Below are 56402 nucleotides of genomic sequence, written 5' to 3' on the forward strand. Positions count from 1 at the left end.
AATAATAATAATAATAATAATAAGAAGAAGAAGAAGAAACTTTAAAAGAGTAGAGGTAATACCTCCAAAGGTATACAGTATTGCTATTTGCCTCTCATTTATTAAGGTCAGCGGATGCTGAAAAATAATTTTAGGGGAACTGAAGTTAACATAGTTACAGAACATTAACACTTTTGATAATACTTAAGGTTCAGAATCAGATATTTCGGATCTGCTTGTTGGTGATACAATCTTGTGTTTTCCATTCGTCAACAATATCTGGCAATTAATCCCACTAAGATAATCATTTTGCATAAAACATTTATTTCAAAATGATGGAACAAAGCTCAATTGTTACATAATACAATGTGCAAATATTTGACTAATATTTGGTATCAGCACTTCACTGCTTCAACTGCTCTTTGCTTGTGTACATGCCATGAAGGCTTCTTTGTAAAAGCTTTTGAATCATCAGCAGTGAGTATATACATTGACACAAAAGAGAATACCATTATAATAATTGCATAATGCAAACACACGTCTGCCACTTGCTTGTCTTGTGTGTGTCACCAGAAACATAACGCATGAATGGAAATGTGCAGTGACACACACAAAGCAAACATAATTATGGTCCTTCATGAGGTCACATAGATTCCTGTTCTGAGGGAAAACAAAAGAATAGCATCTTAAACAAAAGGTTCTTCATTAGTTCCTTAGCTTTTTGCCAAAAAGCTTTTACATTAATGCACTTTTGAAATTTTTATATCAGATATTTTCTGGCTTCACAGTTTATTAATTTTTTTTTTTTTAAATAATGATGGTTCCAGTGGTTACTGTGGTGTTTCTAAGTCATGAGGTTTTTGCGTGACAGTAGTAATGTGGGCTTAACATTTGTATACAGCATGACATCTACTGGTGAAAGCCAGGTAGTGGTTCATTTGATTATGATTTGATGTTTGCTTACTGTTTTAATTGTCAATTAACAGTGCTTCTCATTTGTATCCCATTCCAACCATTCAAAGACTGGATTTCACCTGAGGCAGATGGCCAATGTAGTTGCATGTAATTAAGTAGCTTGTAGGACAGAAATCCAGCAGTCCTATGATTTAAAAAAACCAAAGCGTAAACAAAATGGATTACACATTAAATTAAAAGCTCCTCAAAATTGAATAACATGTTTGTTTCAGAGCCTTCACAGATGTAAAAGCAATCCGGAGGCTGTAGAAGAGTGTCCTCCCTCCATCACTCATACTTTCAGCTGCAGTAAGTGTATACAAAAGAAAGTACAAATCCATAAAGTGAGGTCTTTATATATAGTAGCACATAAATATGAATAGGGAAGGTATGGTTTTCTTGTCTTGACTCATGGGGATTTCAGGTTTCTCATAGCATGGCCAGACCTAGCACAGCCACCGTGATCAGCATAGCTATAGGGGAAGATACCACAACAGAAAAAAAGATTCATAAGGCATTGTTCAAATGTACTTTTTGGACAACTTCGCTCTCTTAAGGGAAACATCCCTATTTCTTATGCTTACCTTGCATAATGGATTGCCTTAGTGTAATGGCGTGGTTGGTTGTGCCAGTCGTGCTGGGGGATGCGGTGGTGCTGAGGTTATTGGTGACGTTGGTGTTAGGATTTGCCAGGTCTCCAACAGTGCTACTTGACCGGGTGGTGGGGGCTCCCAGATTACCAGAAGCTGAAAATGCAAGCAAAAGACAAAAAGATCATTCTTTTTTTTTTTTTTAGCACATGGGTAGATGATAATATATTATCTGTGATAGTATTTGTAACAGTAGGTTTTAATTGACTGTTAAAATTGCATGTGATTTGTGTGTGAATGTGTATCTCTAATATGTTGCCTTACTGCTGTTGAAATCTCCAGTGGAGATCGTGATTGAGTAACCCAATGCTCTAGTGGTTGGGGTTGGTACAGTGGCAGCAAATGTACACTGAATTTGATTTCCGTTGACCCTGCCCTTCACAGAGTTCACATTCAGCTGTAGAGCAAAGACAGTTGAAACAGATGACCAAGAAGATGCGTTTTCAGTGGTACATTAATATAAAAATATGTTTACCATGCAGATGGTGATGATTTGACTTGATATTGCTTGAGCTGCAGGTTCAAAAAGCTATGTGTGGCATTTTGTGCACTGATTGAACCATTAAATGTGAAGTATCTTAAGTTTAGTATTTGTCATGTAGAACAAAAAGAACATTAAAGTATAGATGTACAAATTCATAATCAGACCAGCTATGTCTGTTGCTGCTTGAATCAATATTTCCCGCTTGCTGTTTCTGAAGGGCAAGTGGCTAAAAAAGCTTAATCTCAAACTCTGAACAGACTAATAAACATATCCTCATCCAGCTCTACTGCCACCACTACTCTGAGTAGAACTCACCGTTGTCACAGTCAGTTGACCATTGTTGAGGAAAGTGCCGAAGAATTGCACAACACCCCTGTTGTTTGCACAGACATAGGTTGTGGCATTTCCTCCCTGTTGTGCAAAACCAGAAACTGTAAATATAACCTGTTTACACAGATGATTTCAACACACTATATGATTGGCTTGGAGCACAGACTTCATGGTACTTTGATCTGTGAGTTATTGACAGAACTAGACATACCTGTGTGCCGGAAGGTGAAAGGGAGGCAGCGATGTAGCCATCTGACACTCCTGAGAGCCCAAACTCAAAGTTGTTACCGCTCATCAATTGGGCTGCTAGAAAGAAACACAATCCTGGTGTAGATGGGTTGCACTGCGAGGGCTCAGCCACGCAGAGCTGCTGCTTCCCACATTGTGTCCTAGAAAGAGGTGTCTGCAAAGGAGATGCAAATGGGAGTGGGAAATGTACACATTGATAATGTTCAACACATTAATAAATGTGAATAGTGTTCCACTATGCTCCTAGTTTTTTTAGCTTCACTTACCACAAGAATTTCCACTGTGGTGTTAGGCGTCAGTGGGGGAGCTGCTGTTGTCACGTTGTTACCCGCTGCTGTTGTCGCGCTGTTACCCGCTGCGGTTGTCGCGTTGTTACCCGCTGCGGTTGTCGCGTTGTTACCCGCTGCTGTTGTCACGTTGTTACCCGCTGCTGTTGTCACGTTGTTACCCGCTGCGGTTGTCGCGTTGTTACCCGCTGCGGTTGTCGCGTTGTTACCCGCTGCTGTTGTCACGTTGTTACCCGCTGCTGTTGTCACGTTGTTACCCGCTGCTGTTGTCGCGTTGTTACCCGCTGCGGTTGTCGCGTTGTTACCCGCTGCGGTTGTCACGTTGTTACCCGCTGCTGTTGTCACGTTGTTACCCGCTGCTGTTGTCGCGTTGTTACCCGCTGCTGTTGTCACGTTGTTATCCGCTGCGGTTGTCACGTTGTTACCCGCTGCAGTTGTCGCGTTAACTGCTGCAGTGATTTGAGCGTAGGTGCCCAAAGATATCCAGGACAGTGTCACAACTAGGACGGTGAGGAACAGTCTGTTGTCCATGCCTAGTGTAGATGGGGAGGATTAATAATTAAATCATTTAATGGGACACTTCATCTACAGTTGGGTTGTAACTAGAGGTGTGACGAGATCTCGTCCCACGATCTCACAATATCAGTACAATGCAGAATTACATTGGTACTAATGAGGACCATTTCATAAATCAATCGGTGCCAAATGTTGGTACCTCAGAGTGCGTAAGTGCGAGCTTCTCTGTCCTCTCTGCATCTTTCACAGAGAGCGGGGCTCAGCTCCAACACGCATGCAAAGGTGTGGTGCAGACGAAGCGAACATTACATTGGCTCTGCAGTTTGTCAAAGTTACAGTGAGACACGGCAATGCCGGTAAAGAGGACACAAGTGTGGTTACACTTTTCAAAACTTCACGCAGACGTTTGCTGCAATATAATAGCGAGATCGCAATGTAGTTAATGTTACACTTCCGAGACAGACTGGTGTTCTCTAGTGTGCTTTACATAAAACATTAAAGAGCAATTCATATTGTTCATGACAATAAAACAGGCAAAAAAATTATAAGCTACAAATAGAAAAATCAAAGTTATAGTGCAGTGTAAAAAATGAATTATTTGATTTAATAGGTTGTAGGGACGGGTTTGAGAGGAGAGAGGGCGGCACAGTTATTAGGTCTGAAGAGGTTAGTTATACAGGAGAGAAGCCATTTGATTTTGTGGCTAAACCTTTCACAGTGCTCATTTTTTATTTTGTGACTTTCGATTGAATAAAAGATTATTTTTCCAGTCATATTTCATCATTTAAGTTTTCTTTAAAATAATGTTAAAATCTTGTCATGTTCTCGTGAACCCAGTCTCGTGTCTCGAGGGCTGACACACCCCTAGTTGTAAAAAATCAGGTATCAGGTAAGCTCAGAGGTAATAATTAAACCAAAAGATTTTACTAAACAGGATACCCAATAAACATTATTTTTAAGTGACGGTTTGTCACAGCACAACATTCATGAACATTTTACAAACATCCAGTAGTAAGCCACTCTGATTGGGGGGTTGTGGAGGAGAATATACAGTAAATGTTCCTGAAGAAAAAACATTTTTAATGAAGGCATCCTAAATTAAATTTGCTTTGAGGTGTAGCATAGTATACCAAATTATAAACAAATGTTATCAACTATATAATTAAGCTGACGATTAATTGGCCTAATGTTAATAAATATGTAAACCAATAATTTAAATTTTTTTAGCATGAATATTACATTAACACAGGACATTTTATCTGTTGCCTAATTTATCTTGCTATGTTTTTGTGAGGTCTGTTAACTGAAAACAATTCAAATTATAATAGAACATATACATTATAGATGCAAGGTTAGATTTATTATAATAGATTTCACTTAGTATAACAAAAACTATCATAAAATTGATATTCTTAATTATTAGAAGTATAGACTGCTCTAAATAATTACGTTTGTTGATTTAACTGAAATTGTAATAAACATTTTACGTAATTATTGGGGGGGAAAAACTGCCTAAATCGGATTTTGAAGAGAAACTCCATATACATCATATTATGTATGTAGTAGTAGTAGTAGTAGTAGTAGTAGTAGTAGTAGTAAAGTAATAGATTAGTAATAGATATCAATCTCTTGCATATTGTTTAAGCTTACCTGTAGAAGTTGTCTTCGGTTTCAATGATGAGTGAAATATGGTTAAGAAGCAAGAAGATCTTGTGTAGTTTTAGTCTTAGGTGTGGCTTATGGACTGCTGGCACCTCTGAAGTTCTTAGCAGGATCCCAGGTAAAGTAGTGACACCTGTGCTCCCTGTGTCACTATTTAAACTAAGGGATGGGAAGATAAAAGAAAACAAAGGAGGAGGAGGTTTCTAGAGAGGGTGGGGCTGGAAAAAAATGCTTAAGGCACTTGTGATGGAACATGACTTTTGCTATGACATTATTAACCAATGTGAATAACAAAGACAAGGACCGTGTACATCGTTTCCTGGATGGTTCTCTCATTTGATATAGCAGTAAAGGTTGTGTCATGTGAAACAACATCTTAGTCTTTAATATGAAATTTAAAATGCTTTATATATACTTTATGAATCTCCAGAACTGGTCTGACTCAGATAAACTAGATGTGGTAATCATGTCATTTGGCAGTGATTTCTGACTTTAATTAAAGCTCCAAATCCTCTTAATAGGCCAAATCTAATTAAAAGCATTCATTCATCCATCCATCCATCCAGCTTCGTCCGCTTATCCGGTATCGGGTCGCGGGGGGAGCAGCTCCAGCAGGGGACCCCAAACTTCCCTTTCCCGAGCCACATTAACCAGCTCAGACTGGGGGATCCCGAGGCGTTCCCAGGCCAGGTTGGAGATGTAATCCCTCCACCTAGCCCTGGGTCTTCCCCGAGGCCTCCTCCCAGCTGGACGTGCCTGGAACACCTCCCTAGGGAGGCGCCCAGGGGGCATCCTTACCAGATGCCCGAACCACCTCAACTGGCTCCTTTCGACGCGAGCTCCTCACGGATAACTGTGCTTCTCACCCTATCTCTAAGGGAGACGCCAGCCACCCTCCTGAGGAAACCCATTTCGGCCGCTTGTACCCTGGATCTTGTTCTTTCGGTCATGACCCAGCCTTCATGACCGAATGACACCACGTTCCTACCCTCACCATGACATAGGTGAGGGTAGGAACAAAAACTGACCGGTAGATTGAGAGCTTTGCCTTCTGGCTCAGCTCTCTTTTCGTCACAACGGTGCGATAAATTGAATGTAATACCGCACCCGCTGCGCCGATTCTCCGACCAATCTCCCGCTCCATTGTCCCCTCAATTGCGAACAAGACCCCAAGGTATTTAAACTCCTTCACTTGGGGTAAGGACTCATTCCCTACCTGGAGAAGGCACTCCATCGGTTTCCTGATAAGAACCGTGGCCTCAGATTTAGAAGTGCTGATCCTCATCCCAGCCACTTCACACTCGGCTGCAAACCGATCCAGTGAGTGCTGAAGGTCACAGGCCGATGCCATCAGGACCACATCATCTGATCTGCTTGTCAAATTTCATACTGCAATCAAATGTAACCCCCAAATTTTTTACAGCTGGTATGTGTATGAAGCCAGAGCTCCCAAACTCAAAGCTGGACCATTTGGCATGCATGAAGTACTGAAGATGATACGCTCAGTTTTATCTTCGTTCAAATTAAGAAAGTTATGTGAAAGCCACAACTTAATGTCATTAATACAACTAAGCAGAGAGTTTAGTGCGACACTGTCATTCGGTGAAAATGCTATATAATAGTTGCCCTTTAAGGAGAATTCAAAAAGTTGTACAGGAAATTTTAAAGCGCGAGTTGTTTTCTCTGTTGATTTGTTTAACTATGGACCAAAATAATTATTGTGATTGTGATGTTTTTTTCCATAATGGTGCAGCCCTACTTGTAGTTATTTAAGTCATTTTACATGTTCCACATGGCAGTGTCAGAAGTGGGTCTCCCCTCCCCCATTTTAAAAGGGAGACCTTTTTAGAGATTTAACTCTAAAACACCTGCATTTGGCCAAAAACTTTCAATTCACATCAGCTCTCCACACAAACCACCAGAGCAAATGTCTTTTAAGATTGTGTGTGAGTGTATGCATGCATGTGTAAAGTGGCACGGATTAGTAATTGAAACCAGTCATGAGACCGGTGATACAATGCCAAGAACTGGTTTGTCATTGACAGCGCAGGCTCTTGTTTGCTTAATATTGGCCATTGTGGTCTGGGTTTCTTGTGAACATTTGCCGTCCCTGTCTATTCTGCAGGCAAGTCCAGGCAACTCTGAAGTGACGCAGTAAACAAACCTAGCAACAGCCAACAGCCAGCTAGCATACCACACTGTGAGGTAGTATGTGATGATGCTCTCTATTGCAGGGTCATAGAAGGCTGCCAGCAGCTTTACACACAGGTTGTTTCTCCTAAGAACTCGCAGGAAGTGCAGGTGCTGCTGTGCCTATAGGCTCTGTGCACAGTGTCATGACGACCGTTCGAATTTGACAGGAAATCGGCACTTCCACTTCGGGCGAAACATCACTCCGCAACAATGTCCGCTGTTAACTTTAGCTGATGGTCTGTCTATTTTTAGCCTATCTGGTCTGCCTCCTACTTACATAGCAAGCGTCTGTTCCTGTCATCGCCAAAACATGAGTGCTACTAAATTTCTTAAAATTGTAAACGGCTCAAAGGAACACTGCTGTGTGCCACTTTGTTCGGCCTCAGGCCGTTCTAACAGTACACTTAGTTTCCATTGTTTCCCCAAAAACGCAAGTCTTCAGGCTAAGTGGATTCATAAAGTGCGAAGGACGGGGTTTACCGTAACCCAGCACACGAAGTTTTGCAGTCGGCACTTTAAGCCCCACGAGATTGTGATAGTCCAAGAAAGGAAGGCGTGCTTTGGTAGCAGGTGCTGTCCCTTCGTTGTTCGAGTGGAACAATTATTCAACCAAGGAACGACCCGGTGTTTGGGAGCGACGGGCAAGACCACCAAGTCCGGAGCCTGATGTCCTTGAACCAGCAGCAGCGGAGCCTGTCGCCATCCCTATGGTCATGGACCATGACTATGAAGACAAGAAATTGATGCACTTCGAGAGCAACTGAAAACATGCCATCTGTCCAAATTTGGACTGCAGCGGTTTGCCTCTTCTCCAGAAGACATACGATTTTACACCAGGTAAGACAGCTATCTATAGCCTTCAGCAATTGTCAAAGTTGAACCAGCTTTGATGCCACAAATGTAAAACATGTGAAGCACACAGTTACAGAACTTAATCTATATAGGCTACATGAGGTTAGGCTACATTTGTCACATAGTGTAACTGGTGAAGATTAATTCCTTAATTAGATTAACTAACTTCCAAATCTTATTAAAACCTCACAATTTACACTCTCCTCTCAAGTCAATCGATTTGTGCTACTAAACGCTATGTATGTTGTTAAGACGTATGTATGTTACGCTAGTATGCTACGCTACTAAATAGACTTTCTGATTCAGTGTATTGTTGATAACCCAAAACCCCACCATTTTTGTTATTTTAATTTCATTACAGTCTAAGTAACCTTACTCTAATTGCCATACCCTATTAGGTTCCCATCCTACACGCACCTGATGGCGTTTTGGAGCCTGATTGAGTCTGCAACATCAAAAATGATCCTGAGTGAGTGTCCAGCAGAGCCAGGAAAGCATGTGACATTAGCACAGTCGCTGAGAGCCTACCCCGCCATCACATGTACATACAGTGGTGCTCATAAGTTTATGAACCCATGCTAAAATTGACTAAAAAGAGGAATAAAGAAAAAAAAATCATCTTTTGGAAATTTATCTTAATGACTTAATTTTTTTTATTCATTCACAAAGAAAATTGGTGTCCTTAAAGGTTGGATTTTTCCCAAAAAATTTAATTGAGGCAAAAATTCCTCTTTTTAGTCAACTTTAGCATTGGTTCATAAACTCTGGTTCAGCACCACTGTACACAAGCAACTGAAGTTTAATCTGAACTAAATCCTTGCACTTTTCTCACCCACTAGAAACTGCTGCCAATAGATGAGCTGTTCCTTTTCTTGACTTACCTGTCAACTGGCTGCACCCAAAGGGAACTGTCTCATCGCTTCAACATCCACAGAACAACAGTAGGCCGTATCATAGTCACTTGGGCCAACTTTCTGTACTCCCTGTTGGGCTCGATCTGTTTTTGGATGTCTCCTGCAGCTGTGAAGACCTGTCTACCTCCTGAGTTTGATGGCAGATACAGCAACACCCAAGTAATCGTTGACTGCACCGAACTTAGATGTCAGACACCCTCTTCCCTTCTGCTGCAGAGTGAGGTTTTCTCAACCTACAAGTCACACTGCACCTTCAAGGCCATGGTAGGAATGTCCCCTCACGGAGCCCTTACATTTGTATCTACCCTCTTTGAGGGCTCCATGAGCGACAAGGAAGTGTTTCGCCAGTCAGGAATTACATCCCTTTTAACCCCTGAGATGGCCATTATGGTTGACAAAGGATTCCTGGTGGATGACCTGGTACCTGGGACTGTTTATCGTCCAGCTTTTGTCACTCAGAGGGCCCAGATGCCAGAGGAGGATGTCCTACAGACCCAATCCATAGCTCGGCTGAAGGTGCATGTAGAAAGGATGATTAGAAGAGTCAAAGAGAACAAACTGTTCAACACCACCATCCCCCTTTCCATAACCGGGAGCATTAATCAAATATTTACAGTAGCCTGTCTTCTCTCAAATTTCCAAAATGGACCCCTAGTGAAGACATGGGCAAATGAAGTTTGACATTTTTTTACAAAAACTGATTTCACACTGCTCTATTTTTAGTTGTGCTTGGCTAAATGAAATGACAACTGCATACGTTTGATAGCAAGGAAACTGCATTTCCAGCTGTACTTGTGTGCATGTCGGGTTGTCAGAGGAATCACTAAACTCAGGTAACGTTATGTAGTCCATGGTTACGCCGCTGTATCACACTGTATAATTGTAAGCACTGTACAATACCTAATAACATCACAAACCTGTATAACTACCACAGGTCACTTTTTCAAAAATAATTGGCAACCCAAAACTTGTATTATTAACTTACAGTAACATATTGTGAACTTACAGGTCTTTAATAAATTTGACATTCATGATTTTATGTGGTTCTGTTTTCAATATAGAGTTAATAACTTGTTTTAAAGAAGACTCACTTGTTCAGGCTAGCTTTTGGGTAGCCTGTCTTTTATTTATTGCTCATTGTATCTGTTGTATTTGTATTTTATTCTATTGACTATTTTTACCATGTTTTTATTGTCTATGCATATTGTAAAACGCCTTGTCAGTGAAAAGCGCTGTATAAATAACACTTTTACTTCATTAAAATGACAAGAAAATAATAAATTGCTGGTATTTATTGTATGGGACAGACACTTTACATGCATTTTGGACTGGTGGTTATGGGTTTACAGAATTCATCACAGAACGTTTTTAATGTATTACAGTTTTTTTACAATTACAGGACATTTTTAGATATCTTCAGTTATCTTCAGTTAAAGAGCTGGATCACAGATAACTTTGATCTAAACTATAACTATAATAATATAACTATTAACTACAGAACCCTCAGCTACTCAGAAGCTATTCCTAAACTCAGGAGAAAACAAGAAATGAATAGGGAAAGTGTACAAACACCTTATAGAGCACAGGCAGATAATTATTCTCCAAAAATATATGAGGGTTGGAACAAAGAACTTCAAATATATAACTCTGATATAATCTGGAAAGATTGCCTAAATATAACCAACACCATTACCACCAATGAGAATCTGCGTTTCATACACTATAAGCTCATGACAAGGATATACTACACTAAATCAAAAATAAATAAATTTGATGCCTCTATCTCCCCTGTTTGTGTAAAATGTGGCACACATAAGGAGACAATAATACAAAAACATCACAGGGTTGAGGATGCTGGGAAATGTCAAGTGAAACCCCGCAACATCTTCTGTTTCTATGCGACCCACATCCATTCTTATAATACATCCATGCCCAGATCCCCTGTGCTGCGTAACGTCATATGGAATTAAACATTTACAAAACTACATTTTCAAAACTACATTTTTTGTATGGGACAGACACTTTACATGCATTTTGCCATGTAAACATAGAAATAGAAACGGTCAATTTTTTCTCTGATGACTTTGCATACATCATTGGCCCTGTAAATCCGCTGAATCAGCAGGTTGTCTTCAGCCGAAATGACAAAATCACACCATGTCAAACCGGTAATGAGCATCTGACCCTGTACCTGCCAGTAATATGCATGTCATTTCTTTAGTTCCAAATTGCCAGATTTCATTTTAAGGTAAGTACAGTCTACATAACTTTTTAGGTTGGGGCATTTCATTTCTATAAGCCCAAACTGAACGGACTCTGAAGGATCGAAAACAAGTCCGTCTGGAGACGCCCCCAACCAAGGAGCATCAGGGTGGATTACAAATCCACAGGGGTAGTGATTGACGCGTTTTGTTTGGCAGCATTTCCAAATTGCATCAGCCTCAAGCTCTAGCCCTCTGCGCATTGCTGCTGTCTGATGAGTTCCTTGCAGAATTCTGTGAACAAGTCCATCTTCAGATTTTTCACTAACATGACACACCTCCCTAAACTGAGAGGCAGTCACTCTGGGCCTTCTCAGCTGGTGCCACTCCGTGCAGCTACTCTGCTCTCTTGTAGCAGACTCGTACTTGTGTGCCATGTCCCAGCTGACCTGTAGGCCCTGCAAGTGGCGCTGTTCTTGTTCAGTGGTGACAAAACTGCAGGCTGTTGACTCTAGATGGTATCCCTGAAGGGGTAGAGATGGACGTGGTGGGGCAACATGAAAGGAGCGGTCTCTGCTTGTTGCTGCTGGCTGCTGATAAGACAGTGGGCTTCCACTTTGGACCATCCCGAGGCTTGAGTTGGTGAGCAGGACGTCACCGCTGATGGCCATACTGCAGACTATTGGTGCCTCAGCCGGGGGGGAACTCTTTGTAGGCCTCGGTCACCTGGAGATGGACTAATATTTTAACAATATAGTGAAATAACAAGTAACTACAATTTCACATCACACATGTAGTAATAACAAAAGAGCAAATTGGCTATTTGATATGGTATGGGACCAGGATTCGTTTCACGGTCCCATCCCGTCTCTCTCACTCCCATTTGGTTCCGGTCAGTCTCTACTGTCCTGTTCATTAAAGTCCTCCCCTATCCAAAATATACTTTAAAAACCATTATCCTTACAGTTACTCTATCCCCACTTACCTGAAGCACAGCGAGATCAGGTAAATCCCCGCTGAGGCCTTTGTACAGTGTGCTCCTGTGTGTGAAAAGTTAAGTTACTTGGAAGGTTAGGAAGCAAACAGATTTCAAATCAAATATTCACTCACACATTCCAATACATCTACTTTATGTGACTTTACTTGACTCCCTCTGTTGTTGTTTGAGTCTTGGGTTTAGCAGAGAGGACAACCATCCTGTCCACTGGGCCTGGCTTTACACCCTGTTGGGCATAATGGGTTTCAACATATCCCCAATCAGTTTGTAAAGACATATTTAACAACAACAACAACAACAAACATAATCACCAAAGTTCTAGGCTTGTGCCATTGTTGTTCTCCCTCAGTGCAGCTTAAGACAGGGGGAACTGCAGACAAATTCAGCTGACTGTAATGCGCCGACTGAAATAACAATGCAACACAGTGGTTGCAAAGTACTGCTCCCGCAATACACGAGCATCTATGATGTAGTAACTCCACAGGGTTTGAATCTTTCAGGACCACCTGCAAAATAAAGCTGTCTAAGTAAATACTCAGGCCTATCTAGGCTTGATCATTCACTCGTACTTTATGAAAGAGAAAGCAAGGAAGTAAGAGAGCACTAACCCAGTGGAGAGCCAGCTAAATAAACCTACCTGCCTGGCCACTGTTTCTACTAAATTTGAGTCGAGCTAAACTTGTATGAGAGAAAACTACAATACTGTAGGCCTAGACCTAATACTTAATTTTCATGTACACAAAATTGCAAAAATTGCAAAATTGCAGAATCAATCAAATTATTTTGACATAGTACAACAGTTATAGCAAGTAAAATAAGCTAGCAGCTAGCTCTAGCGAAGATGCTACCATCAAAAACATCGTAGCTACTTACCCTCATAATTGTGGATATAGGATGAAATGTAAAATTTGAATCCTTTATTCCTCTTGGAGTTTGAAGCCATTGCACAGGAGTCGACAATCCTGTGTACGTCACCGATATTCAGACGTGGAAGGTCTTGGAGGCATCGGCTATAAATAACAGCGGCCATTGTTGCTGAGTAGTGGAGGTGCCGATTTCCTGTCAAATTCGAACGGTTGTCATGACGCTGTGCACAGAGCCCATTAGGGGAGTACGATTCAGAAAATGTCACGATTCTATTCCGATTTTTAGGCTCACGATTCAATATCAATTTTCAATTCAAAAACGATTCTCGATTCAAAAAAACGATTCACAGTATGTAAATGTAGTTACTTTTCCCATGTGATTGCAGTAGACATACAATTTAAAAGAAAAGAAACACAACAAATTAAATGTAGTTTGATGTTACTTTATGTCTTCATACAAAAATAAAAAGTTTTACAACTAAAAACTGCAAAATTGCCAGGCTTTGGCCAGCTTTCAAATACATTTAATTCAAGTATAAAACTGTTAAATAAAAACAGTTTTTACATTTAGCTTTAAAGTGCTGTACTCAGATCAAACAAAAAATACTGCTAAATGTGGTTTAAGGAGTACTTCAGCTACCAGGTTGACTGTTGAAATCTGAACTTGACTGGGCACGTTGAACTTCCTAAAATTAGGCCCTTTATTTTTAGAACTGTGGCAACTACAGTCCATTCAACAGAACTTGTGTGATGTGTCAGAATCACATAATGGATACACATTTAGGGGTGTGTGTGTGTGTGTGTGTGTGTGTGTGTAACCAGTTCATAGTCCACCACTGGCTGGAATCTGTACATTCTTTTGCAGAAACAGAAGCTGGTCTACATGTTTTGGAGTGAGCATGCGCCGCTGTGCAGTTACGATGTCTCCGGCAGTTGAGAACACTCTCTCTGACGCAACGCTAGTACCAGGGATGCACAAATAGCGCGTAGCTAACTTAGCCAGGAGGGGAAAGACAGTCTCATGGCTCCTCCACCAGATGAGGGGGTCTTCTGAGAGTGATAATGGGGAGCATTGAAAGAGTGCCTTGGTTGACTGGCATGTTAGGAGGAGCGGAGGAGGTACTTTAGGTTGTTGTTCGTCCACGTCTTTAATGTTAATCTCTGGGTGATGCCGTACCATGTGAGTTGTCAAGTTTGTGGTGTTTGCAAAATACTTAACTTTCGCTTTGCAAAGCCTGCATATAGCATGATTCCTATCAAGTTCCGTCTTCTCCTCGAGGTTATATATAAAAAAGTGTGCGGTCACTGTTGAGTTTGCGCCAACTAAACTACTGCCGCTGCACTCGTTCTTCTTCTGATCATGACAAGAGTGCCCAGGCATCAGTGTGAATTTGACGCAGCACCATCTATGGGAATGTCATTTCAGGACAACAGTGTCAAAGCGAAAGCAAAAGGCTTGATAATTTGATAATACTGCTTTGTTCTAATTGACAACAGTATCAGAGTAGGCCAAAATCATCTGTGTCTAAAAACACCCTCGGACCCCAGAGGAATTATTAGGTACTTGTATAGGTACTCGGTATCAGCGAGTACCCAAATGTAAGTACTTGTATTTAGTCTTAAAAAAGTGGTATCTGTGCATCCCCAGTTCTTTTGAAAGAAGTTTTTCCTCACTTAAGCTTTGAACAAGGGAGATTGACTGCAGTGATTTACAGTTGCACTTTGCAGTGCACAAGTGTCCCTCTGCTCGTAGCGTAAACCTGACAAAACATTACACACAATACAACTTTTACAGCCATTTTAATAAAATAAAGGGTTTTATTCGGGCTCGAGTCCATACATGCAGTTAAAGGATACAGACACGCAGAACTGAAGGCTCAGTTAGCAACGATTAGCTCTGATTAGCGGTTAGCTCCAGTTAGCTAGCTCCGTTATAAAGATATGGAGCGGAGGAGACTGCCACGGGGAGGGGTAACAACCAGACTCTGATAAATGACGTTCGGGGAGCTTTCACAGCAGCGTGGCTGCGTTGTTTCAACGGTTTTATTAGTACAGTTAATCCCACGGCAAGACCAGCAGGAGCATGCTACTGCTAACGTAACGATAGCCTCTCTGTCTCTGAGTGTGAGTGCAATGTTGACGCTGTCATGCACGCGGCACGCAACTTCATGAGGGGGGAGGGGCTGGGGGCAGCTCCTCTGTGTGCGCTGTAATAAAAATACACCGTTTTTATTTTTACTTATTTAACTGTCTAGTAAAGTTCAAAGACAGTGTTTAAAAAGTGCAATCCACATGTTTACATATGTTTATTACAATAAATGATAATTAAATGTAAATATAAGTGTGGTAAAGCCACATATTTGTTTTTATGTTTCTGAAATCTGCACTTTAGTTTGTGCGATTTGTTTCTGACTTTCATATGAATGTTTACACCAGGCTTGGTCAGTGCTCAATATACTACTGTAACTGAAGTAGTTAAATAAAAGATGTCATTCATATAAATTCATCCATCACCTAATTTCATCATCACATACAGGCCTGGCCTCCAGTTTGTTTAATCGATCTAATCTTGTGTTGTTCACACTATACAATGATTTATTGCTCGTCTGTGTTGAATAATACAGAAGACAAAGAGCTTAAAAAATAATCGCATATTGAATCGCAATCGCAATCTTTTTGAAAAAAATCGCAATTATTTTCAAAAATCGTTCAGCCCTACTGCCGATTCACCCTTTCTCCGTCCTTAGCTGCTAGCCTGCTATGCTACGGAGCCTCAGCTATGCCCTGCCCTTGGTAAACCTACTTCATACAGTCTATGGGCAAACACAATTTTGCGAGGAGAGAAAGGAAAGAGAAAGGAAAGGTTGTGTAACGTGGTGATGTGTTGCTTATCTGTTCACAAAACCAGACAGACATGATGGAATAGAATTCATACATTGACGCAAACAAATGTGCAACAACAAAGCAAGTCTGTGTTTCTGTCGAGTATACTGCTAAACAGTATACTAGCTTATCAATGCAGAAAAAAATCCTGCATCCCTAAATCTGCATATGGGCGCACACATAGACCGCTAATGCATAGAAACTTTTATTTTAAAGCCCACATCACAGCACTTATTGACTTTAGTGAAGAGTAAATAAATGACCACATCCACAGCCTTGTTGTCAAGGATAAGAGAGGTTTACTTATGCACAGTAAAACTCATCAAACATTTTAGTTAACAATTGACTTAAAATGCATTTACTGAGCCTTTGTCTATATTTAAAAAGACACTTCTAAAATTATTTTATCAAAGCATAATGCTCAACGAATAAGACCATTTCACAGCACTGAGTCTGCACTATTGAGAGTACACAACTATATTGTCTTGTCTGTAGATGCTGGGAATCTTACTGTTGTAGTGCTCTTGGACCTCACAGCGGCTTTTGACACAGTGAACCATGCAGTCCTCCTCTCTCGCCTTGATCATTGTGTAGGCATCCGAGGCTCGGCACTTAACTGGTTTAGCTCCTATTTGGCAAATAGGAGCTTTTCTGTCATGATTGGTGACCTCTCCTCGTCAGCTGCTCCTCTCTCTTGTGGGGTACCCCAGGATTCCATTCTTGGCCCCATTCTGTTTTCTTTATATATGTTGCCTTTAGGGGCTATTATAGGCAAGCACAACCTTTGCAAATTTATTTGCCTATAAAAGCAAATAACAGTGTTGCACTAATCCCCCTGCTTAGTTGTATTAATGACATTAAGTTGTGGCTTTCACAAAACTTTCTTGAACAAAGATAAAACGGAGTGTATTTTCAGTACTTCAGGAACGCAAAATGGTCCAGCTTTGAGTTTGGGAGCTCTGGCATCATACACTAGGTCAGCTGTCAAAGATGTGGGGGTTACTTTTGATTGCAGCATTGAAATTTGACAAGCAGATCAGTAATGTTGTTAGAATGAGCTTTTTCCAGCTTCGTCTCCTGGCTAAAGTTAAGCCTTTCCTGAGCAGGCATGATCTAGAAAAGGCGATTCATGCCTTTATTAGTTCAATGTTGGGTAGGATTACTGTAATGCTCTTTATGTTGGTCTGAATCAGACCTCCATCTCACGACTTCAACTTGTTCAAAAAGCTTCGCGTGAGCGCAACCGGTCATTGCGGCGTTCAAATCAGCTGGTTTTAGAAGTCCCAAGGTCTAGATATAAACGGTGGGGTGATCAGGCTTTTGCAGTTGCTGCCCCGAGACTCTAGAACAAGTTAGCCCCTGATATTCGCACTATTACAAATGTAGCTCTTTTTAGGTCCAAACTCTAAATTGTTTAGACTTGCTTTTAATACGTAGTAATGGTGGGACAATTTCACTCTCCTGTTTCTTTGTAACCTTTTCTGATTTTACTGTTATGTTTCATTCTTTTTATAATGATATGTTGTTTTATACTTGATTCCTGATGCAAAGCACTTTGGATACCTGTGTTGCTGTAAAGTGCTGCATAAATAAATTTAGATTTTCTTTTTTGATTGATTTGATTAACCCTATTCATTCTAAGATTTTGACGCCATGAGATGTCAGAACATAAGACGACATTGCTTCCAACTTGTTCATTTTATACATTCAACAGTAGGCTATATGTAGGCAACATTCACTGTTTGGCCTCAGGGATTACTCGGTTTGTATCACAAAGTACATTAAAATGAACAAAAGGAAAAAATAAAAATCATTATTCATATGTCCATTGAAATTAATTTCTATATCAAGACAAATCAAGATATGCTGTGTTAAAGTGTATTTTTAAGAATACATGTGTGTTTACTTTGTGAACAAAGGCTATTCAAAAAGAGGTAATGGAGATGCTTTTGGTAAAGCAATGTTTGGGCAGTTACACAAGTTGGGGCAGTTCTGTCACACAAGAATAAAGGAAATCTTTTTAGGTTGGGAAATGGCTCATGTGACTCACGTGCGTGCAGTTTATTAAGAAAATTAAATGTAAATTCATTCTTGTGTTTTATTTGTGTACATTTACTGGTGAGTAACTGAATCAGTCGAGTGGGAGTTTCCAGTCAGTCACCACTAGAGTTGGGCATCAAGAACCGATTCCTACTTGGAATCGTTTCTAAATTTCTAAATCGTTTCACACGTTTATAAATTTAATAGCCAGCAAGCCGTACTGTTCCTATTGCTTAACAACATTCTTCCCTCCTGTTGTATTTCATGAGCCATAGTCCGAGGTGGTTGTGGAAGCGTGAAGGCCATAAACGTGGATTGCTTCATGCATCTTGATTTGTGGCAACAGCTTAACAAATGTCTTGATGTAAAGTTGGGGCGATGGATTGGGTCTGATCTTTGAAAGGCTTAATAATCTCACTTACAAGGATAAGGGAATCAAATTTGCCTCAAGCATGGCCCAACCGCCAAAATATGACCACATTAAGCAATTTATTTAGGGGAGAGCAGAAATAGTGGGCCAGTGCAGTTTTCACACTGGCCACATTTTTCAAGTTTATCTTGCAATCCCATGTGTACATTAAAGGTTTATTGGTTTCTGTAAATATTCTTGCTGTCCATACTGACCGCAAAGAAATCCCTTCTTAAAGTGTAAAGTGTTCCTGGACAAAATCTACAGTCCTTGCTTCAGTAATCTGTCTTTTTTAGTACTAATTTCTCTAATTTCTTACTATTCCTTTGTTGTGACTCAGCCAGAAAACAGTCCATGAAAACACAAACGGGGAGTTTTCTTCTATCGAGATTCACCCAAAAACGCATCCAATCAACATATGGGCATGTGAGTATTGACTTGAAGAAATGTGAACCCAAATTCCTACAAACTTAATGAATTTGTTCGGTTGACGCACATATTCCAGATCAGGGTGTTCTGTAAGGTCAGGTCAGGTCAGAAGCTGTCCTAGCTTGCACTAGGTAGATGGTATGCTGAAACAGTAACCAGCCTATCAACTTACACCCAGCCCATATTTGTTCTTGTATTGAAGTATCTCAATGTGGAATGTGCTCGTGTTTATTTGGATTGTTTCTTATTCACAAGAAAAGTGGTTTCGTTTGTTTTGCCTTTGCATAAAGGTACCAGACAGGCAGGTTTGTCCGATACACTGACGCGTGCAAATCCAAAAATCAAAAATGTACTCTCTGAGCACAAGGTGATCACTTCCTTATCAGTCCCTCCAGGATTTCGCAGCCTTTTTTTTTTAGATTGTTGAGGCCCAAAATGCCTGAATTTGCAGCAGCTTTTGTAAAAGATTGCGATAAAAGTTGCGATGTCTTTTGTATTTTTGTTAGGGCTGTCAATCGATTAAAAAATGTTATCTAATTAATTACATACTCTGATTAATTAATCAAAATTAATCTCATACATAATTAACGGTGCCTGAACTGATACTTTTTAAGAAAGTAAAAAAAGAAAAGAAAAAAAAAGGGTACTAAACAACAGTCGGTGACATTAAAGAACGGCTTGTTTATTGCTAAGGCCATATGGTCAAAATTAAATGATTTAATAATAATGTATAACAATAACTTATTTCACTAGTAAATTGCTGTTGAACGACAAAAACAACCACCAGATGGGAAAAGGACATTTACAATAACTTAAAATGCACCACGAGGCTGTAGTTTACCAGTTTCATTGAACGCAACAACGTCTGTGTTGTTTCTCCGACGGCAGAGGCAGATTGTTACATCCCGGTGTTGAATCCTCTACAGTAAAACACAGTCAAACTTTACTGTTTGTTAAAGTAAAAAAACTGTCAGCATTTTAACCGTGTTTAATCCAGCTACTAGCTAGCGGTAGGCTAACGTTAGCTGCTGTTGAGTATAGTGTTAACTAGCGTCACGTGCAGCGGTGTTTGTGTTACCTGTATCGTCTGTTTCAGAGCATCAGAGAGAAGTGCAGGCATATCAGTGGCACCAGATTTCGGTAGGAAGGCAGGAAGAAGATTTTTACAAGTAAATGTTCCAAAGAACGGCTCCGGGTCAAATGTCAATATGGAATGGATTAATCGGCGTTATTTTTTCTCAGATTAATTCATCGAAATTAACGCGTTATTTTGACAGCCCTACTTTTTGTTGCAATGAAGTTGCTAGAGACAGTGAAAATTTTGATTTAAAAAAAAAAAAAAAGCTACTCTGGGCTGAGTTTTCCTAGTAACCTTACCAAAAAGGTTCAGGATGTTGGTATAATATTAAAATGGCTGGTGGATTTAAGTCAAAAAATAATTTATTGAATGAATCAAATTTGAACATTTATGTCAATGGCTTGTTGATCTGTTCATTGTTAATACAGTTTCATAAAGCACTTTTTCGACTTTAACTTATTGCACTTACAATAACGAGTGTAGCTGTCCTCTATTTAAGTCATGGTGTACGTCTCATCTCCGGTTTTTCCTGCATCCACCGTCTGTGTGTGGGTGTGCTGTTAATCTGCTCTAGCTTTTCCAATGTTTCACATATGGTTATAATAATGGCCCAATATGATGTGATTTTTATTTATTGATAAACGTCAAATTTTTTTGAGGGAGGACCCCTAAACCCCCGGCCAAAAACCTAGGGGAAACAGCTCTTGGGAGAAACAATTGCAGTGATAATTGAGTGACTGTTTTTGTCTAACTGTCAAGATTTGCTTGGGTTTGTGGTGTTAGGATTAAGGCAGGCTTTGGTTTGGTTTTCTAACCAGCCTTCATTCTTCAAATTCTGCGAGTTTCTTTAACTCAGACCTTAAAAGCTCTTCATCATCTTCCTCCTTGTCTACCTCCACCTCTATTCCATCAATGGTTTTCTGCAGCTGTTCCTTGATGCGGTTTAGCTCCAGCAGCCCATCCTGCAGGTCCCTACAAACCTCTCGAATCTTAGCAGCAAACTCTGTCTTGGCTCCCTTTTTTAACTCCATGGTATCCTTTGCCAGGAAAAAGATGTCTAGAGCCAGGAAGAGACCTGACATAACTCCAGTGGTAACGCTCATCACTTGGGCGGCTTTAGCAGCACCCCCTGCAACACTGAGGACCTGAACAGTACTAATCAGGCTCTCTGTGTTGATCATTAAAGCCTTTCCGGCACACCCGCCATCCTTCATTACATGTTCAATGTTCTTGTTAAGGTGCTTCTTTGCGATGCTCTCAACATACTTCTCAAAGTTCCACTCCTCAAGCGTCTCCATCCCTTCCTGGCGGGTAGATAAGAGAGATTTTACAATATGGGCAGTTTTTATTAACGAATAGGATTTGTTTACCAAACAAACTGGTAAATGGTAGGATTGAAAAAGGAAACCTTTGTGGTTGTCAATTCTTTTATCATTATGCAGATTATCACTTCAAATTGCTGCTCTAGATTTTGGTTAGCATGGCACAGGACTGGAAAACCAAGATTCCAGTGTACAGTTTACCCAACAAGTAGCTTGCGAGCTATCGGTAGCATGGAGCATATTCCAGTAGCTCGTCAATAGGTTGACAAACTGAGACAAAATTACCACAATATTAAAAGTGAGGTAGCTAACTTTGTGAGCCATAGAAGTGTAAAGTGGTAATGTTTTCTTGGACCTTGATGGGAATATTTTCAGTGATGTAGCTAACTATGTGGGCTAAAAGAAGTGTAAAATAGTCATGAACTTTGACATCAAGTAATGATTTCTCATAAGCTTTGGGTATTGCAATTTCATACGTGTACAAACAGTAGCTCCATTCAGCTTGTGTGTTATGTAAATAAATAAGTGATGTGATGCAAGTAGCTCTTGGCCACTTTAGTTTTTTAAAGTAGCCCTTAGATGAAGAAAGGTTGGAGACCCCTGGTTTCGTTAAACAAAACAAACAACCGAGATGCTGAATGTGGTTCTGGGCGACTTGGAAAGATGGGCGAGTTTGCCTAATTCGCCCAGTCACAAAAGTAGACAATTTAGACTTTTGTTTCGAGATATTAGTGGAACAATATTGCAGTTCTCTGTCTTGTATAAAAGGGGGCAGTATTATCTATGCACACAAGGTGAATATGATTTCTCACACTCAAAGCTTAAAGAACACAAATAAAATGATCACAAGGTTGTGTTTAAGCAGTATGTTTTTAAGATTTGCATGCAACTGACAAACTGCCTGTCTTATATCTTCTCACCTGCAAAAACTCTAGGCACTCCTTGATGTCCTTCATCTCCTCCTCGTAGTCTTTGATCGTCTGCTCCACCTTCTTGCGGTCTGTCTTTGAATGGACTGTGTCAGTGATGTTGGCTGAAGCAGATGTCACCCCACCTGCCGTAGCTACACCAATGCCTACAGCAGTGACGATGAGCGATGCTCCTGCTGTAAAGGGTGCCAAAATGAGGCCAGTGATAGTAGTGATAGACCCAGCAACACTGGCCACCCCACCACCGACACAGGCCTTGACGGTTTTCTTATGGAAAATATCAGCTGAATCAGCCAAAGCGAGCAGCTCCAGGATTCGCTGCTGGAGTGAGGCACCGCGCTGGTTAAAAAAGCGAACAAAAAGTTGAGCTGCCAAGAAGACACGATCAGCTGCTTGTTCCACCACTCTGAGACAAGGAAACAAGGAAAATATGTTACAAGAAAAATACTGGATTATAATGCAAATTTAAGTAAAAAAAAAAAAAAGGACCTAAATAACTTTAAACTAAGAACCATTTATGTATTGTATATAACAGTGAAGCATTAAGCTGCCATGCTTTTGGTAAAGGTTAGTTCTGTAGACAAGATGAGTAATGTGTCAACCTTAGTTGTTAAGGATAAACAAACTATTTTTTAAAGGTAGAAATGTAATATTTACTGTATATATTAAGTCGATTGTCTGGGATTTAAGCATAGTATTGTGATACAATGTTTTCTGTTAATACTGGCCTGTGCAACTCTTAATCCTTAGAAAATAAATTCTACAAGCAAATTCATAACTTCAAAATGCACTTACTCTTCAGGTTCATCGTTCTGGTTGCTCTGATTCCACTCATCCCAGCCTAACACACGAAAGAACGATTACAACTACAAGTTATAGTGTATAAGCAGGTTCCCCAATAAATCAACAAAACATTGTAAATATCAAGCATACCCCCTACTGTTCTCCACCACGCTAAAAGGCCTTCCTCATCCTGGAAGTCAACAATTTGAAACTCGTTAGAATAATTCCATATGTATTGTATTAAATACACATAAAACAAGCACCATGTGATGTAACATTATAAGACCAGTGATGTTGATAGGTATGTGGGCATATTGTTCGTCTAATTTCAGCCTCTCAGATTTCAGTCAAAATGGCTTGTGTTAAAAAAAAATCTTAGTTATGGGAGGGGAAGCCTTTCGCCGTAGTGAAACCGCAGTTGGCTGGCACAGACAAAGTGCTGTGTGCAGCTGTCAGTCGGTCTGTATGCTGTATGAGAACATTACGGATTTAGTGTTACCTGATAATGATGGGAAAAGAAGTGGTAGATAAAGGGCACTGAGCAACACGTGGCTTATGATAGCAATTCTTCCAATATTGGTTATGGTTATATATATATATATATATATATATATAAAAAAATTTGGATAATGTTTCATTTATATTAAAGATCAGTTTGAATGATTTTAGCAATTTTTGATCATGTAGAAAAACAAAGATTTAAAAATGTGAATGGTCCACATTCATTATAGGAGGCCTTATATATCTTGGAGGATGTTAAAAAAAATGTTAGTTTAGGACTGTCTGGGACCCACTCAATTTCCCAGGGACTCATTTAAATGACCACCTGTGGGTCCCGCGGACTCACTACATTGAAAACCTATCAACATCATTAAGACATTAAAAACAAGCTTACTTCTAGAGGGTCCAGGACAGTTCCTTCACTGGGCACTGGTACTTCAGCCATCTCTAGTGTCTGAACTTCCACTACTTCCTAGAAGAGAAAAGTACAGCACACTGAATACATTCTGTCCAAAGTCTGTCCTCTTTTGCTGCCATACAATGGTTGAAACCTTTTACCTTGCTACATCCTTTGTTACCATTTCAGAAATGCTAATTGGTTACCATTAGGCATGCAACAATATAAAATATTCACTATTTTTACCAATGGCCATTGTACAATATCAATTATAGACGAAAAACATTTTAATGACTTACTATAACTAACTAATTACTACTAAGTATAACTATAAATAACTAATTTTCAGTCACTGGAAAAAAAAAAACTTCCGTAACTGATGTCTTCAGTATCAAGATCTTTTACTAAGTAATAATGGCAATACCACAATTTAAAAGTACTCAGTTACAATTAAATGTCCTGCATTCAAAATCTTACTTTAGTGAAACTATGCAAGTATTATCAAGAAAAATGCACTTAATGTAACAATAAATGCATAGTGAATACTCACTTTATTATACATTAGATTATAATAGACATCCATGCAGTGACATGTAAGCTGCATTTTAATGTAGCTGGCTGCAGTAGAGCTAATTTAATTCATTTTTCATTTATACTTTTGGGTGGTTTAATTTACTGTTACCGTTAATTTACTGTATAACAATGCCAATAGGTTTTTAAAGTCTCCCGTCATGGGCTAGATTTATTAAAGCCTCAAAACAAAGCCCAGAGAAGATGCAGAAGTCTAGTTTCTAGTTGTCTCAGGCCACTTGAATAACAATATGCTGAAAGATTATAATTGATTTTGAAAAATAAAGTGCCTACCACAGCTTTAACCCTTGTGTTGACTTCGGGTCACATTGGCCCATTTTAAATTTTTGTTTTATATCAGAAAATATTGGACATAGAAATAAGCGCTGAAAATGTATAGAAGAAAAATTTAAAACATTGGAAAACGCAAAGACAAACTGTGAAAAAAAAGCGTCACAAATGTCAGAAAAATCTTTTTTTCAAGGTTGAAGGGAAGACGAGGATTAAAAGAGAAGAAATATGTCTACATCAATAGGTGGCATATAAAATCTAGTTCCAGTGAAAACGAGTCTCAACGGTGGTTACTGGCACAAAGGCCACAGGTGTTTCAAAGAGCTAAATGCCCAAGTAAAGAGAAGCACAATGTAACAACAGCCTCAAACCAACAAGCGTTGAAGCCTGAATTAGGCCTTACCCCTTTTTAATAGCAGATATTAAAGTGTGGTTTATTCATACCTGTCCAATTACAAGTAGATGGAACATAATGTGAGGTGTTTTTTACTGGATGTGCTCTGCTTTTTTTTTTTAATAACCTGTGATGAACATACATGGGCAATCAAGCCTTAAATTTGAATCATATACTGTATCTTTAGCTGAGGTCAAGTTATGAGCTAGGATTTAAATGGTTTGAACATTTTTTACGTATTTCTTATGACATTTTTATCGTCACTATTTTATGATTTTTATTGTTCACATTTTTATGGCATTCTTTACTGTCATTTTGTATGACATTTTTATTTTTGATATAAATTCGGATTTTTGCTCACCGTTCTTGTGATCATTTTGACCCCATGGGATGAGATCTTGCGTGGAGCCCCGGATCGAGGGAGATTATTAGTGGTCTTGTATGTCTTCCATTTTCTTATAATTGCTCCCACAGTTGATTTCTTCACACCAAGCTGCTTACCTATTGCAGAGTCTTCCCAGCCTGATGCAGGTCTACAATTTTGTTTCTGGTGTCCTTTGACAGCTCTTTGGTCTTGGCCATAGTGGAGTTTGGAGTGTGACTGTTTGAGGTTGTGGACAGGTGTCTTTTATACTGATAACAAGTTCAAACAGGTGCCATTAATACAGGTAACGAGTGGAGGACAGAGGAGCCTCTTAAAGAAGAAGTTACAGGTCTGTGAGAGCCAGAAATCTTGCTTGTTTGTAGGTGACCAAATACTTATTTTCCCGAGGTCGTAATTCGAGCTCATAGTATAGTATGTCAAAAAAAGTGATAAAAAATTCATAATATAGTATGTTGAATAAAATTGATAAAAAAAGTCACAGTATAGAATTTCGAAAAATAAATTAATAGTATAGTATGTCAAAAAAAGTGATAAAAAGTCATAGTATAGCATGTTGAAAACGTCATAGTATAGTATTTCGGAAAAAGTGATGAAGTCACAATAGTATGTTGAAAATAGTATGTCGAAAAACGTTATAAAAAGTCATAGTATAGTATGTTGAAAAAAGTTATAGTATGTCGAAAAAAGTGATAAAAAAAATCATAGTATAGTATGTCAAAGTCATAGTATGTTGAAAAAAGTAAGTCATAGTACAGCACGTCGAAAAAAATGATAAAAAGTCATAGTATGTCGCAAAAAGTGATAAAAAGTCAGAATAGTATGTTGAAAAAAGTGATAAAAAAGTCATAATATAGCATGTCGAAAAAAGTGATAAGTCATAGTATAGCACGTCGAAAAAGTCATAGTATGTCGAAAAAATTTATAAAAACTCATAGTTAGCTATAGCATGTCGAAAAAAGTGATTAAAAAGTCATAGCATGTCATAAGAAATGATAAAGTCATAGTATATTATGTCGAACAAAGTGATGAAAAAGTCATAATATAGTATGTCGCAAAAAGTGATAAAAGTCATAGCATAGTATGTCAAAAAAAAAAATAATTATAAAAAGTCATAGTATGTCGAAAAAAGTGATAAAAGTCACAGTATAGAATGTCGAAAAAAAAGTTTTGCATTGCCAGATCTATCTCCACAGCGCTTTGGGGTAAGGATTTTCTGGGGTGGATGCTTGGGATTTCCCCCTTTCTGGTCTACATATCCCTGCCTCTGCTGAATTATTTTTATCCCCTCAAAGTGATCAATGCACCGTCACCAATAGACCATATATTATATACCTAAAATAGATAGCATTTTAAACTAAGTAAAGCGCTGAAATATAAAGAATCTTTAGTGCCCTAGAACGATAAAATCAGCGCGGCAGTTGCTTGTATTTAGCTGCTACAGAGCTCCGGGACGACGTTTTAGGGGTCAAAGGACTTAGTGAAAAGAAATGTTTTGAGGTACTTTTCTGCAAGGAAAGTGAGAGTAGTAGGGGTGGAGGAGATCTGTGAGGTATTGTGGTGAAAGTCCATGGAGAGATTTGTAGGTGAGCAGGAGGATCTTGTAGGTGATGCATGACTTGACTGGCAACCAGTCGAGCTGTTGGAGGATGGGAGTGATATGCTGCCAGGGCTTAGTGTGGGTTAGAACCCTGGCAGCAGAGTTCTAGACATATTGGAGTTTGCTAAGGGCCTTGGTGGGAAGTCCAGACAGAACACCATTGCAGTAGTCCAGACGGGAGGTGATGAAGGCATGGATGAGTGTCTCAGTTACTGAATGTGTGAGTGAAGGCCGGAGTCTTGAGATGTTTCTGAGGTGGAAGAAGGTGGACTTCATGATGTTTTTGATGTGGAACCGGAAGGAGAGAGTGGAGTCCTATACACATCAACTACATTAAGTTAACTGTAGGCTACAACAGATATACAGTAGTCTTGCGTTGCCAGACCTATCTCTACAGCGCTGTGGTGTAAGGTCTGGCTGCACTGGCGCTCTGGGTAGTTTGCATTTCTTTAGACCAATCACAAACGTCTTGGGTGACGCTATGCTCCGGACACAGTAACTGCCTCTGCAAAATGGTCTCTTTAAGGAACTTGTTTCGGTGGAACATTTGCACCATGCAAAAGAGAACGCCACATACAATATTAAATGAAGTCAACTGTTCACACAATACAGTAATGAGAGCCATTTAAATTAACTGGATACATGGTTAAGCACAATTTGCTCTTCCCAGTGTGTCACCGTGTGTACTTCGTCCACAGCAATCCCACCTATTGGACCCAAAATGTCCCAGTTAGAGAGTAAATACCATAAATATATGCTTTGTAAATCTTTTCAATCATTCACTGAAAGAACCAAATAGGCCTGCCTTATTGCACGATCCAAATGTTCTTCAAAACTTGCTATTTTCAGCGTGTAGTTTGCTAGCTCGAAGTTTGTGGTCGGTTCCTGTAGCGAGGGGATTTTCAGAACGCCAACACACGTCAGGCTTTATCCTGGAAATGTAGGCTACTTCCGTTGATCCAGACTACAACAGATGTAGCAGGAATGCTGCAGTAAGTCTACAGTAGAATGATACAACAATGTCTTTCCTGTTCTTTAAAATCAATTATGGAAAGCAGGCAACATTCCATTCAAATATGTTAGCCTGCCATTTAAGCTCAGAGTTGGCAGAGGAACAGTGTTTGAGAAGGCACAGACATCTCAAGTCGCCTCTCCATCAACTTTGCAAAATGTATGCTGAATTGTCTATTTCACAAATATTAGTTGTGCTTTATGTGGTTGACGTTAGATGGTGTTGGCATGTGGTTACGAGTTGCTCATCAGGACTGGGAAATTAACTTACCAGTCTCCTGCTGACTCGGTTAGCCTGGACTAGCTAGTCTGCTGCAAGCTTTCAAATGTAAACATCAGAGAAAAAGGTGGAGAAGATGAGCTCAGGCTAGCAAGACCATCTCTGTGGACATCTCATCGCTACGAGTCGTTCATCAGCATAGGGACATCAACTCACCAGTCTCCTGCCGATTTTGCTAGCCTGGCCGGTTAAAGTTTTCAAATGTATACATCAGAGTAAACACAAAAGAAAAGGTGAAGATGGCTATTAGCTACGACCTATGGCTACGATCCCGACTACGTGAGCAAGCAAGATCATCTCTGCGTCTCCATCTTTACATCAGAGGCAAGCAAGGAAAGAGATGATATGAGAAAATGTGCTACAGAATTCATATGAGAAACCACAGGCTGTTCTGTAATGGCAGGGTTAAAAGAGGCCAAAATAATTCTGAGAGAAATCCCAGGCCAGAATTTTAAAGACAATTTAATCAAAATATATTCCAACAAAAGGACAGAGGGCCCTATTACATGGGCTAACAACGGTTATCCTTTAACCACACACCCTTACCAAATATTACCCTGCCTTGATTAATGACTGTGCCATACAGTGTATGGTTTTATTTACATAGTTTTATAATGTCAATTATGTGTGTGCTTAACACGCACCAACTGTAATTTGCACTGTGGGAAAAAACAGCTATAAAGCAGCTCAGCTGTAGTCATTATCCTGTGGTTCATTTATGCACATCGATTTTCTTTACTGCATTTGGGTCCATTTATGACTGTAGTGAAACGATATCTTGTATCTATTTTTGGGGTTTTATTTCATTTTATTCTATTAAAATTGTTCCTACTTTTTCACTGCATTGTGTGTTTTAAAGGTGTGTGAAGCTGCATTGCCTAATTACCTGGGGCAGTGCTTCAGTGTCAGATGATGAGTCCTGTAAAGCAAAAACCAAATTAATGATTAGAAAAAATGGAAAACAAAACTAACAGCACTATGACATTATGATGGAGAAAATGTTCCCATTTAAAATACATAGGCCTAACTATGAAAAATGTAAACAAAGCAAAACAGCACTATGGAATATTTCACTTTCAATGTGGTGAATTTCTTTTGTGTAATTGAAAAGAAAATATTTGAAATAAAATTGGAGTGAACCCCTACATTTAGCAGTATAATGATGTATGTTTACTAGTACCTTTGTTCCAAATCCAAATAATGCAGTGGGCAGAATCCTCCTTATTCTCAAAGTCTAGAGAAGAAAGAAAAAAAAAAAACATGAATGTTGTGACATCTTTTCAGCCCCTACAGTAAAAGAGCATGTGCAATAATACAAACAAAGGATAATTAGGATTCACTTCCACACAAGTGTTAGTGGTCATAGAGTACTGTATATAGATAGCTTTAAGTAGTAGTTTTACATCACATGTTGAATTGACTTAAATTTGAATGTAACCTGACCTTAATCCCCGTTTTACATACCATAGACCCCTTCTTCCGTGCCTCCGTTGGCTGGCTTTTCACCTCGCAGCTGGCATCAGCATACCAAATAGACTGCGGAGAAGTTGGCGTATTAGCTCTTTAAACTAGTTTGACTTGGGGGGTTGTACCCCACATGATGGCTTCAAAAATGCCTCACTTTGAGTACGGCACACAATCAAGCTTTTATGTGGCTGTAAATTGATGCTTTACATACTGATCTGGGGTATCAGATTTATTACGTTTGATTCACTGTTGTGATCATTTCCTAATGGCTCAAAGATCACCACAATGAGCCTTTTATTATTCATTTTGCTACTATCCAAACTTCCTCAATCTAGGAATAATGAGATTAGATACTTTGTTGGCTCATGTCAAGACACTGATGACTACCTCCATGAAAAACAACCAACCATTGTTTTCTGGTTTGGGTTTGCACATCACTTGCTCCTCTCTCGACATATGCTTCAGTTTTTCTGGCTAAACAGCATTTTTTAAGGTGTTACTTAAAACTACGGGCAGTTCCAGTAAATGGGAAACAATGGTTTCATCATAATGTATTTACTGTCTTACATGTCTCTTTATGGTACTGTCATCCACACTGTCAGAGCTGGAGGAGTGCTCACTGTGAATAGCTTGGTGTTCCTGATAAGAAATGGATTTGGGGGGGGGGGACAAAATTGAAGAGCAGTTGGGTCTTACAATATAAAAGAAATAAAAAACAGATAGTTAAGTATCAACATCCAAGGAGTTAATATATGGTGATCTAAGTATTGTTGCTGGCTATTGTCATATTAATATGACTATTATACGCTCATGTGATGAACATCGGGAGGTATGCTATCAAAGGTCAAAGACAACAATCGAGTCAACATGGTCTGTGATTAATGCTCAATGCATCTGGGTCAACTTGGAAATCATTTTCACTTCTCCATTCCTTCCAAACAACACTGTAACCCTAAACCGTACCTGCGTCTTGAATGAGCAAACCACACGTCTTTCTCACAAGTCTTTCTGACATGCATTATCTGACATCTGACTATACTGGCTCCAAATAACTGAAAACTAGGATTCCATGAAACATTACTCACAAAGCTGATAACCGACTGTCTCCAGTAAATCAGGTTATCGAAGAAAATACAAAATCGAAAGCGGAACTCTCGCCAAAATGCAACCTAGGGTCTTTTTGTGAAGGTACCTGAGTCAAACTTTCGTTTAAAAGCATAATTAGGACGGAAGCGCCACATTTAAGATTGACCGTATTTTCGTTTTCGGTCAAATTGCCTTTTGAATGGGAGTGCTAGGGGCGCTACTCGCATCAAAATCACTATTTTTAAAACACTAAAAAGGCTCGACACAACATGAAACTTTCCTCAAAGTATCACCAGGGGCTCTACACATGAACTCCAGCATTGAGAACATTGTTTGTGTACACAAACTCTTTTTGACTGGCAAGATGGCGGCGAGCAGAAAAACCAACTGCTAAAGTGAGTTGTTCAAAACCTTTTCAACCTTCAAGATGACAAAGTTAGAGGTTCATCTTGTGTAAACTACCTGTGTGTGAGATCTAAAAGGAGTTTACTTTCTGCATCATCCCTTTGAACACCCCAGGGATCTAAAATAAACACAACAATTACACAAATTATATATCAGTGTTTCTCAAATGGGGGAGCGTATACCCCTAGGGTTACTTTGGAGTACTGCAGGGGGTACGTGAGATTTTCTTTTTTTAAATGTAAATTTTAAAAAAATATCAGTCGTGCAAACTATGCTATAATTCTGAATTCATTTGGTGATTGTAAACATTTGAAATTAAGCATTTAAGTGTTTTTGCAGTTACACTATTGTTGTTTAGTAAATCAGACACTGATGGTGCAGCGCTGTATTTATAAAAGTGCCTCTTTTATAAAGCTAGGCATTTGTTTTCAACCAAAACTGTTTTTGTGCTGTTCAGGGGGTACGTCGATGAAAAATATTTCAAAAGGGGGTACATGATTTAAAAAAATTATTGAGAACCACTGTTGATACAGCAGAAGCTGTAAAAATCTACAATCTCACTATTCCTGTGTAGGTAATATTCAGGAGGTGAACAAAATTAACCGGAAATGAAAAAGACTCAAAGACAAAGTTCGGATCACTCTGAAAACTCAAATTGCTTTCTTTGGCACCACCTGGTGGTAGTATCAAGACTAACACTGGCAGAGGGCAGTGCGCACTGCTACTTTCTACATGGTGGGGGACTACTGAGAAAACAAGCATTTTATCAGAGTCATGTGTGTAGGGTTATAAAATATGATTCTGATTATTTATAAAAGCAGCACAAACTCTTGCTTTAAAGACTACATATTAGGTAGTTGACATGCATAAAATGTTAACATGTTACTTTATGCTTAACACCTACATGATCAGCTAGAAAAAGGCTTCATGGGGTCTGCTCAATTGCACAGATCTACCTGCTTCTCTGGCACGCTGTTACTGTCTGCTAAGCTTCCGGTGCTGGAGGAAAGGTCAGTGTGTAGAGGTTGCTTATGCTGGGAAGACCGGGTACAAGGCAAACAAAAACAATAGCAAGCACAGTCAATAAGAATTTTCTCATTACCAAACACCCATTTAGTGTCATCATCGGTGTTATAACTGGTACCTGTGGCTGTGAGGATTTGAATGGGTTGACTTTCTGCATCATTGCTGCAATCATCGATGGATTCTAAAAGACGCATACATTCATTGGACAGTTGAAGTCCAAGTGTGCCATATGAACAAGTGCATGCAAATTCAGATCCATGGACTATGTATAGTAGAGTTGACCATGTTCACCTGTTTGCCTTGAAATTCTTTTCCCTTCTCTGGTGGATCGGCAGCATCATTTTGAGGATCGCTCTTTGGCACCTGGAACATAAAAACAAGATGCTCCAATTTTCTGCACTACTGTGTGAACTTTAATTCCTTCATATCAAGTTGTATATTTGCATCCCATTCTAAAATGATTTGCGAATAATCTCATGTTAAAATGTACAAAGGAGATACCTGTGCTGAACGCTTGAACGGGTTGACTTTCTGCATCACCCCTTTTAACATACCCGGGTTCTGAAACACAACCATGCAAGGTCATCCTCCTGCATGTAAAATATATTGCATATACAGACTCAAAATGGAAAGGGCCCATAACTGGGGAGATTGTTTACTACTCCATCTTTTTATGTCCAACTAATTCACATTTACAGTACGTAGAGGAGATAGAGAAATGTCCTTTAGTTTGTGTTTAAAATTAAGGGAATTACTGTATAATGTGAATGTGATGGCCTTGTAAACCGGGGTCTATACTTAAAGCTCTTCTTAGTGAGGGGAAATTATCATCTTTCACTTACCTGATTAGTGTCTGAAACCCGTTCCTGTTCCAGTGACTCTGAAGATGCAGCTTTAAAGACCTGCGTGAGAAAACCAGCTAAGTGGACGCCTTATTGTCTGACATAGATCATCCATTAGCATTACAACTGTAACATGCACACAATGCTGTGGTTACCTGGTGGGTAGACTTGAATGGGTTGACGTTCTGCATGACCCCTCTGAATACACCAGGGTTCTGAAATACAAGTTATCAAACATTTCATAAATTGATGCACGCCCTCTCGTCCTGTTCATTTACCATGTAGCTGTACTGTATTTAAAAGGTCCCATGACATGCTGCTTTTTGGATGATTTTATATAGACCTTAGTGGCCTTAGGGTAGTCTCTTTCCCAAAATTCAGCCTTGGTGCAGAATTACAGCCACCAGAGCCAGTCCCACAATGAGCTTTCCAGTGTTTGGTGTTTTTTGCCCCCAAAGTCGCCTTCCAGGCAGCGCGGCAATGGTTATGTTTAGGTTAAGGTTAGCTGCCTGGAAGGCGACGTTGGAGGCAAAAAACACCATTGAGCGAGCTTTCCTTAGTATGTGCCATTTCTGTGTCTGTAGCTATTGAGGAGGAGAGAGAGGGAGCAAGGTTGAGGGTGGGTGTGTGGCCTTGACCAACTTCCACTTCACTCGTTTGAAAGCCATGATGTCTCGCTCTCTCTCTCATGGGTGGGCCAAATTCTCTGGGCGGGCAAAGCAGAGAAAGGGGAAGTAACCTTGCCCCTTATGAGATCATAAGGAGCAAGATCCCAGATCGGCCAATCTGAGCTTTCATTTTCTCAAAGGGCTCGGTTTACACCTATCGCCATTTCTAGCCAATGGGGGACCATAGGCAGGCTGGGTGAACTCATATTAATGTTAAAAAACCTCATAAAGTGAAATTTTCATGCCATGGGACCTTTAAGGACGCTACAGCTGGGACACTGACTGATCACCTGGTGTGAGATGCAAATGGCGTGACAAATGACAAGAACATAACTAAATGGAGAATTTTTATGCTTCAGTTTTTAAAACACAAATGACTCAGGCAACACAAATGTTCCCCACGGAGCTGATTTCAATAAACAAAACATACTTTCACTGTATACCAGTCATTGTATAGAAGTCATTTTCCACGACCATGCTGTTCACCCACCTGTCCTGTACAAATACATAGAAACCCTCACTGCATAATTCTTGTTGTCAATTGAACTAGTTAAGTCTTCAACTAATTCCAATACGGCCATAGAAGTTGCTCGATTTGTTCTGAACCCATACTGACTGTCCATCAACAGCTAATCCTTTTAAATGAAACTGTCCAACCGTACAAAAAAAAAAAAAAAAAAAAAAAACTGGGAAACTGGGAAAGTAAGAAACTGGCCTACTAGTATAATTAGTAAAAATATGTTTGTCCCCTGTTTTGTATAATGGGATCACTTGAGCAATTTTCATTTGACTTGGAAAAGAGCCCATTTTGAATTTGTAGGTTAGAGGGTCTTGATTAGCATCATGTCTATACCATTCCAATCTGTGGATTTTTTACTCTTTAACTTGTTAACAGTTAACTAGTTTGGGTCCCACACTAACGGAGGAATTATTAAACCCCTCAACCACCTCATTCATATTAGTGATTGTCATTCCTTTGTCAGTGAAATGATCGGTGTAGCTAGTGTTAGTTGTTCTATTTCTAATCATTTTATTTCATATATTCCACGTACCCTTTGTGTTGTTTTTGTTCATTTCAAATAGTGTATTATAATAGTTTTCTTACATTTCCTAATAATATCAGTTCATTTATTTGTTATATCTTTTACATTTAGTTTCTGTATCTTTATTTCTATATTTTATAAATTCTCTATATAGGGTATTCTTTTTCTTGCAGGCATTCAGCAATCCCTTTGTGATCCAGGGCCTATCTAGAGAATTTGATTTCTTCCTGTATTGTTTCATAGGACAGTTTTTATCATACAATGTCATGAATATATTTTAAAAAGAATCATGGGCTTTATAGGTTTCATCCACATTTTTTTCCAGTCCTCGATATCAATTACTTTTTTTTACTAACGTTTAAACGCATTTATACACAGCTGACAATCATATTTTCTTTTTTTCCCCATATGAATTTCAATGGTAATACATTTACAGACATCATCAATAACAGTTGTCAGGCTATCACCGTATATTTTAATCTTCTGTCCACATAGCCACCTACCGTCCTTTTTTTCCATTTACTCTATTCATGTAGTTTAAATCATAACTATCCAACTCGAAATCCACCCCTTTCTCCAAGCTAAACCAAGTTTCAGAGATAGCTATCACATTAAATGGTGTGAACGGACTCAAATATTCTCTGATATTATGAACGTTTGCATAAAGACTTGTGCTATTGAAGTGTATAATTGATAAAACATGATCTAGTTTGATATCATTATTGAACTGGTCTTCTGTATAGTAACTGCAGTTGTTATTCACATTCTTAAAAAAAAAATTCCTATCCGGGTCAACATCTCTCTCTCTCACACACACACACACACACACACACACACACACACACACACACACACACACACACACACACACACACACACACACACACACACACACACACGGTCTCTGATGACTAACACCCTGGCTTCTTCTGGCGCTCCATTCAGTTTTATGAAGACTTTACAATTTGCTGTCCATTGATACATACAGTGATGGCACATCAGTTATATCTGAGTTCTTCTCACCTGTGTGGAGTCTGCTTCCTGTGACTCTGAGGAAGGAGCTTTGCCGACTGTAGAGAGGGCCTGAATAAAGATCACAAGTTTATTAATATTTTACAACACTCAACAATTACTGTTTAACGTTGACATGTCTTCTTGTGAGGTAGACTTGAATGGGTTGACCTTCTGCATAACTCCTATAACCCCCGTCCTCTGATGTTTATACAAATACAGATTAATTATGACAAAATAAACAAAAAAACAGGTTGAGTCAAGCGTGTACAAATGGGAGAAAAGATATTACAAATGTGGGACTCACCTTGGTCTTTGGGTTAGGCTCGCTCGTGACCTCAGTGTTGGCGATCATTCCTGCTTCTTGTCTGTTGGGCTGTACTCTGTTGGGTTGTTTAGATCCTGGTGATGAATAAATGACTCAGTTAAAGCAACAAACGCATGTTAAACAAAATACCCAATTATTCCACCACACATTTTCCATACGCCCTGGCTGGGTCTTGGTTGGACAACTGGAGTTGGGGCTGTTGAGCCTTTATATATTCTGAATATGCATGCTGAAATACATGGTATTTTAAATATTAGGACGTGATGAGTGAAAAAAACCGTGGCTCCAACTAAATACAAGCTATGACAGTCACATAATAGACCTTTCTTTTTAGCACAATAGTACATTTGTACTCATAAGCTGCCAAGGTCGTTGTTGCCCTCTTTTCTCTGGACAGAACCACAACCAAAGTCCATTCAAATGTGGGTTATTTAATGTACTACTATGCATAACTGGCCAACCAAAACTCGTCAAGTATGAGTTTAATGTTTTTGTGACAACTTAGGTTTTACTGACAAAATCGGTTATATCAGATCCATCATACAGCGATTTCTGTCAGTTGTATGTATTTCTAACTCATTGACTGCTAGCGCCCACCCATTACTTGAAAAAGCCTGAGTGAAATCTGAGCAAGCGAAAAAAAGTTACGCTGTATTGGTACAAGCGATGATATGGATTGAAAAGTCTTGAAGTCGCTTTTATACAACGTGTAAGATAGCATAAAGGTAGCAACCCATTAAATTGCCACAACTTTGAATAGCTTGTGGTGCTTTCACACAAAAGAACGTCATATGCGCTTACAAACGTCATCGTACAGAGGAATGGTTGACAAAACAAACCGCTGGCAACAACACAATGGAACGAGCAGGGTGCCTACCTCAGTGTTGCGACAGAAAAACAAATAAAACGCTGCAACAACATCAGGGTTAAACGAGTTCAAAAGTTGTGCAACACGGCCCTTCATTCCTCCTTCAGAGACGTCAAACCGATTTGGCAAATACTGCGGCAGACCAGAATGTGCCTGCTTTGATTTCAGAGAAAGTTTCAGTTTAAAAAGGCGAACAATGTGCTCCACACCCTAAAAGTTGTGACTAGTTAGAGACAAGATGCGCATGTCCATGTACAAATTTAGATCACCTGTTAACTGCACTGCGTGGCATATTGTACTCCAGGACCTAAAAAAAAAAAAAAAATAATAATACCGCAGGTTTCAAAAATCGAATTCTCAGAAAATTGAAAAATTCAAACCACAAAAACAGACTTATTGTTTAAAAGGGTAAAATAACATAATACTATAAATTCAGTAGTCGTATCCTAATGAAATATGCAGATGCTCAATATTCAGCTCTTATTTGCTTTCATAAAAAAGGTCTTAAACAGGGCATGTAGGCAAACAGTCTTTATTCAAAGATTCATTGTTATACTAAAACATCTGAATATATACATTTTACAGATACATTCTGTTCAGGTTAAAATAATGCAGGAAGATGCACTGATAGTGTGATGTCCAACCACATAAAGGCAGAAGTGTTATCCAGTAAGACCAGAAGTGGTCACTAAAACGTTGAACATTAAAACATTCAATAATCTTTCTGTATTCACAACATATTAACATAGGACTAGTTTGAAAATAGATTATAAAAAGGTATAAATCATTCACGTACAGTGTATGGGTAAGACCAAGAGTGTCTCTAGTTTTGTATGGAGAATATATGAGGATTGAGGAGGGATAAAATGGATTCTGCATGAAGATAAAACATGCGCACATTTTTCTATAAACAATTCTGGCAAATACATTTTTTGTGCCATCATTATACATGTGGCTTCAAATGCAGAAATACTTGCAACAATACAACCAAAAACTGTACTCCAAAGTGTTTGTAACTGATGCACCAGCAACCAAGCTTCAACAGTGAAGGCAGGGTCAGACTTTTCTGTTATTACGTCCACCCCTTACACACCAACATAAAAACAACGATACAAAACATTCTTGCTTACTTAGATGTGTAGTTACTTGGCATTTTAAAGCAAGGCCATAGAGTGATATATTAAAAATAAGTTACCCTCTATACAACATTAATTTAATTGTGAATATGTCAATATATCCTTATAAGATGACTTGTGCAGAAACAAAGTCCTGTCCATAAATTAAATACAGCAACTTTAATTTAACGAATAAAAACTATCAACATGCCAATTTTAACAGCACATTGAAATGTTACAAACTCCATGAGGCAATGGAAGTGTGACTGAGTGTAATTGTAGATTCTCAATTTCTAACATTTGTTTGATTATACTAATATCTGATACAGGAATGGGACAATATGATAGGAACTGCCGACATTATAATAGTGCATTACAATAGCCATTTACTTTGTGAATTTATATACATTTTCTTCGTTGAAACTGTGTCAAACTTGTTATTGAACTCATATTCTAGTCTAAGGTGCTCCTGTTTATTATTTGTCCTTCTGTAAATACAGTGGGTGGACAAATTAAACTGAAAATCAGTTCAAACGTGAAATTAAGTCATCTGTGACCACAAAAGTCATTTTGATACACCTTATTTTTAAACCTTTTTACCCACCGAACATACAGTGGTCAAAGATGTGTCTGCTTTCCTGTTATGGTAGTTAAACATCTTATAGAATAATACAAATGCAACAAGAGTAATCTACAGCCTCAAGAGCTACCAGAGTTGAATTAACACCTCTCTGCCAAAACTACAACTATCCTATCAATTGTCTAACTTCTTATAACTTCCTGAGTCTGCTGTCTTAAGCTAATTGATTTAAAAAGAAAAAGAAAAAAAAGAATCGACCTTATACACCCTTTTAATGTCTAAAACTGCCTATAGTTAACACCAGGTACTGACCTACTGGGCCCATAAGTTTCTTTAAACAACAGTTCCCTCATTTGGCCAAGAGAGGGGGTTGGTGGTGAATAACTACAGTCAAAGTGGCATTATGCAGGATGGTGCTCACATGTATCCAGTAGCATCCTGTAGCTCCTCTCTGATAGCATTGAGCTCCACTAGCCCATCATTGAGCACATTTGCCACCTTGTTTATTTGACCCACTACCTCTTTCTTGCAGCCTTTCTTCAACTCTCGGGTGTCCTTGATGAAGTACTTGTCAATGCCTGTGAAGAGTCCTCGGAGTGAGGCGACTGCCGCGTCAGTTAACTCCACCCCCCGCATCACGGGCGAGTCGACTAAGCTGATCATCTGGACGGCCCTGCGGATCTCCCAGTCCTCAGAATAGTGTTGGGTGCCGGTCCTGAGTAAAGGATGGCCGCGGAGTTTGTACAAGCCCTGATTGACAAAGTGGAGGACCTTCCCAATGGTCTGGAGGTGAACCTCGAAGTCCTCCAGTACCATCTCCACCTAGGGAAGAAAAGGGAACGACCACAGTCTTCGGTTAAACATTAAAAGAAAGCAATGGTAAGTTCAAGCATGAGATGAAACAGTGTGTCAACCCGGGTTGCTGGTGTCAAAGTCAAGCGCTTGATCTTTATTATTTTTTTGGTACGAACTGTTGCCAGTGAATGCACACTGCCATTTTACAATGCAAGCATCGTCTCCTATAGCAGCTTACCTTCTTCCGATCGTGCATGTTGTTAACATTATCTGAGATGGCAGCAGAGGCTGAAGCGATTCCTCCAGCTGCGGCCACACCAACACCAACAGCGGTAACTATGAGAGAGATACCGAAGGTAAAGGGGGACAGAGCCAAACCGGTGATTGCTGTCACACCACCCACGGCTGTGGCGGTGCCCCCAGTGAGGCCGGCGATCTTGGCCTTGTGATGGAACTTGTTGATGTTGTCGGCGATGGCGTGGAGCATAATGACGGACTGCCAGAGGACCTCAGCTCGCTCTGTGAAGATTTTGTTGAAGACACGCAGGCCACGATGAACCTTGTCCGCTAAGATGGTAAATGACCTGGGTTTTATTTGGGAGCAAACACAGTTTCAATGCAGACAGACCATATCACTGAAAATGTCAATGTTGTTTGTTTAGGTTGGTGTAGTCTATACCCAAAACATAATGTCCCCTATGAACATAATATATCAGACCCATTTATCAAGTTGCTTGATTAATTCAAATACACAGTATGGTACAAATTCAGCTATGGCTGCAGCCAACAATTACTTCATTATTGATTATTCTGCTGATTATTTTCTTGATTAATTGTTTAGTCTATAAAATGTCCAGATATAGTGACAAGATTTCCTCAGAGCCCAAAGACAAACTGCTTCTTTTATCTGACCAATGGTCTAAAACCAAAAGATATTCAGTTCAGTATCACATATGACTAAGAAAAGCATACAATCCTCACATTTGAGGAACTAGATCCAGCAAATGTTTAGCATGCATGCTTGAAAAATGACTGAAACGATTGATTATCAAAATATTTACTGATTACGTTTCTTTTGATCTTCTACTAGATCCACTAATTGTTTCAGCTTTACATTGCCCGCTGCAATCAGTGATCACAACTCTCGAGCACAGTTATGTTTAGTGACATTAAACAGACGTACTTGGACTCATCCTCCTTTAGGACTTTGTCCTCATCGTCTGATGGCAACTCATCCCATTCTGAAATCCAATCAAGCGACAGGTGTTAATGAAGACATTCAAATTTATTTTTATTGCTCAGTTTCTTCAATCTGTTACTTTAAAAATAAGTGTGACTGTGACTCACGCTCCACAGTGCCCCACCACTCCATCAAACTGTCAGTGTCCTGTGACAAAAAATAAATAAAAAAGGTTCACTCCAGAGCACGACACTACTAGAAAAGGACATTCACTTGCATACACAGGAGATGGATTGTGGTGAAATGGAATATTTCTGTTTAGCCAGTTGTAAGACAAACTGACCCCGTCCTCTTCCTCATCCTCCAGACCTGCTATAGCCTGTTCATCCATTTGAGCAGCCAGCCACTCCGCCTGCATGAGGGGAGAGGAAGGGGGGGGGGGGGTCCTCAATACCAGGCATTATGCAAGACTTCCTTACACTCTGGTTGGTGAGTATGCTATGTTGCTTAACCAGCCCAGTCACATGTCAAAGGAAGGTTACCTATCAGGAATAGAGATGACTAAACAAACAGTGGAAAACAACATTTCATAATAGTTTCTCCGTTCTCAGTTGAAATCAACAAAGTGCACCCTGGATAAATGATGTCAGATGGTCTTTTGTGCACAAGAATGGTCCAGACAAGAGTTTTTCTATTTAATCTAATACGGACTCTCAGTTTAAGGGTCTTTTCGAGGTCGAGGTGATATATAAATACTGTAAAAAAATATCAAACCGCTCAATCCACAGAGAAATGCACACAGCCCATCTTTAGAAACGGTATCTTTAAACGGGCCGTCAGGACTTCTGTACAGTTGCCGCGACAGTGCCGTTACAGTCATTCCCCAACTGCAATAACGGTGCAGAGACTCCGAGAGCGCAGATGCGGAGGACCTGGGAACGCTGACCAATCAGTGCACACTGGGATTTTTCGGGAAGGGGGTTTTAAGAGATAGGCGCTAAAACTGAGGGTGAATACAGGTGTAAAGACAGACAGTGTGAGAAAACTAGACATGTTTTATGAACATTAAAGCATGTAAACATGTTCTAGTAGAAACCCATAATACAAGTATGAACCTGAATATGAGCATAATATAGGACACTACAATCATGATTTAGTTAATAAGCTTCAGTGTAAAATAATAAAATGTATGGGGTTTTCTGGGGTGCATGTAAAAGCTTTAGGACAATTTGTTTTGGAAAAAAATGCCATGAAAAGCTCAATTGCACTATTACTTCCCTCTCTTCAATTGTTGTTGTAAATTTGTAAATTATATTGTATTGTTATACTGTATACTTAACAGTATTTTTTATATTTCTTACTGTCCTTTCTGTTTTTATTCTTTATATGTTAAGTGAGTGTTGTACTTTGAGAGCAAAGATTAACCAGAGTCAAATTCCTTGTTTGTTTACGCAAACCTGGCCAATAAAGCTGATTCTGATTATCTGAATTTAACAAGAGTCAGGTTGGTCAGCTTTAACGGTGTGTTCCTACATCACGAGTTACAGCTCCGTGATGATTTAGCTAAAAGAAGTAAAACTATGGGTTATATAAATACCGAACACTAAGTCATTTATTAGGACATTCATGCTAACCGGTTTGCACCAAAGATGAAGGTTATCTAAGGATACAAGACATCCCATTTTGATACTAATCACAGCCAAAATAACCTAGGTTTAATACCACTCAGTTTTCCACTTTGAAAAAGGTGCAAGCGTACCTTGGCGGCCTCTGACAGGTAGGCACTTGACGTAGCTCCGGGTGGATCTTCACACTCTTGATACATGGCTTTGCCCTGGCATGACAGAGACAATAAAAACTGAGCCTGTCATGCTCTTTTTTTTCCGAAGATTTGACAGCAAAAATCCCTCTTTCCTCATGTGATTATTAATAAGTTTCACCTTGGGTTTTTTGAAGACTTTAAGTTTAGATGGCTTCTTCTGTTGAAAAGAAAAAAGAAACTTTGAGAATCAAGAATTAAATAACACCAAAGTAAAGCCTTAAAAAGTGACATGAGTGACAAAATTACCGGTTTGCATGTTTCCACTTCATCTTCTTCCCTGTCATACATGACATATTTTCCTGCTTGAGTGAAGTCATCCTCAGCAAAGGGATCCTGAAAAAAAGTCAAATAAAATCAATACCACAGAAAAAAATTAAAATGAAGTATTCTTTTATAATAATGCTCCATTCTTATGTTTTGCCATAAATCAACAATGAACATACATTGGATGCTTGCTGAGGAATCTGGTGGTTGAATCCAATCGCTTCACTCCGTCCATAGGCTGTCTTAGATGTGTGTGGGATGGAAATAGGCCCTTTATGTTTGGAAGTTTTCTAACACAAGAAACAAAAAATGACTAAAGTATCCTATTGTGTCAGGTAAAGCTAAAGACCCCAAGCTTATGCTGTCAGGAGGAATACAATCTAAATACATATTCTTCCCTTCTGCATACAATCTAAAGTAACCACAATCAATCACTCTGATGCAGAAACTTCCATTCTCACCCTCCTCAAAACTGATGCAACACAAGTGTTTAGTGGCGGGTAGTTAACACTTTTATTCAAAGGAGTTTTCGTCTGCTGTGAAAAGGGTCATTTAGCACAATGACGCATTTGACAGCAAAAGCACTTACTACGATCATTTTCTCTACTGTTGCTAATCTAGTCTGTCAAAATGATCGGCGCTCTGGAAGCGCTGTTCATTGCATCATACGGCGTTTCGACAAAGCAGTTACACTGTGCTTCTACTCCTGCTGTTAGCTTGTTACTGGCACCATTGTTACAAAGACACTGGGTTCAGATAGAAAAATACCGGTTTGCAGTCCTCCATCCAGTAGTCATTGTCTAACTCGTCTGTCGAGAAGCTGCTCTTCTTTTTCTGATGATTGGTGTCCTCCAGCATGTCCTCCTAATTAAGTGAAAACAAATTAAAAATCCAAATGAAGTAAAACTATTTCTTTCATCTCTCATTGCCTTGCAAACGCACATTTTATAATTTGACCTTAGAGCTTCGACGACCCATGTGCAGCAGTTTCATATTTGTTGTTTTTTTCTATTGATGAATGAAAAAAAGGCCTTTAAGTGAAAACAGGTGACGAAACATTCAATAACAAACTGAGTATTAAATGAAAAGACAGTTACAGGATGGCAGTCTTCCATTCCATATGGATCTTCATCTCCACTCAATTCAGCAGACCTGCGGTGTGTTTTCTGAAAGTGCTCCTCGTCCAAGGAAGCAGCCTTAGAAACAGATTCAAAACAACCGTTATTCTTGGGGAGTCAGGAGTGAAAACCATGATGCAGAGTAGCCACTGCAAAATAAAATGTCTTCCATTTCAAAACATCTAATCACATTTTTTATATATATTAGTTATTATTCAAGCATGAGTCAAGTCAGCAAATAACTACAATATATTTAAATGGATGAACATGTCAAAGAATTTATCAAGTAATGGCAAAAAGAAGAAAAATAGTACCTTGCAAGATGAATGGAGACTGTGGCCTCTCTCCTCTACATCCACAAAAGCATCATCCTAATAGTGAAATTAGTATTATAACTTACTCTGATGTAGAAAATTGTATCAGAACAAAAGAAGGGATGGAGTTGTTTCGTGTTATGGAAGTGTATTTTCTTTAAAATAAATGTAATAACTAGTTGTCATATGCAAGCCAGCAATTCCATATCTTTTCCAAAACTGTTACTGTTGCTAACTGAAAAAAGTATTCATTGTCCTGTGACATATGTATTGCTGTTGTTTAAATGTAAAAACTGTAGCTGACTGTTACCTGGGACTTCTTACGAGGTGTGTAGCCATGTGCACCCAAAACTTCATCTTGTGATTTCTCCTTAGGAGAAAAAAAAAAAAAAAATCGAAACGTGATACACTGCTTAGACGTCTTCATACCATAAATACAATGTATGAGCAAAGCACACACACAGTGACTGTCCAAACTCACTAAATTCAAATGGATATAATCATACCTTTGAGCTTTTGCGAGGTGTATATCCTTTAGCTCCCTTTGGTTCAGAGAAAAAGTGTTAGTGTAACACACATTCCTTAATACAATATGCTGGGAAAGGATGAAATATTAAGTACAGTAGATGTGTGATACCTTTTCTACAGTGATGGCGTATCCTCTGTGTGGCACAAACCTGATTTTCACCGTCTTTTTTTTCTTCTGGAGAGAGAAAAGATTAGATTGCCCAAATCAATGCATGCCAGATTATTCACAGTTCTCACTTTAAATACTCAAATGTCTTCAGTCTTAAGTAATGAAGTTATTAAGTTAGTTAAGTAATTGTGCCCTTTTCAACCATGGTAACATCCTGGCATTTATGTGCATATTGCTATGTATCATTATTCTAAGTATAACAAAGAGCATACAAATCCATGGCGGTCAACCTTTTCATGCTGGGCTTCCAATCCCCCCTCCTCGCCAGTGCTGTCATGCAAAACTGTCCCCTGTAGACAACGAAGACACTGCTTCAGAAAGTGTATCACTGTTTACTGTTTAGGGAGACCAACATTTGTCTTTAAGAAACTAAACGTTGACTTTGGGATTTGAATTAAAGGACAATTCCGGCGCAAAATGAACCTAGGGGTTAATAACATGTGTGTGCCGTGTCAAGCGTTCTCTGGGACATGTTTTCATAGTTATTGAATGTGTATCTAGCTTTTCAGCTAGCTTTAGCACAAACCAGTGATTAGCTTGCAACGCTTGTATTCGGGGCACTTGGAAAGTAAAAACAAATCACTATTTTATACCACTAACAAGGCTCAAAATAGCACACTTCAACAGTTGCATAATGAGGGTCCCTATATGTAAACTGAAGCATTGAGAACATTGTAAGTGTACAGACAGTTTATTAAAAAGATAGTTTAGAAAGACAGTAGCTCCCAAGACGACGGCGGCCGCCTGTATACGAGAACGCTACTGTCTCTTTTCTTTTACTTTCCATTCCCGAATACAAGCGTTGCAAGCTAATCACCGGTTCGCGCTAAAGCTACCTGAAGCTAGATACACATTCGATTACTATGAAAACATGTCCCAGAGAACACTCGACACGGTACACATATGTTAATAACCCCTAGGTTAATTTTGCCCCGGAATTGTCCTTTAATGCACCATGTGCCTCCTGCATTATGGGGAGAATTTGAGCTGTTAATGCTCAATATGAGGAAATATAATGCTTTGAAACCTTTTTAAAAATGATCCACGTAGTTTAGTAAAGACTTGGCAGACTGCAGGTACTTTACCTCTGACCATCGGCGTATGATGGAGTTTTTATTGCCGACTTTTTTCTCATTAATGTCATCGTCCTGTGTGGAATGACAAAGAAAACATCAAAACTGCGGCATAGATTCAAGAAGTCACAACTTTTAGACCCACTTTAGCAGTGGTTCTCAACCTGGGGTCCGGGGACCCCTCAGGGGGGCGGCAAAGATCACAGGGGGTGCGCAAGTCTTTATCTGGTTTGATGTTTGCACATGTTAAATTATGATAATACACTAGAATATATAATGTATACAAAAGTCTGTATAAAAACTATATATTTTTGTTCTCACTTAAAATTGTAGGCAGGCTACTTAGTAGGCCAAACCTCCGTGACCTCTTAACCTGGGACCCTTGCTGTCATCAGGTCAGCTGCTAGCTGCTATCATCCTCGTTTTTCCTGCCGCCACGGCATCACTATTTTATGAATGAAACATGGCGGAGAAATGTAAAAGTGCTGATGACTCCTCGCTATCAAAAAAGAAAGTAAGGCTCTATCTCGAGAGTTACCTCCACTTCGGTTTCGGAGGGGGGCTCAGCTTTTCTTAGACATAAGTAGGGGGGGCGCCAAGGAAAAAAGGTTGGGAACCACTGCACTATAGGATGGCTGTAATGGATATAAACTTCCATGGCAGATTCAGAAGAAGATTTTTAGGAAAACCTAAATCAGTGTCCTTCAGCACACACTTGTACTTCGAATAATTCACCTTTGAGTCCCGACGTAAATGTCCGTGCATGTGCTTTCCCTCTGGCACGGAAGAAGCAATGGATGCTCTTCTTAGCAGCTGACTGACTTTGGTCTTCAAATGTTTCTTCTGTTGACAAAAGATGAAACATTATTAAACCACCACTGGTTTATTAATACTAATCATAAATACAGAAACAAGATGACATACCTTATAGTCCATCCCATTCTGCTCCTCATCTTCATTCTCTTGTGCAGACATGTGTAGGTCTGAAAAATACTCCTGAAAAACAGAAGCAATAACTTTTAAACACTGTCATAAACACACTGGTGTGTTCAGATGGAATGTAACAATAGTTTTTGTCTTGATTTATTTGAGCAGATTTTACTTCTGCTCAAATAAATCAATTAAGTGTTTAATTGGCTTTCAAGTTTTAATATTGTAGTGTACAGTATCGAATCACAGATATTGGAGAATGTAGGATGTTAGATTATATAGACTTTATTGATCCCAAATTGGGAAATTCCATTAAGACTAGGCTTACTGGCACATGCTTACACAATTTATATTTAATTCCAGCCATCCTGATTGTTACCTTTGATGATTTACTAGAGGTGGGTAGTGTCTTGCTCCTCTCATCCTTTGGGTCATCAGGAAACTTCTGTAAGCAGAAAGTCCTTACCATTATGAAGATGAACATGCAAACACAATCAGTGCAGTGAAAACGTGATTTTGCATTGCTTCACTTACATTTGACCCTCTTCTGGAAAGCATGGACAATCTAAACTTTCTGTCCTTCTTCTGTAAAACAATAAATAAATGCTTAACTATATACTTGATAACAAACATAGAATGTCTAACAGTGACTGACGAGTGAGACTGTCAGATAGTACCTTGCCGTGACTCTCAGAGTCATCCTGATCCTCGCCACTTCCTCCATCAGAGTCTGCCTTTATCTAAGAGAAAAATTAGCCTTTTTTAGCATCTACTTTTTGCTAACAAACAAACAATGCCAACTAGAGAAATAACTTGTCTCTTACTTTCATTGATTCTCGTCGCAGTCTTAATGTTCCAGACTTGGAGAAAAAGAGAAAAGCACACTTTAGCAGCTGAAACATGTTTGACAGAACATTCATTTTGCATAGAGAAGGTTGCTGAGATTTCCAGGTAGCATGAAAACATATTTAGAAAGAATGTGATGAAAGAATTGCAGTTGAATTTTGAAATTTTCTTCTTACTGGTTTGAAGTCAGGGTTAAGTTGAGGGCTGTCTTCAGGCCAGTCTTCAACACACTTTTCCTGTTTTGGGATTTTAGTAAAAGCAACATTTATACCGTAAAGACAAAAAAGATAATAATCTAGAACGCAATATGTACATGTTTGCCATGTCCATAGGAGATATATTGGCTTGTTTTTTCTCTAATACCACAATCAAGACAACATTCCCTCTTGTATGACACATGTCAACATTAGATGGAATTCACATCACAATTGAATGATGAATGGCCTCAGCAAATGGGCCTTCCACTACTAAAGCTTGGAGAACAGCAACACGTGTACCATCCAACGTGTTCATATTACTGGGTGTAATTATCAGAAATCTGAATTTTAGACTTTCAAATCTTTCAATTATGTTTCTTTCACATTATTGAAGTGACTTTTCCCCCTAATAAATGTGTTAATAGCAACTAAACATTTAGTAATTAATATTGAAAATCACTTCAACTTAAAACTCACCTGTCCAATAAACAGGATGTCCTCAAAGACGAGATAGTTCTCAGATTCAATCGGTTTACTTTCCTGTAAAAAGAGATATTTGAAACATGCCCACAGAAAGATGATGATCCATCCTCAAACTACCTATGTATGACTTTTTGCATTGTTCCTCATCGATATTTGGACCAATATCTGAGAAAACCTTGTTAGCCAAGCAAATTAGGGAAGCTAATTAAGTCAAATCTAAACAGCATGCGTACCGGAGTTTTTGTTTTGTGTTGAATAACTGGTTTTGGGACTGGTCTGAAGGCTGGTTTGGGAGCGACTTTTGGTACAGTTGCTTCAGGTTCAACCTAAACACAGTCCAAAAGAGGCAAAGAGAGTAATTAAAAGCATAGAAGTTGCAGTAGCAAAGAGTTAAAGCAGCGATATAAAAACATGCTAAACTGTGTTCTTTGCATACAGGGTTTTTGGGTGTGGGTGGAGGTGGCCTTTCCGGTTTTGGTGGCTTTTCTGGCCTTAGTGGTCTACTTCGAGGAAGTGGCTTTGGCGGACGTTTGAAGGTCGGCACCTGTAAGTTTGATTATTAAAAAAAAAGGTATGAAGTGCATGTCGTGTAAATCAGAATATGTCATTGAGCCATTTGTCAGCGAGATGCATCCTACAGTACAGTGGGACCCTCAACAATGCACAATTTAAAGTACAATGTGTTAACATTTAATATGGATTTTATGATTGTCCAAATATCAAATGACACTTGTTACATACATGAGTCATGTCAGCTGGAGATTGTCTGGTTGACATGCACATGTTCCTGGCCCGACTGAAGGGACTTGGCTGAAAAAGATCAGGCTCTGTTCCCTGAGGATTCGTCAAGAAAATAGCATGTGGCCTGTCAGGAGACTTTGGTTGGACGGCTGCATGAGATTCCGATGGCGTTGCCTTGAAGAGATCTGGTGACGAAAGCATGTCCAACTTCATTTCTGACGGGCTGTTGAGTGAACGTGTAGAGTATGTGGACTTAAAGGCTGTATTGCTGTAGGTTATCCCAAATATATCCCTGCCATTAGTGTTGGAGGGAAAAGGTAGGAAGATGTCTGGAGTCCCAGGTAAAACATCTTGGAAAGGGTCATATTGTCTTGAGGGTGTAGTACCGAACGGGTCATCCAAGCTGGAAAGGTCTTGGAATAAATCCCTTGCAATTGGGCTTGGGAATGGATCGACTGTATTTGTAGATGAAGATGAAAATACATCCAGATTTTCCTTCCAAAAAGACATGTCAAAAAGGTCCTCTTTGGTAGCGGGATCTTGTTTGTTTTCCCTGATGTTGAAGAGTTCTCCACTTTTAGCCGGAACTGTTTGAAACAAATCTACTTCTTTGGTCGTGGCAGTATAGGATGGGTTCGTCATCATTGGCGGTGGAGACTGGAACAGATTATCCTCCATGTTTGATGGATATTTGAATGGGTCTACAAAAATACTGGAAGATTTATCAAAGGGGTTTACCTCCGTAGTGCGTTCAGTGTGAAGTAACTTCTCTCCTTCAGCAGCCTGGAAAAGATTGACACCTTCATCTTTAAACAGGTCAGAGCTTTTTAAATGCAAGGTTTTAGAGAGGTTCTGTGTTTGAGCGGGGATTGGCTTAAATAAATCTGGTGAGTTCAGGGATACGTCATAAAAATGGCCATTGGCAGATACGTTTTGGGCCAATGTTGATGTCTGGAAACTGCCTTGCACGCCGTTGGGAGTAAGGGTCTGGAAGAGGTCCTTTGGATGGTCAGAAAATTCAGCTCCATTTTCCACAGTCTTCATTTCAGGCTGAAGATCGCGAGGCGAACTCTGAAATTCAGGTGGAAGGACAAAAACAGCATCAAGGTTTACTTCTTTTGAAGTTTTTCTCCCTACGTCCTCCATTACATGACCTTTGGTGCCAGATTCCTGATGAAAAGAATACAGGGTCTTTAGGGACATGCTCAATGAAAACAACATTACTTAGGTAATGCTGTGATCTGGTTTTAATAACACAACTACTTATATGTACCAAATAATATTTATAAAAAAGGGTTAACTCTGGCCAACGCCCAGTGATTCCATTCTGATAAACAAAGAAAGGGAAATGAGACAGAAGAGGTGTTAGATTACACTTGGACTGTTGACAGGAAGCTCAAAACTGAGGATATAAAAAGAACTTCCTGCCCTCCATTCTGAAAGAAGACAGAATGACACAGCAGAACATGTTGAATGATTGTTGCAGGGAGGCATGAGCAAGATATGAAATTAACTTATTGCCTCAAGGACTGCTCAAGACAAAATGGTATCTCTTTTCAAATAAGGACAGGCACAAACAAAACTATGTATAACAAAGGCTCTCAGAGATTATCTTTTTTGCTTCCCCATTGGTTAATTTCATTCAGCACATCAAAACAAACCCTAAACTCATTCCATCCCTTTCACATGCTGACATATTAATAGACTTATTCTTAGAAAACTTTAGTGCACAATCTGGTTATACAGAAACACGCCGACCTAGACCTAGACATATAACAATAACAGTTTGTCAGATTGTTCTTCAAATGACAAAAGACAGGGTGTGAATTTAACCTGTGCCCCAGCAGGAAGAAGAGGATTATCCCCCGTCATTAACCCTAACAAAACACATTTTTGGAGGGAGGCGTGGGAAGACATGTCATGCTTTTAATGCATTAATGATTTGCTGTGATATGAAAGCCATGTGTTCCTTGTCAGAGAAGTAAACAAAACAGTCTCTAACCTGCTTGTTTCGCGACTGGTTCCCAGATAATCCACTGGAGTCAGAGGTTGATGAAACAAGAGACTTAGAGGGAAAGAGATAAAGACAAATACATTATCATAAGGAAGTTAATTTAAATGTCCCTTTTAAAAAAATAGTTATCCAGGATTGTAGAAAGGGAAGAAGTGAAATGTACTCTCTTACTGTTTTTAGGCTGGGCGGGTGCATGTTTGAGATGTAAAAAACAAAGTGGATGGATGTGACAGTTTGTAATTGTTGTTCTGCAAGTGTGTGTGTGTGTGTGTGTGTGTGTGTGTGTGTGTGTGTCTGTGTCTCACCTGGTATTGATTATGGAAAGGGCTTTTGGAAACTTTCTTTAGCAAATTTTGTAGCGTCCCAGTACTCTAAAGAAAAGACACCATCATCATCATCATCATCTACCTACTTTTTACTGTTGCAAGTGAGCTTACCGATCCTAAACAAAAAAATCTGTTTTGTTCATCTCGTACCTTAGTGAAAGAAATATCACAAATATATAAAAAGAAACTAAGAAAAAAATAAGTAAAATATGGTTGGATACCGGAAATATTAATGAGACTGGCTGGATACCACGCTAAAAAGGATGAACAGAGCTCCAATTCCAATATGCAGGTACTTTTCTATTGTTTTATAACAAGTTAAGATTAGATATGTTTAAAGAAAATATTATACTTATTGCCTAATGCTGCAGTAAATCACTAATTAAGATATTGTCTGATCGTTCCCATCTTCAGAGTTCTTAGTAGTCTACAGAAAGTAGCCTACGTTATTTTTAGATATTGGTTGTAATCAGGGTTCAAAATTAACTTTTTTGTCCTCAAGCGAAATGGATAGTGAACGTTGAAATTTTAACAACCACTCAATAGATTGCCATTGTATTATTGGCTGGTGAGTGAAGCAAATGTATCACCCAATTGCATATTTTACCAGCATTTGGCTAGTTGATGGTGTTAATTTTGAACCCTGGTTGTAATCCTTTTTGTGAGACTATACTGCAAAGGGTACCTGTTTTTTTTTGTTTTTTTTAAACTAGTCAACATACATGAAGTAGTTAGCTATAGCATCTACATTAAAGTCAAACTTAACGTGTTCACTCAAAGGTTCTACAGAGTAAGAACATTGATGCTTTTCCATTAAATAAGTTGTTCAATTATGGAATTATATTTGTAATTGAGAATATATATTTAAAAAAAAGAAAATGGTGTCTGTAGTCTGACAAGAAAGAAAGCACAGAATAGCCACACAATGAGGTCAAACCAGTGTGACAAGAGCATATTCTTCCTGCTCTGTATTGTTAAATCACAGACATGATACAGTGCAGAAGACATTCAGCCACATCATCATGACACTGGATTTACTTAGTGTGTTGACCTTGACACACACAGGCCTACATACCAGCCATAGTTGCCAAAAAAATAGTTGTTTAGCCTACCTGTTTAAGGATAAAATGTTAAATATGAAATACGTGGAAGAGGAGGATGGAATTTAGGTTGCAGTGTTTGCTCCCATATTTGCTAAACACTCCCAACACACACACACACACACACACACACACACACACACACACACACACACACACACCATTTAAAACTACAGCTTTTCCACCACAGACTCAATGTACAAGTACTCACAGGTCGTCTTTCCCCAGCTGCACTTTCTGCTGCTGCTGCTGCACTCCATCCATGGTCGACCGCCTCCACCTCATTCTCCTAAACATTTAAATTAATAAAATAAATACGAATAACCATAAAACCATGTCTCAAACACTTTTGCCAAACAATTTAAAACCAATTCTTCTTCTCCTGAAACATTAAAATTAGCTTGCATCAAACGCACACTTTTCAAGAGATAGTTTGAACTCTTAACGGATTTACCGTTCCATCTCCTGTCATGATCAGTAAAGTTGGTTAAAAATTAAATCCTGAATTAAAACCACATTATTTTCTCTACGGGCGAGATTTATGGATGATAACGTTTCCTTTGCAAAATGCGTATTCGCGATTGACACGACTCAAGTTGGTAATTATCTTACACCTGCTGTCAGCCGCGAGGGATACCTAAACATCCGGTATTATAGATTTCAAAATAAAAGGCTTTACTCGTACATGCTCAGTGTCGCTCGCTGACAACAAATGCTGCGATTAAAATGGACCTATAGTATTTGAGTCATAACATTTATGTTATTTTGCATTATCATGCCATTTTCTTGCTCAGAACACTATGGAATTGCTCCACACAATCATTACCTTTTTTTCTTCATTTTCTTTAATTTATTTGATGCAAATGTGATCTACAAAATAATTACAGAATTAACAATATTACCAAAATCAGGATGTAGACACTCGTCGCCTACTTAGAACAGCATCACTAGTCAAAATTACAACTTGACAATAATAGAACATAAATTAGCCTGCAGATTTGGGACGTTTAAAGGGATAATTTTAATAAGCAAGTGTTTTCGGAGGTTATACCAAGTTTAAATTCAATTTGGTTACTTCACGACTTTTAGCCACCATTCGCCCAAATTTGAAAACTGGAGGTGAGAAGATTAATCTTCCATTATTTTAACATCTTCACGTAGGCCTACACTTTAAATAGTAATTTCATTTTTTTGAATTGATACATTTTGCACTACTATTTTGAAGGCAAATTCACATTACTTCCGGTCTCTTTCTTACAGCGTGGGTTTGACACAAGTCGGCACCTTTCCACTTACTGTCTTCATCTCAATGTAAACCGACCGGTTGTCCTCGCCCAGTTTAACAGGGCGGTGTTGTCCAGCTCTGTTGATGTCCTGAAGCTCTATGCTGACAGATGAGGAAACTCTGCAGTGTTCTAATTATTGACTGACACTTAAGAGACTGCAGCGATACAAAAGCTTCTTAAAGTGTGACTAATAACATAAACGCAAACATTGTATTCCTTAATCCATTCGAGAAATGCAGCCTTAAAACATTTTCTACATGTATTAAAAAAACGACAGAAGCAATACGATCAATCAACAATCAATCAGCAATGTATCCATTTAATGGGCCACATCCAACAATTTGAAATTTCATCTCACACTTTATCTCTACAATTATGTTTTCCTTATAGGCCTTTACTGAAAGTCTGAGTACACCCTGAAGAAAATGCACACAAAAAAAATCCCAAAATAGGATTGCATCTTAAACTGTAGCTAAAACAAAATGATTGTTCAAGTGGAGATTAGAATCAGCCCATGCAAACAACACTTTGGGTAAAAATGGCTGGAACAACAATGTTGAAAAGTTTTGATCCCAAAATCAGGTTTGTGCTGTTACACCACAGGTGTGGTCTTGGTCATCTGATGTAGATCATTTTAAAACCAAGCTGTGATTTAACTGGTAGGGATGTAGGCAAATCTTGGGTCCTGAATACAAAAAGATTATCATATTGTTACAAAACATACTCTCATGTACGGCAGCTGAACAGTCAGTGAGAGACTGTACTGATTTTTAAGAAATGGTGACTGCACAGAGAAACCTGGCTTTATAGTTAGTTCTAACCCGTTATTATGCATCATACATACTGTATACATATACATATACACACATACATACATATCATTGAATAAGAGCAGCATGCAAACTGTCTTTACAGTTTTTCTCTATTTTATTGCTAAAACACATTTACTGAAAATTGCTCCATTTTCTGAAAACATTAAACACAAAACCTCATCTTCAAGCACTATTTACAAAACCTCTGACTCCTCTTGCAAAATGAAACCTTCGCCTCAAAACAGTTTTACCTGTGTTCAAAATCAAACACTGCTCTCAAATCATAAACAAAGTGATCAAAATGATATACACTATCAAGCAGTCAGTAAACAATACACCAACAAATAGAAAACACATTGTTCAAAACATATAGTTCTCAGGGAGAAGTACATTTTTAATCTCAAAACAAATTTCATATTTTTCCGTCATTGTTTTTTGATGAACGAAAACATGTTCTATCATAGTAGCTCAGAATTGATCAGAAATTACTACTCTGCTTTGCCCTTTGCAATTTTTTTTGTTCTTCCTCCTCCTTGTATCCCTATTTTTACAGTACTGTACCCTGCATCTCACAAACTTGTCCTTTGTCTCTGTGATTGTGTAATTCTTGTTCTTTGTTGATATGAACCTGCAACCAGTCAAAATCTATTGAGCAGTCAGTGCTGTTGGAATGCACAGTGTCCAGGGCCATACAATTTGTTCATTATACAGTATACAGATTACAATGCACTGCACTACAGTATACAATACTAAAAGGGACAAAAATCAAAGGAGTAAACATGTGATCAATGTGCTTCTTCTTGTCTTTGGGCTGGGTCAGGCCAGAGCACTTCGTCGACATCACAAGCAATATTGTCCCTCCTGAGGCGACGGGGAAGAAGCCCCTTGTGTGCCCTATCCAGCCCTGACACCTCGCATACGCAACCGTCCTCGTCCTCTCACATTGTTTCATCTATCCATTCTCAGACTTTCTCCTTCCCACCTTCAACAACCTGTTTGCTCTCTGAACTGGCTTATAGGCTATTGGTTGTGTCACATCATTTGAAACAAGTTAAATCAATTTTGAGTGGTTGTGTTCAATAAATGACATGTGTTCTCTATTTGTATTTGATTGTTGCCACTTGTGTTTACCAGTATGGATGACATGTGCATTAGAGTGCAGAATGTGTTTTGAGAATGAGAATGTGTTTAGAGTTTTGCTGAAAAGTCTAAGTGAGATCTGCAAATTGTGTTTGACCGTGTGAAATGGTTCAAGGTATGCACAATTAGCTAAAAGCGTTCAGGCAACTGAGAACTTTGTTCAGCCAATGGGTTTTAGTGTTTTAGCAATTGAGAAAAACTGTACATGTTTTTCACAGCTGTTGACTATAGTACATAGACAGTGTTGTGACATTATTTGTCCAGCAGGAGGGAGAAGCTCATCAAAGACTGTAAATTACGAGTCTATCATGAGAATCTGCTTTTGTTTCAGGATAAATAGACGTTTTGATTGTAACATATTCTATTACAGTTACATGACATAATACCTGATT

The 56402-nt window shown here is 39.1% G+C and overlaps 3 protein-coding genes and 1 long non-coding RNA gene across 10 annotated transcripts; 1 reads left to right on the top strand and 3 right to left on the bottom strand.

Moving 5' to 3' along the window:
• Positions 1 to 7138: 7138 nt before the first annotated feature.
• Positions 7139 to 10311, top strand: LOC144534257 (uncharacterized). The gene is made up of 3 exons (XR_013503524.1): positions 7139 to 8141; positions 8555 to 8625; positions 8996 to 10311. It is a non-coding gene; the product is annotated as an uncharacterized LOC144534257 (long non-coding RNA).
• A 10006-nt stretch (positions 10312 to 20317) lies between these two features.
• Positions 20318 to 29953, bottom strand: LOC144534270 (apolipoprotein L6-like). The gene is made up of 8 exons (XM_078276104.1): positions 29898 to 29953; positions 29614 to 29667; positions 29320 to 29352; positions 23903 to 23980; positions 23158 to 23197; positions 23020 to 23065; positions 22216 to 22630; positions 20318 to 21277 (listed from the first exon to the last, which is right to left on the bottom strand). Exons 1-8 carry the CDS (start codon positions 29898 to 29900, stop codon positions 20795 to 20797), a joined length of 1152 nt encoding a protein of 383 aa, XP_078132230.1. The 5' UTR covers positions 29901 to 29953; the 3' UTR covers positions 20318 to 20794.
• Positions 29954 to 30390: 437 nt separating this feature from the next.
• Positions 30391 to 37391, bottom strand: LOC144534161 (uncharacterized). 3 transcript variants are annotated; one of them, XM_078275911.1, is made up of 10 exons: positions 37187 to 37391; positions 36289 to 36383; positions 35994 to 36053; positions 33415 to 33474; positions 33260 to 33319; positions 32919 to 32978; positions 32709 to 32780; positions 32536 to 32598; positions 32348 to 32425; positions 30401 to 30539 (listed from the first exon to the last, which is right to left on the bottom strand). In XM_078275911.1, the coding sequence occupies exons 2-10, from the start codon at positions 36334 to 36336 to the stop codon at positions 30456 to 30458; spliced, it is 585 nt and encodes a 194-aa protein (XP_078132037.1). In that variant the 5' UTR covers positions 36337 to 36383; positions 37187 to 37391; the 3' UTR covers positions 30401 to 30455. The 3 variants fall into 3 exon arrangements, with proteins under 3 accessions (XP_078132039.1, XP_078132038.1, XP_078132037.1); XM_078275912.1 differs by lacking the exon at positions 32348 to 32425 and having other exon boundaries at positions 30393 to 30539; XM_078275913.1 differs by lacking the exons at positions 32348 to 32425; positions 32536 to 32598 and having other exon boundaries at positions 30391 to 30539.
• Positions 37392 to 37693: 302 nt separating this feature from the next.
• LOC144534043 (uncharacterized) lies at positions 37694 to 53402 on the bottom strand. 5 transcript variants are annotated; one of them, XM_078275678.1, is made up of 33 exons: positions 53227 to 53402; positions 52984 to 53061; positions 51652 to 51717; positions 51335 to 51397; positions 49333 to 50403; positions 49028 to 49135; positions 48825 to 48917; positions 48586 to 48648; positions 48088 to 48147; positions 47890 to 47925; positions 47743 to 47805; positions 47600 to 47650; positions 47445 to 47510; positions 47060 to 47131; positions 46871 to 46978; positions 46148 to 46210; positions 45275 to 45352; positions 45003 to 45068; positions 44872 to 44907; positions 44676 to 44735; positions 44366 to 44422; positions 44031 to 44129; positions 43891 to 43941; positions 43702 to 43797; positions 43113 to 43223; positions 42916 to 43002; positions 42788 to 42826; positions 42607 to 42681; positions 41191 to 41259; positions 41015 to 41054; positions 40851 to 40908; positions 39906 to 40251; positions 37694 to 39694 (listed from the first exon to the last, which is right to left on the bottom strand). In XM_078275678.1, exons 1-33 carry the CDS (start codon positions 53242 to 53244, stop codon positions 39290 to 39292), a joined length of 3852 nt encoding a protein of 1283 aa, XP_078131804.1. In that variant the 5' UTR covers positions 53245 to 53402; the 3' UTR covers positions 37694 to 39289. The 5 variants fall into 5 exon arrangements, with proteins under 5 accessions (XP_078131804.1, XP_078131802.1, XP_078131800.1 ...); XM_078275676.1 differs by having other exon boundaries at positions 45293 to 45352; positions 49333 to 50502; XM_078275674.1 differs by having other exon boundaries at positions 44676 to 44732; positions 49333 to 50502.
• Positions 53403 to 56402: the final 3000 nt, after the last annotated feature.

The sequence above is a fragment of the Sander vitreus genome, chromosome 19 (genome assembly GCF_031162955.1).
Source record: "Sander vitreus isolate 19-12246 chromosome 19, sanVit1, whole genome shotgun sequence".
Classification (NCBI taxonomy): Eukaryota; Metazoa; Chordata; class Actinopteri; order Perciformes; family Percidae; genus Sander; species Sander vitreus.

Bases quoted from the DNA above. Each gene is read 5' to 3' on its own strand.
- LOC144534043 (XM_078275673.1), bottom strand. The intron at 49,136-49,332 runs GTATGTAACAAG...TCAAACTTACAG, and splicing joins CTCCAGCTGACATGACTCAT to GTGCCGACCTTCAAACGTCC. The intron at 47,651-47,742 runs GTACTATCTGAC...ATTGTTTTACAG, and splicing joins ACTCTGAGAGTCACGGCAAG to AAGAAGGACAGAAAGTTTAG.
- LOC144534270 (XM_078276104.1), bottom strand. The intron at 22,631-23,019 runs GTAAGTGCATTT...TCCTTGTCTCAG, and splicing joins CAGAACGATGAACCTGAAGA to AGTGGTGGAACAAGCAGCTG. The intron at 21,278-22,215 runs GTGAGAAGATAT...TCTACCCGCCAG, and splicing joins AGTGCCTAGAGTTTTTGCAG to GAAGGGATGGAGACGCTTGA.
- LOC144534161 (XM_078275911.1), bottom strand. From the start codon at position 36,336: ATGATCGCCAACACTGAGGTCACGAGCGAGCCTAACCCAAAGACCAAG. The intron at 32,781-32,918 runs GTATCTCCTTTG...TTTATGTTCCAG, and splicing joins CGTTCAAGCGTTCAGCACAG to GTGCCAAAGAGCGATCCTCA. The intron at 32,426-32,535 runs GTACCAGTTATA...CGGTCTTCCCAG, and splicing joins TCAAATCCTCACAGCCACAG to CATAAGCAACCTCTACACAC.